The following is a 72,089-nucleotide window of genomic DNA, read 5'->3' as shown; positions in this document are numbered from 1 at the left end:
GCGTTGTCGTCTTCCACCGTGCTTCTTCTTTGACACAGCTTCATGTTTTCCTCACACAGCATGGCGCTGTAACGCTCGGTGTTGGATAGGTTACAGCTCCAACGTCGCCACAGGAATATCTCGATCACAGCCATCATCACTATCGCAACGGCCATGAGCTGCTGTGACACAACGCATGGCAAGGGGTCTATGTTGGGCTTTGTGACCAATGGAGTCGGGGTCGGGTAGTTGGCACTGTCTCCTTTATAACCAACCAATCCGGTAATGTGAATCAAGGTCAACATGACAAACGCCTTGACCCCATACAGCAGCACCATCTTGACCACGCGTGTTGCCAGCGAGGAGCCAGTTGGAGTTGTGAGCGTCACGTGCGAGCGTCACGTGTATTTAGCCTGTGACGATTGTGACGTCATCGCCGGATGTGACGCGCAGGATGTGACGCTAAGAAATTCGATACCTGCCAGTGACGTCAGCTGACACCGCCCCCAACAATTATGTTTGTTACGTCACAGACCGAGGTTGCGCCCTAATTAATTATGAAACATTTTTATCACGCGGCGTCTCGCGCAGCGCCTATAGCGGTAGCGGGGAGGATAATGGCGGGGGGGGGGAGACGGGAAGGAGGGGGCGCGGTCCGTAGCGCTGCCGCGGTGTACGCTTCCTGTCGGCCATCTTACACAGGGAAGAGTTTCCCGCTTTGGCCCAATCCCCGTGTCCCGTTTCTTCGTGGGGGTGGGGAGTGGGGAGGTGAAGTGGTGACGTGTTGATGACGCCCATCGCCGGCTTTGCCATTCACAGCGGCGGGCGACGCTTCCCTTGCGTAAGATGGCCGCCGGCGGCGAGTCGCAGGTTTGCGGTGGCGGCGTTCAGGGCGCACATGGGGCGCGCGCTCCCTTCACTCGGAGGCAGCGAGAGAGGCGGCCTTCGATAAGCTCCGATAAACAACACCCAGCTAAAGCAGCGTGTCTCCTTGCTGCTGCTGTGTTCGTTACGTAAGGGAACCGGCCGGCTTGGCTTCACCACCACCGCCAACAACCACCACCACCTTCAGTCGCGCGCTTCTCCTGCGAGGTTTCAAAGCTCCTGGGGGGCCTCTTTGCGGGCTCGCTCGCTCGCTCGCACCATCGTCCATGGCCGTGTCGCGGGGAGACGTCGTCTACCAGAAGGGGCAGGTGATGGACAAGTCGCGCCCGCTCCTCCTCCTCTCCCATACCCCCTCCTCTTTGTGCTCCACGTGTCCACTGCTGGACGAGGGCCTCTGCACACCCCGTGGGGTTTATTAACTTGACCATACTTCACCTCGCCTGCTCAGTGCGGGTTGGTGAGAGTGGGGGGGTAGCGTCAGTAGAGTCGTGGCTGTCGGATGCACTTCTTCTGTATGCTGTGCACCGCGAAGCAGAATGAACACGTTATTGACGTTATGTTATTGACGTTATGTTATTGACGTTATGTTGTTGTGTTATTGACGTTATGTTATTGACGTTATGTTGTTGACGTTATGCTATTGACGTTGTGTTATTGACGTTATGTTGTTGTGTTATTGACGTTATGTTGTTGACGTTATGTTATTGACGTTATGTTATTGACGTTATGTTGTTGTGTTATTGACGTTATGTTCTTCTTTGGTTCTTTCGGTAAAGTCACGTAGAATGAGAATAAAATAATAAATTGATAAAATAAAATAACACAATAATATTCTCACGACGTTTCGGCCACAACACAAGCGGCCTTCATCAGGTGAAGGGACGAGACTGTCTGGTAGGACAGCGCTGGAGTGAAAAAAGGCACGCTCAGATCACGACCTTTAAGCTGTGTCAGAAGAAACAAAGCGCCTTGACAAAGGAATTAGCATAGAATTTAGCATTGAAATGGCCGAGTGATTAGCTTGTGACTGGTCACAGAAATGGCTATGTTAAAGTTAAAGCATACACATCCGCAGAGGCACCCCTTGACAAAGGAATTAGCATATAATTTAGCATTGAAATAGCTAAGTTAAAGCATACACATCCGCAGAGGCACCCCTTGACAAAGGAATTAGCATAGAATTTAGCATTGAAATAGCTGAGTGATTAGCTTGTAACTGGTCACAGAAATAGCTATGTTAAAGTCAGAGCATACACATTCACCGAGGCACCTAGTATAAATCAAACAGGAGAATTTAGCATTGAAATAACTAGGCGAATTAAGCATTGAAATAACTGAGTGATTAGCTAGTGACTGGTCACAGAAATGGCTATGTTGAAGTCAAGGCCTACACATCTGAGCTATTCACAGTAACTGGGTATACAATGTATAATGAATACTATATAGTGAAACGATAAAAACTAAAGTTTAAATTACCTTAATGTTATCAATAAACTCTATATTCTCCAATCAGCTAAGGTACCAACAATAAGTCGTTATATATCACAATGCTATATGGCGAAAAAATGGGTGGATTCTTACCCTCAACTTTAGCAACACGGATAGCTACGGGCCCCGTTCAGACGGACGAGTTCATCCAAGGTCGGAACAGAGGAGGGGGAAAGAGACAGCTGCGAGGCGCTATTATACTCCATTTTGTAAACCATACCATTAACCGTGGTGTGAGAGGTATTAAGAGTCAATGCTGGCGAAAGAGCTGCGGTCTGAAGGTCATCGTAAAATACAATTAATTAAGAACGGAAATGGTTTAAAACATCTTTCCAATGGTTCCTAAGCCAGAATCCATCTTCTCGGTTGAAATTGTCTCTGTGCTTGTATATGTGAATGGCCTCATGAACGAATCTCTCATGGTAGCCGGTTGGTTTGCAAAGAACCTCCGTCTTGGAGAAGTCAATGTCATGTGAGCCCACTGAATTATAACAGTGATCTGCCACGGCAGAGGAGTTCGTCCTAACGTGTTTCAAGTCTGCTTTATGTTCACGGATGCGGTCCGAGATATGTCGTTTGGTTTCTCCAATGTAGCTACTACCACAGAGGCACTTTAGTTTGTAAACGCCCGGGTAACTGTATGTCTGGAACAGCATCTTTTACAGATGGAACTAGATCATGGATTTTATGTATTGTGTAGAATCAGACCTGGATCTTGTGTTTATTCAGGATTTTGGAGATCTTTTTAGTGACCCCTGCAATGTAGGGTAAGGTGATGGTTTTGAGTGGCTCCACAAGAGAATCCTTCATGACTGGAGTGATGGCTTTGCGGATTGTGTAGTCGGAGTAACCATTAGCCCTGAGAGCCTGGTGTTCGTGCTTGAGTTCACTGGTAATGTGTTCCTGGTCGGAAATGCATTGGACTCTATGGTATAGAGTCTTGATGAGGGAGTTCTTCTGGGATGGATGGTGGTGGGAATCCGGTTTCAAGTAAGCACCTGTATGGGTGGCTTTCCTGTAGACAGAGTGGCTCATTGAACCATCATGTCTCCTTTTAATTAAGAAATCCAAAAAGGGTAGTTTGCCATCTTTTTCGACCTCCATGGTAAATCTGATGGCTGGGTGTATGGAATTGATGTGGTCGCGGAATTGGTCTAGAGCAGGCTGGCCATGTGGCCAGATGACAAAGGTGTCATCCACGTACCTCTTCCATAAGGTCGGGCGTAGAGTGGCAGTCTGGATGGCGTCAGTTTCAAATTTTTCCATGAATACGTTGGCTACAACCGGAGATAAGGGGGAGCCCATTGGGGTGCCCTCAGTTTGTTTGTAGAAAGTTCCATTCCAGGTGAAGTATGTGTTGGTTAAGCAATGTCTCACCAGGGGGGGGTACATCAGTGTGCAGTCCTTGATGAACCAGGTCTTCAATGATAGCGATGGTGTCAGGTACCGGGACTTTGGTGAACAAGGACACCACATCAAAACTGACAAGCAGGTCGTCTAGGGACAGGGAAATGCCTTTGATTGTCGATACCAGGTGAGTAGAATTTAGTACCGCAGAGGTGGTTTTTCCAGTGAAAGGTCGCAGTATATCAGCAAGAAAACGTGCCAGTTTATAGGTGGGGGAGTTGATAGTAGAGACGATGGGACGAAGGGGTGTATCTTCTTTGTGTATCTTTGGAAGGCCATATAATCTTGGTGGTCTGGCAGCAGAGGGTTTCAACGAGAACTGTTTGGTCTCATCAATTAATGCTGTTGAATCAGAGATGATTTTGTTCGTTTTGGTTACCAGGCTGTTGGTGGGATCTCTTTTTATTTTCGTATAGCTGCCATCGTTGAGTAGTTCTTGAATTTTGTTGTTATATTCTGTTTTGTCCATGATGACAGTGGCATTGCCCTTGTCGGCTGAGAGGACGACAATATCATCCCTCTTTTTTAATTGAGATAATTCAAAACGTTCGTCTTTGCTGATGTTGCTGGGTGGCAACTTCGCGTTTTTGAGGGGTGCAGCGATTTCAGATGTTGCTACGTCTGCAGCGATGGGACTCAAGCCCTTGAGTGCAACGTCGACATGGGCAATGATATAATTAACCGGTAAGTGTCTCGGTGTGACAGCAAAGTTTAGACCTTTAGCTAAAACGGATTTCAGACCATCAGAAATGGAACTGTTACTGCGATTAATTACGACTTTGTTGACGTCTATCTTTTCGGTGTGTGGGTCCAATTTTTTGCAGGAGAGGTGATTGAATTTGGAAATCAAATTGTCCCTACATTTGGTCGACATAGTGGCAGCTGAAGAGGTAGTCATATTGTCTACATGTTCCCAATCCGATGTAGACATTGTTGCTGTCAATGTTAAGTGTGATTTGTAGAGTGTCTTGTCTAACTGATCGAGTTCGGTGCGTGTAAGTCTGATTTTTTCCGAGATAAGAGCGAAGCTAGTTCTAGCTAGAATTCGTTTTGCATTGAGAGAAGTTGCAACAGCAGAGGTTAGTGTAAATGCGGTTGGTATTACCTTAGAGTCGCGGCATCTCTTCAGAAAGGTGAGAGACTCGATTAGTTGAGCCTTCTTATCCCGGAGTCTGTTGAATGATCTTAAGGATGTGTGAAATCCCTCCCCGTAGAGGCGGTTAAATTTCGATTTAAAGCTTTCGTGACTGCAAGGATTCTCTTGTGGAGCCACTCAAAACCATCACCTTACCCTACATTGCAGGGGTCACTAAAAAAATATCCAAAATCCTGAATAAACACAAAATCCAGGTCCGATTCAACACAATACATAAAATCCATGATCTAGTTCCATCTGTAAAAGATGCTGTTCCAGACATACACTACCCCGGCGTTTACAAACTAAAGTGCCTCTGTGGTAGTAGCTACATTGGAGAAACCAAACGACATATCTCGGACCGCATCCGTCAGCATAAAGCAGACTTGAAACACGGTAGGACGAACTCCTCTGCCGTGGCAGATCACTGTTATAAATCAGTGGGCTCACATGACATTGACTTCTCCAAGACGGAGGTTATTTGCAAACCAACCGGCTACCATGAGAGATTCGTTCATGAGGCCATTCACATATACAAGCACAGAGACAATTTCAACCGAGAAGATGGATTCTGGCTTAGTAACCATTGGAAAGATGTTTTAAACCATTTCTGTTCTTAATTAATTGTATTTTACGATGACCTTCAGACCGCAGCTCTTTCGCCAGCATTGACTCTTAATACCTCTCACACCACGGTTAATGGTATGGTTTACAACATGGAGTATAATAGCGCCTCGCAGCTGTCTCTTTCCCCCTCCTCTGTTCCGACCTTGGATGAACTCGTCCGTCTGAACGGGGCCCGTAGCTATCCGTGTTGCTAAAGTTGAGGGTAAGAATCCACCCATTTTTTCGCCATATAGCATTGTGATATATAACGACTTATTGTTGGTAGCTTAGCTGATTGGAGAATAAAGAGTTTATTGATAACATTAAGGTAATTTATATTTTAGTTTTTTATCGCTTCACTATATAGTATTCATTATACACTGTATTGTATACCCAGTTACTGTGAATAGCTCAGATGTGTAGGCCTTGACTTCAACATAGCCATTTCTGTGACCAGTCACTAGCTAATCACTCAGTTATTTCAATGCTAAATTTGCCTAGTTATTTCAATGCTAAATTCTCCTGTTTGATTTATACTAGGTGCCTCGGTGAATGTGTATGCTCTGACTTTAACATAGCTATTTCTGTGACCAGTTACAAGCTAATCACTCAGCTATTTCAATGCTAAATTCTATGCTAATTCCTTTGTCAAGGGGTGCCTCTGCGGATGTGTATGCTTTAACTTAGCTATTTCAATGCTAAATTCTATGCTAATTCCTTTGTCAAGGGGTGCCTCTGCGGATGTGTATGCTTTAACTTTAACATAGCCATTTCTGTGACCAGTCACAAGCTAATCACTCGGCCATTTCAATGCTAAATTATATGCTAATTCCTTTGTCAAGGCGCTTTGTTTCTTCTGACACAGCTTAAAGGTCGTGATCTGAGCGTGCCTTTTTCACTCCAGCGCTGTCCTACCAGACAGTCTCGTCCCTTCACCTGATGAAGGTCGCTTGTGTTGTGGCCGAAACGTCGTGAGAATATTATTGTGTTATTTTATTTTATCAATTTATTATTTTATTCTCATTCTATGTGACTTTACTGAAAGAACCAAAGAAGATGAATCCTTGCAGTCACGAAAGCTTTAAATCGAAATTTGACGTTATGTTGTTGACGTTATGTTATTGACGTTATGTTGTGTTATTGACGTTATGTTGTTGACGTTATGTTGTTGTGTTATTGACGTTATGTTGTTGACGTTATGTTCGCACGGTACGCGTGTACAGCGCTGTCTGCGCGTGCACGGTTGGGCTTACGTGCATTGTACAGTGACACTACAGTGCGGTGTGAATGAAGTCAACAGTGCACTACTTTGTGGCGAATCAACAGCGGTGGTCATATGCGAGTCGCCGCTCGCCGCCCTCGAAATGAGGAATTTCTACCACTGGCTCGGTATATAATTTCCTCTTGCTATCAGTTTCGACGGTGTACTTGCATTCAATTAATCTGCAAATTGCGTGTGTGTCAGCACTGTACGGAACTCGAGCCTTCACTCGCCCGCATTCACAGACCCGCTCTGGTACCAGCGTGGTGAAGTATGGTCAAAACAAGCGCCGCAATGCGCCGCGCCCTGGTACTGCAGTGGACGGACGTCACTTCTCTCGCACAGCGCTCCGGGTGTCGGGGAACGCCGTGGGTCTCGCCGCGTGCTGAGCGTGCCGCGTGCTGAGCGTGCCACGTGCGGCGTGTGCCGCGTGCTGAGCGTGTGGCACGTGCTGAGCGTGTGGCACGTGCTGAGCGTGCCGCGTGCTGAGCGTCGCACGTGCCGCGTGTTGAGCGTAGCACGTGCTGAGCGTGCCGCGTGCGGTCGATGTAGACTCAAAAGGGTCGTGGTGGTGATGGTGGTGGTGGTTGTGTGTCCTGTGTAGAGTGACGATTCTGACATTTGGCACGACGCAGCGCTCATCAAGGCGTATGACAAAGCCGTCACGTCCTTCAAGGTGAGTGTCTCCGACTTTGGATGTGAGCTCAACCGGTCCTGGGCCTCCCCTAGGTTGACTCAGCCACAAATGAGGACCAGGCGCGGTGTGTAAACATCGCCACTGTGGAGACAGGCGGCCGGGCGTGGTGCTGGCCACCCACCCCCTCGTGTGCTATGCCGGCCTTCGTAGGTGCTCGCTAACAGCACTTGCCCCAACAGTCTGTTAAGGCTATAAGGGGGGGGTCTTTGTATCGCTTGTCTGTGTGTACTTGTGCACTTCGTATCTTTGTGTGCGTGTACATGGTTATATTTACATCTTGAGACACAACACCTGTTGCAAGGGATACCCGGGAAAGCCCGACAATATAACACACTTCGTGTGTCACGTGCACCACCAGTGGTTACAAAACTAATTTCTTTACGGCTACATTTTTGTTCTCCTTCCCCCACACCTCCGATTAGCATGATTGGCTACGTACGATGCGAAAGAAATTCAACATGCGCACACCTTCGAGTACTGTGTTATCATTCGATGGTAAGCGCCTTGCTCAAGTTGATTTGACTGTTTTTGTCTAAACGAACTTCCTCACCAGGCGGCGGAGAACGTGCACAGTGATACGTGCGCAGGTTGGAAACATGTCAGCCACAAATATGAATGGGGAAAATGGGCACACAGTGGTTTGACAGCATTGTTGCTAACTCAATAAGGCTGCATTATGCCTAGACTAGTTATAATAAATGGCACTCGACACTGTGCCATAGCAAAGTGACGTAGGATTTCTAAGAGCGCGCTTTTTTGAGTCGATGAGCCATTTTAAATGTCATGTAATGGCGTACATTCATACGCAGCGGGAATTGCTTCTAAATCCTCAAAATTATCCCAGAAAGTCACTCAAATTTGGTCGCTTGGTAAACCCCCCAAAATGCCTCTAAATCGAGCAACAAAATTGCTGAGTTGGCAACACTGTACGAGCCGTTCCAAAGTAGTACGTGTATGTACAGAAGCAGGTCTAGACACCCGGTCCTACACGTCTTAGAGCAGGGGTGGGTTACCTACGGCCCGTGACTTCGTCAGTGTATATGGCCGTGGCCACACGAAACCCAACCAACCTCAACTAACCGACCGTGTTCTTTCAGACAGCGCTCAAAAATGGCACCGCACTTGCGAGAGCCCCAAGACCTACGGGGAGACAAAGTCCGTGAACAAGCGGGCGAAGACACGGAGACGGCACAAGAGGAGCAGCATGTCGCCCTCCGACAAGGTAAATATCCTGAAGCAGAAGATTACTGGTGCTCTGGATGTGGCTGTCACGTTTATTTGCAAATGTGATTTATAGCTTTGACCATTACCTGCGTGATGTTAATAGTTGTCCGATTTGTCGTGTCTGCTGTCCAACCTATATTGGCCTTTCCCCAATATTCTTCACAGGCCACCGCTTCTGGTGTTTGGCATTGTTGTGCTGCAGGGAAATCTCAGGGAGAAGGTCCATGAGGTTTGCTTCTCCCGACAAGCAAATTATTTCATGAGACCTCCTTTGCCAGTATTAAATTATGATAATAGGGTTTTCCCCTTTCTATTTTATTGCCAGAAAGGGGAAAGCCATATTATCATAAGCAAATTCTTCTTTTGCGTAGAAACCCCCCATGATTTCGTGAGAGAGTTGCTTCTGTCGAAATCCACTCTCAGTCTGTTTAGGCTCCACCGTGTGAGCCATTTAGAGCTGTAGCCAGATGCGAGCTCAGTGTTAATGTGCCATTTTATTGAGATACTACTACTGTGTGGTGTTATCTCGGTGTGGCCTGGGACTGTTTTGTTGTTTTTTGCTGCCTTGCCCAAGCTTGATAAATCGGATTCCTGTAATTAATAAATTCCTTTGTTTATATTTAGTGACTTGCTAACCATTTTCTTTATTTTTCACTCCTATCATTTCATTTGTATTGTTTGCTGTTGTACCTTTCTGACCTCCCCATTCTGGACCATCTGTGAAAATGAGCTTCATAGCTCATCGAATTCTTCCAGTCTAAATAAAGATTCTCATGTATGTATGTTGAACTACTTTCGCACCATATTCTTGGTTCTTTCGGTAAAGTCACGTAGAAGGGAAATAATAAAATAATAAAAATAAAACACTAAAATTCTCACGACGTTTCGCACCGTACATAGCCAACCGCGCTAGTCAGAGGTGCGGGGGAAGTACAAGAATCTGAACACAAAAAGCACTTCTAAAGAAATTAGTTTTCAGTCTAGATGTAAAAGTGCGTAGCTCCAGTGGCTTCCTAATATCGGAAAGGAAGAGCGTTCCAGATGGCCGCAGAAGCGCATCTGAAAGTGCGAGCCAAAAGTTTGATGGTTAGCCAAACGGTCCCTTTGTGTGTTCCCCGCTGCGACGGCACTGAGAACAAGGAACACAAATCGTACGTAAGCATACACAGTCCTGCGGATGGCAATTTTCCTCAGCTAAATGCCGATGTCGAGGTCTTCCAGCCACGGGAGCTCTTCAGGAGAGAGTTAATGTAGTTTTGCTTTTCTTCCGTTGGTGGAGCGCAGACTACAGCGGTTTACTTTGTGGAGACTCGAGGCAGCCAGGCGTGGTGCTGGCCGCATTGCCGCCTTCTTGCGCCATGCCGTCCTTCGTAGGTGTGCCAACAGCGCTTGCTCCAGTGGCACGCGTCGGCTAGACGGGGTGAATCGTTGCCCGTCTCTGTGCCAACCTCTCGCGTGCCATTGGAGGCGGGCGACCTGTGCCAGGCTGCCTGGTCCGAGGACGGCGTGGTCTACGACGCCACGATCAAGTCGGTGGACGCCAGCGCCGGCACGTGCGTCATGGTCTTCACGGGCTACGGCAACGAGGATGAGCTGAAGCTCGCCGATCTTCTGCCGCCAGCGGCGGAGTCTGCCGCCCGCGCCGGCGGGGAGAGCGACGCGGCCGCGAGCTGCGACGCCGACGCGGCGTCCCGGGCCGGCAAGGTGAGCCGGGGCGGCGGGGCTGTGATGGATTCGGATTAATCGATTCGTTGAGAGTTGAGCTGCCTTTCCTGCTCAAAACATGCAATGGGGCAAATGTTCATTTACTCTGAGCCAGTGGTGCAAAAACCCGACCCCCCCCTCCCCAAGGCTTAAACTTGTAACTTTTCAAGACCAGTCCTGGGACCACATTGACCATCTTGCACAAACCAAAATGGCGATGTATGGTCAAACAACTCCCCCCCTCCATGACCCAATACGGCATGGTGAGACCTTCATCTTTCAAGAGGGTTTCATGAAGTGCTGTAAATTATAGCATAAATCATTCATTGCGGTGGAAAGGAAGTTTTTGATACATTTGTGAAGAAAAGCAGCCTAACCCCTAAACGTTGGCAGCTACGTGGCTCTCGCCAGGACGTGGACCCAGCCCGATGTTTTTTTCAGCCGTGTTACCGAGGGTGGAGGTGAGGAGGTGCCCTTCTGTTGCAGCGTAACAATACGAGTAGGTTGATCGGCAAGACGAAGATTTTTTTCTGCGTGGGGAATTAAAGCTGTGGAACGGCGTTGAACCAAATGCATTGCATTTGAAGAGAAGTAAAAACGTAAAGAAAACCCGTTTCATGAAGGCTATTTCGATCGATTTTTAAGTCAGATTTCAGACTCGTCTGCCACATGGTTTAGAATTCAAGAAGATCTTTGTCTTTTACGTGTGCCAATGGAAGCGCAGTGGTGGTGTGGTTGAGTGCACTATGCCCCGAACCCGGCGACTTGAGTTCGACCAATAACAGTGGCTCATATCTAATCTTTTCCTGTGCCTCCCCTAGGTTGTCTCAGCCTTAAATAGTCACCTGGTGCTGTGTGTAAATATCCACATTTGAGGAAACAAGGGCAGCCAAGCATTGTGCTGGCCAACCATCTCCATCGCGTGCCGTGCCGGCATTAATAGATGCTCTCAAACAGCATTTGCCCCAACAGTCTGTTAAAGGCTATGCGGGGGATCTCTGTCATTGTGGAAGTACATGCTGTGCCAACAATGCAGTGCGTCGTTTCAAGGCCCATATGTAATGTTATGTAAATACAGATATTTCCTCTTTAGAACGAACCACTAGCGAACCTGGAATGAAAAACTTAAACTGGACCTTGAGGAAACACGTGACAGCGTCAATGTGTCGCTGTGTATATCTAATGGTTTATTTGAACAGGCATCCTAAACAAATGCTGAATTAAAACATGACACACAGGCAGGTACATGTGTACATTATTCATAGAATACAAAAGAAAAACCCATCAATGATTGGATGTTTGGCAGCGAGCACGATCGTTATATATGTAGGGTGGCTAAGGTAACCCGGACGCTGTGTGGAAGTATGCGAATCGACATGAGAATTAACGCCACTGCAGCTATGCTCGTAATAAACGGGCTGTCGTCATGAGCATGGTCCGTTATACGAGGTTAAGCCGTAGTCATTTAAGGAATGCAGAATCGCGCGAAAGCGTCTCTCCGATGTGCGTTCCCGTGTGTGCGCCGACGCCGCAGGAGAGTGCCCCCTCCGCCGACGACTACGAGATGCCAGGCAGACCCAAGGGTGGGCACGGAGCACGGAAGAAGGGTCACAAGCAGAAGCAGAGCGTCCCACCGTGGGCCTACCCGTCGCCACCCTTGTCCCATCCTCCCCCCTTCCCTGGCTTTCCACCTTACGTGAGCACATTCGCCTGCTGGGACACTTGAGCGTTGCCGTGTGTGTCATACGAATGAGCGAGTGTTGTTAGGCGAGGAATTAAAAGCGATTGTTACATGCCGACTAGAGCGGTTAATCGATCGGCAGGTCGCACATCGTGGGGGAAAACGTGTGAAAGAGTAGGCCAAATACCCCCTAAAGCGGCTCTCAGTGTTACCACGTGATACATTACTCACAATACCCCCACAGTGTTACCACGTGATACATTACTCACAATACCACCACAGTGTTACCACGTGACTAGACTCAAGGTAACGAAAACAAATCGGATTAATTTCTTTTCACGTAACTTTATTTTGAGTTGTATTCCCCATACAGTATATTTTTTACAGTGTTACAGGCAAATGTACAATTATTGTTATTTTTCTGCCAAACAATGCTTCCCTTTTTTGTTTAACCATAACACATTTTATAACACTTACAGGTATGTGCATTTAAATACAGTAAATTATCGCGTCCCGACTTACGAACCATTCAACTTATGAAGGGTCTTCAGGAACAGAACCCATTAGTAAGTCAGGCACTTGCGTGTGTGTGTGTCCATGTGTGTGTCCATGTGTGTGTGAGCGGTAGTGTAGCTGTTAGCGCGCTGCGCTATGAACCTGGCGACCCGGGTTCAATTCCCGCTCACGGCCAACAGTGACGATTATCTGAACCGGTCCCGGGCCTCCCCTAGGTCGACTCAGCCTCAAATGAGTACCTGGTGCGGTGTAAACATCACCACTGGGGAGACAAAGGCAGTCGGGCATGGTGCTGGCCACCCACCCACTCGTGTACCATTTCGGCCTTCATAGGTGCTCACTAACAGCACCTGCCCCTACAGTCTGTTTAGGCAAAATGGGGGATCTTTGTGTGAGGTGCGGTCGTGTAGGTTATACGTCCTTGCTAACAGCCCTTGTCCAAACAGTCTGTGAAGGCTATGCGGGGGTTCTTTGTCTTTTGCCTTTGTGATGTTTTAATTTGGGCTTTTTAACTTTTAAAATGAAATAGTTGAATGAAAGAGGTTTCTGAGCCATAAAAATGAAAGTTTATTCGTCTTGGCAATGGCATTAGTGGCGGCGGTGTTGGCGTCATGGTGATGGCGTTGTTGGTGTTGGCGTTCGCGGCGTTGGGAGTGTCCGTGACATTGGTGGAGGTGCTGACGTTGACGGCTGCGGCACAAATCAGCTTCTCGTTCTCGTGACGCAGCCGTTGATTCTCCTTCTCTACGAGCCGGCTCTCCTCATGCAGCATCTATGGATGCAGCACCATCGCCCTCTCCTGAAGCAGCATCTCTCGACGCAACGCCTCATTGTCCTTACGCGTCGCCGCCTCCCTCACCCTCAGGGTGGCGTTGTCGTCTTCCACCGTGCTTGTTCTTTGACGCAGCTTCACGTTGTCCTCGCACAGCATGGCGCTGTAACGCTCGGTGTCGGATAGGTTACAGCTCCAACGACGCCACAGGAATATCTGGATCACAGCCATCATCACTATCGCAATGCCCATCAGCCGTGACACAACGCATGGCAGCGGGTCTATGTAGGGCTTTGTGCACAATGGAGTCGGGGTCGGGTAGTTGGCACTGTCTCCTTTATAATCGACCAATCCGGTAATGTGAATCAAGGTCAATATGACGAACGCCTTGACTCCATGCAGGAGCAACATCTTGCCACAGAAGCCAAGTTCGAGTGTGAGCATCGCATGTGAGCGTCACGTGTATTTATCCTGTGACGAATGTGACGTCATCGCCGGATGTGACGCGGTTAGAATCCGACACCGGCCGGGCACGTCAGCTGACCCCCCCAACCCCCCAAAAACATGGGGTCTGTGATGTCACAGACCGAGGTGCGCCTTATTTATTTATTTTAACTCGCGCGGTTTTTCGTGCAGCGCCCCTAGCGGGGAGGATAACGGTGGGGGGTGTGGGGACGGTAGGGGGGTCGGGAGCGCTGCCGCGGTGTACGCGTTGCTGTCGGCCATCTTACACAGGGAAAAGTTTCTCGCTTTTGCCAATCCCTGTGTCCCCTCACGGCGTGGGGGGGACGGAGAGGTGAAGGGGGGGGGGGCGTGTTGATGACGTCATCACCGGCTTTCCCGGTCACAACAACGGGCGACGCTTCCCTCACGTAAGATGGCCGCTGGTGACAATCGTTTGCGATTTTGAAGTTGCAGGTCAGTTTTTTCTCGTCGCATTCCAGCGCCTTTCTCTTCTCTCTGAGGCAGCAACACACGCGGGCTTCCACTGCCAATAGCCACCAGTGACAACCAACTCACGTGTCTCCTTGTTGTTGCAGTATTAATTACGTAAGGGATCGACAGCCTTGGCTTCTTCACCACCATCAACCGAGAGTGGTCTCTGGGAGTCGAGTTTCTTCTGGTAGAGGGCACAGCTCCAGATTAGTTCGAGTGTAAAATAAAAGTTGCCTACAACGAGCTGGCTAAGTGCGTGAGGGAGGATGCACGGACTGGAGAAAACAACTGGGAATATGCATAACTTGTGCGGGTTTCACGACGCATTGATATTTACGCGACCCAAAACAAAATCTTTATTTTTATTTAAAGCTTTCGTGACTGCAGTGATTCATATTCTTGGTTCTTTTGATAAAGTCACGTTGAAGGGAAACAATAAAACAATAAAATATATATAAAACAATAAAATTCTCACGACGTTTCGACTGCAACACAAGCAGTCATCATCAGGTGTGAAAACCAACGGCAAAAAAATTTTTTTCAAATGTTTCTTGCCGTTTGTGTTGCAGTCGAAACGTCGTGAGAATTTTATTTTACATATATTTTATTATTGTTTCCCTTCAACGTGACTTTATCGTAAGAGCTAAGAATATGAATTACTGCAGTCACCAAAGCTTTAAATCAAAATTATTTTAATTAACAATTAATTTCTCCTACACAACCAAGCCAGCATCAGGACTCAAGGTAACGAAAACAAAACGAATTTCTTTTTATTTTACTTTATTTTAAGTTGTATTTACCATACAGTACATTTTTTAGAGTGTTACATGCAAATATACAATAATTCTTATTTATAAGCTTAACAGTGCTTCCCTTTTTTTGTTTAACCATAACACATTTTATGACACTGACGGATATGTGCATTTAAATACAGTACATTATTACTTCCCGACTGACCAACCATGCGGCTTACGAAGGGTCCTCAGGAACAGAACCCATTAGTAAGTCAGGCACGTGCGTGTGTGTGCGTCCATGTGTGTGTGAGGAGTGGTCGTGTACGTCATACGTCCTTGCTAACAGCCATTATCCAAACAGTCTGTTAAGGCTATACGGGGGTCCTTTGTCTTTATGTGGGTGATGTTTTTATTCGGGCTCTTAAACGTGTCAAATTGAAGCGTTTCCGAAAGAAGTTTCTGAGACATCGAAATTTAAGCTTCTTGGTCTTGTTGGTGACGTTGGCGGTGGGGGTGTCAGTGGCGGCGATGGAGGCGGTAGCGTCATCAGCGTCGGCGTTCGAGGCGGTGGGAGCGTCTGAGGCATTGGTGGACGATGTGGTGTTGGCCGTGGCAGCAAAGGAGGTCTCCTCGTTAGTCGTGATAGCGGCGGTGGTGGCGTCATCGGCGTCGGCGTTCGCGGCGGTGGGAGCGTCCGCGGCATTGGCGGTGACGTTGGCCGTGGCGGCGTGGGCGGCTGCGGCACGAATCAGCTTCTCGTTCTCGTGACGCAGCCGTTGATTCTCCTTCTTTACGAGCCAGTTCTTTTCACGCAGCATCTGTGGATTCAGCACCATTGCGTTCTCCCGAAGCAGTATCTCTAGACGCAACGCCTCATTGTCTTTACGCGTCTCCGCCTCCCTGAACCTGAGGAATGCGTTGTCGTCTTCCACCGTGCTTCTTCTTTGACACAGCTTCATGTTTTCCTCGCACAGCATGGCGCTGTAACGCTCGGTGTTGGATAGGTTACAGCTCCAACGTCGCCACAGGAATATCTCGATCACAGCCATCATCACTATCGCAACGGCCATGAGCTGCTGTGACACAACGCATGGCAAGGGGTCTATGTTGGGCTGTGTGACCAATGGAGTCGGGGTCGGGTAGTTGGCACTGTCTCCTTTATAACCAACCAATCCGGTAATGTGAATCAAGGTCAACATGACAAACGCCTTGACCCCATACAGCAGCACCATCTTGACCACGCGTGTTGCCAGTGAGGAGCCAGTTGGAGTTGTGAGCGTCACGTGCGAGCGTCACGTGTATTTAGCCTGTGACGATTGCGACGTCATCGCCGGATGTGACGCGCAGGATGTGACGCTTAGAAATTCGATACCTGCCAGTGACGTCAACTGACACCGCCCCCAACAATTATGTTTGTTACGTCACAGACCGAGGTTGCGCCCTAATTAATTATAAAACATTTTTATCACGCGGCGTCTCGCGCAGCGCCTATAGCGGTAGCGGGCGAGGATAATGGCGGGGGGGGGAAGACGGGGAGGAGGGGGCGGGGTCCGTAGCGCTGCCGCGGTGTACGCGTTCCTGTCGGCCATCTTACACAGGGAAGAGTTTCCCGCTTTGGCCCAATCCCCGTGTCCCGTTTCTTCGTGGGGGTGGGGAGTGGGGAGGTGAAGTGGTGACGTGTTGATGACGCCCATCGCCGGCTTTGCCATTCACAGCAGCGGGCGACGCTTCCCTTGCGTAAGATGGCCGCCGGCGGCGAGTCGCAGGTTTGCGGTGGCGGCGTTCAGGGCGCACTTGGGGCGCGCGCTCCCTTCACTCGGAGGCAGCGAGAGAGGCGGCCTTCGATAAGCTCCGATAAACAACACCCAGCTAAAGCAGCGTGTCTCCTTGCTGCTGCTGTGTTCGTTACGTAAGGGAACCGGCCGGCTTGGCTTCACCACCACCACCGCCAACAACAACAACCACCACCACCACCTTCAGTCGCGCGCTTCTCCTGCGAGGTTTCAAAGCTCCTGGGGGGCCTCTTTGCGGGCTCGCTCGCTCGCGCCATCGTCCATGGCCGTGTCGTGGGGAGACGTCGTCTACCAGAAGGGGCAGGTGATGGACTAGTCGCGCCCGCTCCTCCTCTCCCATACCCCCTCCTCTTTGTGCTCCACGCGTCCACTGCTGGACGAGGGCCTCTGCACACCCCGTGGGGTTTATTAACTTGACCATACTTCACCTCGCCTGCTCAGTGCGGGTTGGTGAGAGTGGGGGGTAGCGTTAGTAGAGTCGTGGCTGTCGGATGCACTTCTTCTGTATGCTGTGCACCGCGAAGCAGAATAAACACGTTGTTATTGACGTTATGCTATTGACGTTATGTTGTTGACGTTATGTTATTGACGTTATGTTGTGTTATTGACGTTATGTTGTTGTGTTATTGACGTTATGTTGTTGACGTTATGTTGTTGACATGCTATTGACGTTATGTTGTTGTGTTATTGACGTTGTTGTTGTGTTATTGACGTTATGTTCTTGACGTTATGTTATTGACGTTATGTTGTTGTGTTATTGACGTTATGTTGTTGACGTTATGTTATTGACGTTATGTTGTGTTATTGACGTTATGTTGTTGACGTTATGTAGTTGTGTTATTGACGTTATGTTGTTGACGTTATGTTCGCACGGCACGCGTGTACAGCGCTGTCTGCGCGTGCACGGTTGGGCTTACGTGCATTGTACAGTGACACTACAGTGCGGTGTGAATGAAGTCAACAGTGCACTACTTTGTGGCGAATCAACAGCGGTGGTCATATGCGAGTCACCGCTCGCCGCCCTCGAAATGAAGAATTTCTACCACTGGCTCGGTATATTATTTCCTCTTGCTATCAGTTTCGACGGTGTACTTGCATTCAATTAACCTGCAAATTGCGTGTGTGTCAGCACTGTACGGTACTCGAGCCTTCACTCGCCCGCATTCACAGACCCGCTCTGGTACCAGCGTGGTGAAGTATGGTCAAAACAAGCGCCGCACTGCGCCGCGCCCTGGTACTGCAGTGGACGGACGTCACTTCTCTCGCACAGCGCTCCGGGTGTCGGGGAACGCCGTGGGTCTCGCCGCGTGCTGAGCGTGCCGCGTGCTGAGCGTGCCGCGTGCTGAGCGTGGCGCGTGCTGAGCGTGCCGCGTGCTGAGCGTGCCGCGTGCTGAGCGTGCCGCGTGCTGAGCGTGCCGCGTGCTGAGCGTGGCACGTGCCGCGTGTTGAGCGTAGCACGTGCTGAGCGTGCCGCGTGCGGTCGATGTCGACTCAAAAGGGTCGTGGTGGTGATGGTGGTGGTGGTTGTGTGCCCTGTGTAGAGTGACGATTCTGACATTTGGCACGACGCAGCGCTCATCAAGGCGTATGACAAAGCCGTCACGTCCTTCAAGGTGAGTGTCTCCGACTTTGGATGTGAGCTCAACCGGTCCTGGGCCTCCCCTAGGTTGACTCAGCCACAAATGAGGACCAGGCGCGGTGTGTAAACATCGCCACTGTGGAGACAGGCGGCCGGGCGTGGTGCTGGCCACCCACCCCCTCGTGTGCTATGCCGGCCTTCATAGGTGCTCGCTAACAGCACTTGCCCCAACAGTCTGTTAAGGCTATAAGGGGGGGGTCTTTGTCTTTGTATCGCTTGTCTGTGTGTACTTGTGCACTTCGTATCTCTGTGTGCGTGTACATGGTTATATTTACACCTTGAGACACAACACCTGTTGCAAGGGATACCCGGGAAAGCCCGACAATATAACACACTTCGTGTGTCACGTGCACCACCAGTGGTTACAAAACTAATTTCTTTACGGCTACATTTTTGTTCTCCTTCCCCCACACCTCCGATTAGCATGATTGGCTACGTACGATGCGAAAGAAATTCAACATGCGCACACCTTCGAGTACTGTGTTATCATTCGATGGTAAGCGCCTTGCTCAAGTTGATTTGACTGTTTTTGTCTAAACGAACTTCCTCACCAGGCGGCGGAGAACGTGCACAGTGATACGTGCGCAGGTTGGAAACATGTCAGCCACAAATATGAATGGGGAAAATGGGCACACAGTGGTTTGACAGCATTGTTGCTAACTCAATAAGGCTGAATTATGCCTAGACTAGTTATAATAAATGGCACTCGACACTGTGCCATAGCAAAGTGACGTAGGATTTCTAAGAGCGCGCTTTTTTGAGTCGATGAGCCATTTTAAATGTCATGTAATGGCGTACATTCATACGCAGCGGGAATTGCTTCTAAATCCTCAAAATTATCCCAGAAAGTCACTCAAATTTGGTCGCTTGGTAAACCCCCAAAAATGCCTCTAAATCGAGCAACAAAATTGCTGAGTTGGCAACACTGTACGAGCCGTTCCAAAGTAGTACGTGTATGTACAGAAGCAGGTCTAGACACCCGGTCCTACACGTCTTAGAGCAGGGGTGGGTTACCTACGGCCCGTGACTTCGTCAGTGTATATGGCCGTGGCCACACGAAACCCAACCAACCTCAACTAACCGACCGTGTTCTTTCAGACAGCACTCAAAAATGGCACCGCACTTGCGAGAGCCCCAAGACCTACGGGGAGACAAAGTCCGTGAACAAGCGGGCGAAGACACGGAGACGGCACAAGAGGAGCAGCGTGTCGCCCTCCGACAAGGTAAATATCCTGAAGCAGAAGATTACTGGTGCTCTGGATGTGGCTGTCACGTTTATTTGCAAATGTGATTTATTACTTTGACCATTACCTGCGTGATGTTAATAGTTGTCCGCTTTGTCGTGTCTGCTGTCCAACCTATATTGGCCTTTCCCCAATATTCTTCACAGGCCACCGCTTCTGGTGTTTGGCATTGTTGTGCTGCAGGGAAATCTCAGGGAGAAGGTCCATGAGGTTTGCTTCTCCCAACAAGCAAATTATTTCATGAGACCTCCTTTGCCAGTATTAAATTATGATAATAGGGTTTTCCCTTTTCTGTTTTATTGCCAGAAAGGGGAAAGCCATATTATCATAAGCAATTTCTTCTTTTGCGTAGAAACCCCCCATGATTTTGTGAGAGAGTTGCTTCTGCCGAAATCCACTCTCAGTCTGTTTAGGCTCCGCCATGTGAGCCATTTGGAGCTGTAGCCAGATGCGAGCTCAGTGTTAATGTGCCATTTTATTGAGATACTACTACTGTGTGGTGTTATCTCGGTGTGGCCTGGGACTGTTTTGTTGTTTTTTTGCTGCCTTGCCCAAGCTTGATAAATCGGATTCCCGTAATTAATAAATTCCTTTGTTTATATTTAGTGATTTGCTAACCATTTTCTTTATTTTTCACTCCTATCATTTCATTTGTATTGTTTGCTGTTGTACCTTGCTGACCTCTCCATTCTGGACCATCTGTGAAAATGAGCTTCATAGCTCATCGAATTCCTCCAGTATAAATAAAGATTCTCATGTATGTATGTTGAACTACTTTCGCACCATATTCTTGGTTCTTTCGGTAAAGTCACGTAGAAGGGAAATAATAAAATAATAAAAATAAAACACTAAAATTCTCACGACGTTTCGCACCGTACATAGCCAACCGCGCTAGTCAGAGGTGCGGGGGAAGTACAAGAATCTGATCACAAAAAGCACTTCTAAAGATATTAGTTTTCAGTCTAGATGTAAAAGTGCGTAGCTCCAGTGGCTTCCTAATATCGGAAAGGAAGAGCGTTCCAGATGGCCGCAGAAGCGCATCTGAAAGTGCGAGCCAAAAGTTTGATGGTTAGCCAAACGGTCGCTTTGTGTGTTCCCCGCTGCGACGACACTGAGAACAAGGAACACAAATCGTACGTAAGCATACACAGTCCTGCGGATGGCAATTTTCCTCAGCTAAATGCCGATGTCGAGGTCTTCCAGCCACGGGAGCTCTTCAGGAGAGAGTTAATGTACTTTTGCTTTTCTTCCGTTGGTGGAGCGCAGACTACAGCGGTTTACTTTGTGGAGACTCGAGGCAGCCAGGCGTGGTGCTGGCCGCATTGCCGCCTTCTTGCGCCATGCCGTCCTTCGTAGGTGTGCCAACAGCGCTTGCTCCAGTGGCACGCGTCGGCTAGACGGGGTGAATCGTTGACCGTCTCTGTGCCAACCTCTCGCGTGCCATTGGAGGCCGGGCGACCTGTGCCAGGCTGCCTGGTCCGAGGACGGCGTGGTCTACGACGCCACGATCAAGTCGGTGGACGCCAGCGCCGGCACGTGCGTCATGGTCTTCACGGGCTACGGCAACGAGGATGAGCTGATGCTCGCCGATCTTCTGCCGCCAGCGGCGGAGTCTGCCGCCGGCGCCGGTGGGGAGAGCGACGCGGCCGCGAGGTGCGACGCCGACGCGGCGTCCCGGGCCGGCAAGGTGAGCCGGGGCGGCGGGGCTGTGATGGATTCGGATTAATCGATTCGTTGAGAGTTGAGCTGCCTTTCCTGCTCAAAACATGCAATGGGGCAAATGTTCATTTACTCTGAGCCAGTGGTGCAAAAACCCGACCCCCCCCCTCCCCAAGGCTTAAACTTGTAACTTTTCAAGACCAGTCCTGGGACCACATTGACCATCTTGCACAAACCAAAATGGCGATGTATGGTCAAACAACTCCCCCCCTCCATGACCCAATACGCATGGTGAGACCTTCATCTTTCAAGAGGGTTTCATGAAGTGCTGTAAATTATAGCATAAATCATTCATTGCGGTGGAAAGGAAGTTTTTGATACATTTGTGAAGAAAAGCAGCCTAACCCCTAAACGTTGGCAGCTACGTGGCTCTCGCCAGGACGTGGACCCAGCCCGATGTTTTTTTTAGCCGTGTTACCGAGGGTGGAGGTTAGGAGGTGCCCTTCTGTTGCAGCGTAACAATACGAGTAGGTTGATCGGCAAGACGAAGATTTTTTTCTGCGTGGGGAATTAAAGCTGTGGAGCGGCGTTGAACCAAATGCATTGCATTTGAAGAGAAGTTAAAACATAAAGAAAACCCGTTTCATGAAGGCAATTTCGATCGATTTTTAAGTCAGATTTCAGACTCGTCTGCCACATGGTTTAGAATTCAAGAAGATCTTTATCTTTTACGTGTGCCAATGGAAGCACAGTGGTGGTGCGGTTGAGTGCACTATGCCCCGAACCCGGCGACTTGAGTTCGACCAATAACAGTGGCTCATATCTAATCTTTTCCTGTGCCTCCCCTAGGTTGTCTCAGCCTTAAATGGTCACCTGGTGCTGTGTGTAAATATCCACATTTGAGGAAACAAGGGCAGCCAAGCATTGTGCTGGCCAACCATCTCCATCGCGTGCCGTGCCGGCATTAATAGATGCTCTCAAACAGCATTTGCCCCAACAGTCTGTTAAAGGCTATGCGGGGGATCTCTGTCATTGTGGAAGTACATGCTGTGCCAACAATGCAGTGCGTCGTTTCAAGGCCCATATGTAATGTTATGTAAATACAGATATTTCCTCTTTAGAACGAACCACTAGCGAACCTGGAATGAAAAACTTAAACTGGACCTTGAGGAAACACGTGACAGCGTCAATGTGTCGCTGTGTATATCTAATGGTTTATTTGAACAGGCATCCTAAACAAATGCTGAATTAAAACATGACACACAGGCAGGTACATGTGTACATTATTCATAGAATACAAAAGAAAAACCCATCAATGATTGGATGTTTGGCAGCGAGCACGATCGTTATATATGTAGGGTGGCTAAGGTAACCCGGACGCTGTGTGGAAGTATGCGAATCGACACGAGAATTAACGCCACTGCAGCTATGCTCGTAATAAATGGGGTGTCGTTATGAGCACGGTCCGTTATACGAGGTCAAGCCGTAGTCATTTAAGGAATGCAGAATCGCGCGAAAGCGTCTCTCCGATGTGCGTTCCCGTGTGTGCGCCGACGCCGCAGGAGAGTGCCCCCTCCGCCGACGACTACGACATGCCAGGCAGATCCAAGGGTGGGCACGGAGCATGGAAGAAGGGTCACAAGCAGAAGCAGAGCGTCCCACCGTGGGCCTACCCGTCGCCACCCTTGTCCCATCCTCCCCCCTTCCCTGGCTTTCCACCTTACGTGAGCACATTCGCCTGGTGGGACACTTGAGCGTTGCCGTGTGTGTCATACGAATGAGCGAGTGTTGTTAGGCGAGGAATTAAAAGCGATTGTTACATGCCGACTAGAGCGGTTAATCGATCGGCAGGTCGCACATCTTGGGGGAAAGCGTGTGAAAGAGTAGGCCAAATACCCCCTAAAGCGGCTCTCAGTGTTACCACGTGATACATTACTCACAATACCACCACAGTGTTACCACGTGACTAGACTCAAGGTAACGAAAACAAATCGGATTAATTTATTTTCACGTAACTTTATTTTGAGTTGTATTCCCCATACAGTATATTTTTTACAGTGTTACAGGCAAATGTACAATTATTGTTATTTTTATGCCTAACAATGCTTCCCTTTTTTGTTTAACCATAACACATTTTATAACACTTACAGGTATGTGCATTTAAATACAGTAAATTATCTCGTCCCGACTTACGAACCATTCTACTTATGAAGGGTCTTCAGGAACAGAACCCATTAGTAAGTCAGCCACTTGTGTGTGTGTCCATGTGTGTGTCCATGTGTGTGTGAGCGATAGTGTAGCTGTTAGCGTGCTGCGCTATGATCCTGGCGACCCGGGTTCAATTCCCGCTCGCGGCCAACAGTGACGATTATCTGAGCCGGTCCCGGGCCTCCCCTAGGTCGACTCACCCTCAAATGAGTACCTGGTGCGGTGTAAACATCGCTACTGGGGAGACAAAGGCAGTCGGGCATGGTGCTGGCCACCCACCCACTCGTGTACCGTTCCGGCCTTATTAGGTGCTCGCTAACAGCACTTGACCCTACAGTCTTTGTGTGAGGAGCGGTCGTGTAGGTTATACGTCCTTGCTAACAGCCCTTGTCCAAACAGTCTGTGAAGGCTATGCGGGGGTTCTTTGTCTTTTGCCTTTGTGTGTGATGTTTTAATTCTGGCTTTTTAACTTTTAAAATGAAAGAGTTGAATGAAAGAGGTTTCTGAGCCATAAAAATGAAAGTTTATTCGTCTTGGCAATGGCATTAGTGGCGGCGGTGTTGGCGTCGTGGTGATGGCGTTGTTGGTGTTGGCGTTCGCGGCGTTGGGAGTGTCCGTGACATTGGTGGAGGTGCTGACGTTGACGGCTGCGGCGCGAATCAGCTTCTCGTTCTCGTGACGCAGCCGTTGATTCTCTTTCTCTACGAGCCGGCTCTCCTCATGCAGCATCTGTGGATGCAGCACCATCGCCCTCTCCTGAAGCAGCATCTCTCGACGCAACGCCTCATTGTCCTTACGCGTCGCCGCCTCCCTCACCCTCAGGGTGGCGTTGTCGTCTTCCACCGTGCTTGTTCTTTGACGCAGCTTCACGTTGTCCTCGCACAGCATGGCGCTGTAACGCTCGGCGTCGGATAGGTTACAGCTCCAACGACGCCACAGGAATATCTGGATCACAGCCATCATCACTATCGCAATGCCCATCAGCCGTGACACAACGCATGGCAGCGGGTCTATGTAGGGCTTTGTGCACAATGGAGTCGGGGTCGGGTAGTTGGCACTGTCTCCTTTATAATCGACCAATCCGGTAATGTGAATCAAGGTCAATATGACGAACGCCTTGACTCCATGCAGGAGCAACATCTTGCCACAGAAGCCAAGTTCGAGTGTGAGCATCGCGTGTGAGCGTCACGTGTATTTATCCTGTGACGAATGTGACGTCATCGCCGGATGTGACGCGGTTAGAATCCGACACCGGCCGGGCACGTCAGCTGACCCCCCCAACCCCCCAAAAACATGGGGTCTGTGATGTCACAGACCGAGGTGCGCCCTATTTATTTATTTTAACTCGCGCGGTTTTTCGTGCAGCGCCCCTAGCGGTAGCGGGGAGGTTTGGGGGGACGGTAGGGGGGGTCGGGACCGCTGCCGCGGTGTACGCGTTGCTGTCGGCCATCTTACACAGGGAAAAGTTTCGCTTTTTCCAATCCCTGTGTCCCCTCACGGCGTGGGGGGGACGGAGAGGTGAAGGGGGGGCGCGCGTGTTGATGACGTCATCGCCGGCTTTCCTGTTAACAACAACGGGCGACGCTTCCCTCACGTAAGATGGCCGCTGGTGACAATCGTTTGCGATTTTGAAGTTGCAGGTCAGTTTTTTCTCGTCGCATTCCAGCGCCTTTCTCTTCTCTCTGAGGCAGCAAGACACGCGGGCTTCCACTGCCAATAGCCACCAGTGACAACCAACTCGCGTGTCTCCTTGTTGTTGCAGTATTAATTACGTAAGGGATCGACAGCCTTGGCTTCTTCACCACCATCAACCGAGAGTGGTCTCTGGGAGTCGAGTTTCTTCTGGTAGAGGGCACAGCTCCAGATTAGTTCGAGTGTAAAATAAAAGTTGCCTACAACGAGCTGGCTAAGTGCGTGAGGGAGGATGCACGCACTGGAGAAAACAACTGGGAATATGCATAACTTGTGCGGGTTTCACGACGCATTGATATTTACGCGACCCAAAACATAATCTTTATTTTTATTTAAAGCTTTCGCGACTGCAGTGATTCATATTCTTGGTTCTTTTGATAAAGTCACGTTGAAGGGAAACAATAAAACAATAAAATATATATAAAACAATAAAATTCTCACGACGTTTCGACTGCAACACAAGCAGTCATCATCAGGTGTGAAAACCAACGGCAAAAAAACATTTTTTCAAATGTTTCTTGCCGTTTGTGTTGCAGTCGAAACGTCGTGAGAATTTTATTTTACATATATTTTATTATTATTTCCCTTCAACGTGACTTTATCGTAAGAGCTAAGAATATGAATTACTGCAGTCACCAAAGCTTTAAATCAAAATTATTTTAATTAACAATTAATTTCTCCTACACAACCAAGCCAGCATCAGGACTCAAGGTAACGAAAACAAAACGAATTTCTTTTTATGTTACTTTATTTTAAGTTGTATTTACCATACAGTACATTTTTTAGAGTGTTACATGCAAATATACAATAATTCTTATTTATAAGCTTAACAGTGCTTCCCTTTTTTTGTTTAACCATAACACATTTTATGACACCGACGGATATGTGCATTTAAATACAGTACATTATTACTTCCCGACTGACCAACCATGCGGCTTACGAAGGGTCCTCAGGAACAGAACCCATTAGTAAGTCAGGCACGTGCGTGTGTGTGCGTCCATGTGTGTGTGAGGAGTGGTCGTGTACGTCATACGTCCTTGCTAACAGCCATTATCCAAACAGTCTGTTAAGGCTATACGGGGGTCCTTTGTCTTTATGTGGGTGATGTTTTTATTCGGGCTCTTAAACGTGTCAAATTGAAGCGTTTACGAAAGAAGTTTCTGAGACATCGAAATTTAAGCTTCTTGGTCTTGTTGGTGACGTTGGCGGTGGGGGTGTCAGTGGCGGCGATGAAGGCGGTAGCGTCATCAGCGTCGGCGTTCGAGGCGGTGGGAGCGTCTGAGGCATTGGTGGACGATGTGGTGTTGGCCGTGGCAGCAAAGGAGGTCTCCTCGTTAGTCGTGATAGCGGCGGTGGTGGCGTCATCGGCGTCGGCGTTCGCGGCGGTGGGAGCGTCCGCGGCATTGGCGGTGACGTTGGCCGTGGCAGCGTGGGCGGCTGCGGCACGAATCAGCTTCTCGTTCTCGTGACGCAGCCGTTGATTCTCCTTCTTTACGAGCCAGTTCTTTTCACGCAGCATCTGTGGATTCAGCACCATTGCGTTCTCCCGAAGCAGTATCTCTAGACGCAACGCCTCATTGTCTTTACGCGTCTCCGCCTCCCTGAACCTGAGGAATGCGTTGTCGTCTTCCACCGTGCTTCTTCTTTGACACAGCTTCATGTTTTCCTCGCACAGCATGGCGCTGTAACGCTCGGTGTTGGATAGGTTACAGCTCCAACGTCGCCACAGGAATATCTCGATCACAGCCATCATCACTATCGCAACGGCCATGAGCTGCTGTGACACAACGCATGGCAAGGGGTCTATGTTGGGCTGTGTGACCAATGGAGTCGGGGTCGGGTAGTTGGCACTGTCTCCTTTATAACCAACCAATCCGGTAATGTGAATCAAGGTCAACATGACAAACGCCTTGACCCCATACAGCAGCACCATCTTGACCACGCGTGTTGCCAGTGAGGAGCCAGTTGGAGTTGTGAGCGTCACGTGCGAGCGTCACGTGTATTTAGCCTGTGACGATTGCGACGTCATCGCCGGATGTGACGCGCAGGATGTGACGCTTAGAAATTCGATACCTGCCAGTGACGTCAACTGACACCGCCCCCAACAATTATGTTTGTTACGTCACAGACCGAGGTTGCGCCCTAATTAATTATAAAACATTTTTATCACGCGGCGTCTCGCGCAGCGCCTATAGCGGTAGCGGGCGAGGATAATGGCGGGGGGGGAAGACGGGGAGGAGGGGGCGGGGTCCGTAGCGCTGCCGCGGTGTACGCGTTCCTGTCGGCCATCTTACACAGGGAAGAGTTTCCCGCTTTGGCCCAATCCCCGTGTCCCGTTTCTTCGTGGGGGTGGGGAGTGGGGAGGTGAAGTGGTGACGTGTTGATGACGCCCATCGCCGGCTTTGCCATTCACAGCAGCGGGCGACGCTTCCCTTGCGTAAGATGGCCGCCGGCGGCGAGTCGCAGGTTTGCGGTGGCGGCGTTCAGGGCGCACTTGGGGCGCGCGCTCCCTTCACTCGGAGGCAGCGAGAGAGGCGGCCTTCGATAAGCTCCGATAAACAACACCCAGCTAAAGCAGCGTGTCTCCTTGCTGCTGCTGTGTTCGTTACGTAAGGGAACCGGCCGGCTTGGCTTCACCACCACCACCGCCAACAACAACAACCACCACCACCACCTTCAGTCGCGCGCTTCTCCTGCGAGGTTTCAAAGCTCCTGGGGGGCCTCTTTGCGGGCTCGCTCGCTCGCGCCATCGTCCATGGCCGTGTCGTGGGGAGACGTCGTCTACCAGAAGGGGCAGGTGATGGACTAGTCGCGCCCGCTCCTCCTCTCCCATACCCCCTCCTCTTTGTGCTCCACGCGTCCACTGCTGGACGAGGGCCTCTGCACACCCCGTGGGGTTTATTAACTTGACCATACTTCACCTCGCCTGCTCAGTGCGGGTTGGTGAGAGTGGGGGGTAGCGTTAGTAGAGTCGTGGCTGTCGGATGCACTTCTTCTGTATGCTGTGCACCGCGAAGCAGAATGAACACGTTGTTATTGACGTTATGCTATTGACGTTATGTTGTTGACGTTATGTTATTGACGTTATGTTGTGTTATTGACGTTATGTTGTTGTGTTATTGACGTTATGTTGTTGACGTTATGTTGTTGACATGCTATTGACGTTATGTTGTTGTGTTATTGACGTTGTTGTTGTGTTATTGACGTTATGTTCTTGACGTTATGTTATTGACGTTATGTTGTTGTGTTATTGACGTTATGTTGTTGACGTTATGTTATTGACGTTATGTTGTGTTATTGACGTTATGTTGTTGACGTTATGTAGTTGTGTTATTGACGTTATGTTGTTGACGTTATGTTCGCACGGCACGCGTGTACAGCGCTGTCTGCGCGTGCACGGTTGGGCTTACGTGCATTGTACAGTGACACTACAGTGCGGTGTGAATGAAGTCAACAGTGCACTACTTTGTGGCGAATCAACAGCGGTGGTCATATGCGAGTCACCGCTCGCCGCCCTCGAAATGAAGAATTTCTACCACTGGCTCGGTATATTATTTCCTCTTGCTATCAGTTTCGACGGTGTACTTGCATTCAATTAACCTGCAAATTGCGTGTGTGTCAGCACTGTACGGTACTCGAGCCTTCACTCGCCCGCATTCACAGACCCGCTCTGGTACCAGCGTGGTGAAGTATGGTCAAAACAAGCGCCGCACTGCGCCGCGCCCTGGTACTGCAGTGGACGGACGTCACTTCTCTCGCACAGCGCTCCGGGTGTCGGGGAACGCCGTGGGTCTCGCCGCGTGCTGAGCGTGCCGCGTGCTGAGCGTGCCGCGTGCTGAGCGTGCCGCGTGCTGAGCGTGCCGCGTGCTGAGCGTGCCGCGTGCTGAGCGTGCCGCGTGCTGAGCGTGGCACGCGCCGCACGCCGCACGTGGCACGCTCAGCACGTGCCGCGTGCTGAGCGTGGCACGTGCTGAGCGTGTGGCACGTGCTGAGCGTGTGGCACGTGCTGAGCGTGCCACACGCTCAGCACGTGCCGCGTGCTGAGCGTGTGGCACGTGCTGAGCGTGTGGCACGTGCTGAGCGTGCCGCGTGCTGAGCGTGCCGCGTGCTGAGCGTGCCGCGTGCTGAGCGTGCCGCGTGCTGAGCGTCGCACGTGCCACGTGCTGAGCGTGCCGCGTGCTGAGCGTGCCGCGTGCTGAGCGTGGCACGTGCCGCGTGTTGAGCGTAGCACGTGCTGAGCGTGCCGCGTGCGGTCGATGTCGACTCAAAAGGGTCGTGGTGGTGATGGTGGTGGTGGTTGTGTGCCCTGTGTAGAGTGACGATTCTGACATTTGGCACGACGCAGCGCTCATCAAGGCGTATGACAAAGCCGTCACGTCCTTCAAGGTGAGTGTCTCCGACTTTGGATGTGAGCTCAACCGGTCCTGGGCCTCCCCTAGGTTGACTCAGCCACAAATGAGGACCAGGCGCGGTGTGTAAACATCGCCACTGTGGAGACAGGCGGCCGGGCGTGGTGCTGGCCACCCACCCCCTCGTGTGCTATGCCGGCCTTCATAGGTGCTCGCTAACAGCACTTGCCCCAACAGTCTGTTAAGGCTATAAGGGGGGGGTCTTTGTCTTTGTATCGCTTGTCTGTGTGTACTTGTGCACTTCGTATCTCTGTGTGCGTGTACATGGTTATATTTACACCTTGAGACACAACACCTGTTGCAAGGGATACCCGGGAAAGCCCGACAATATAACACACTTCGTGTGTCACGTGCACCACCAGTGGTTACAAAACTAATTTCTTTACGGCTACATTTTTGTTCTCCTTCCCCCACACCTCCGATTAGCATGATTGGCTACGTACGATGCGAAAGAAATTCAACATGCGCACACCTTCGAGTACTGTGTTATCATTCGATGGTAAGCGCCTTGCTCAAGTTGATTTGACTGTTTTTGTCTAAACGAACTTCCTCACCAGGCGGCGGAGAACGTGCACAGTGATACGTGCGCAGGTTGGAAACATGTCAGCCACAAATATTAATGGGGAAAATGGGCACACAGTGGTTTGACAGCATTGTTGCTAACTCAATAAGGCTGAATTATGCCTAGACTAGTTATAATAAATGGCACTCGACACTGTGCCATAGCAAAGTGACGTAGGATTTCTAAGAGCGCGCTTTTTTGAGTCGATGAGCCATTTTAAATGTCATGTAATGGCGTACATTCATACGCAGCGGGAATTGCTTCTAAATCCTCAAAATTATCCCAGAAAGTCACTCAAATTTGGTCGCTTGGTAAACCCCCAAAAATGCCTCTAAATCGAGCAACAAAATTGCTGAGTTGGCAACACTGTACGAGCCGTTCCAAAGTAGTACGTGTATGTACAGAAGCAGGTCTAGACACCCGGTCCTACACGTCTTAGAGCAGGGGTGGGTTACCTACGGCCCGTGACTTCGTCAGTGTATATGGCCGTGGCCACACGAAACCCAACCAACCTCAACTAACCGACCGTGTTCTTTCAGACAGCACTCAAAAATGGCACCGCACTTGCGAGAGCCCCAAGACCTACGGGGAGACAAAGTCCGTGAACAAGCGGGCGAAGACACGGAGACGGCACAAGAGGAGCAGCGTGTCGCCCTCCGACAAGGTAAATATCCTGAAGCAGAAGATTACTGGTGCTCTGGATGTGGCTGTCACGTTTATTTGCAAATGTGATTTATTACTTTGACCATTACCTGCGTGATGTTAATAGTTGTCCGCTTTGTCGTGTCTGCTGTCCAACCTATATTGGCCTTTCCCCAATATTCTTCACAGGCCACCGCTTCTGGTGTTTGGCATTGTTGTGCTGCAGGGAAATCTCAGGGAGAAGGTCCATGAGGTTTGCTTCTCCCAACAAGCAAATTATTTCATGAGACCTCCTTTGCCAGTATTAAATTATGATAATAGGGTTTTCCCTTTTCTGTTTTATTGCCAGAAAGGGGAAAGCCATATTATCATAAGCAATTTCTTCTTTTGCGTAGAAACCCCCCATGATTTTGTGAGAGAGTTGCTTCTGCCGAAATCCACTCTCAGTCTGTTTAGGCTCCGCCATGTGAGCCATTTGGAGCTGTAGCCAGATGCGAGCTCAGTGTTAATGTGCCATTTTATTGAGATACTACTACTGTGTGGTGTTATCTCGGTGTGGCCTGGGACTGTTTTGTTGTTTTTTTGCTGCCTTGCCCAAGCTTGATAAATCGGATTCCCGTAATTAATAAATTCCTTTGTTTATATTTAGTGATTTGCTAACCATTTTCTTTATTTTTCACTCCTATCATTTCATTTGTATTGTTTGCTGTTGTACCTTGCTGACCTCTCCATTCTGGACCATCTGTGAAAATGAGCTTCATAGCTCATCGAATTCCTCCAGTCTAAATAAAGATTCTCATGTATGTATGTTGAACTACTTTCGCACCATATTCTTGGTTCTTTCGGTAAAGTCACGTAGAAGGGAAATAATAAAATAATAAAAATAAAACACTAAAATTCTCACGACGTTTCGCACCGTACATAGCCAACCGCGCTAGTCAGAGGTGCGGGGGAAGTACAAGAATCTGATCACAAAAAGCACTTCTAAAGATATTAGTTTTCAGTCTAGATGTAAAAGTGCGTAGCTCCAGTGGCTTCCTAATATCGGAAAGGAAGAGCGTTCCAGATGGCCGCAGAAGCGCATCTGAAAGTGCGAGCCAAAAGTTTGATGGTTAGCCAAACGGTCGCTTTGTGTGTTCCCCGCTGCGATGACACTGAGAACAAGGAACACAAATCGTACGTAAGCATACACAGTCCTGCGGATGGCAATTTTCCTCAGCTAAATGCCGATGTCGAGGTCTTCCAGCCACGGGAGCTCTTCAGGAGAGAGTTAATGTACTTTTGCTTTTCTTCCGTTGGTGGAGCGCAGACTACAGCGGTTTACTTTGTGGAGACTCGAGGCAGCCGGGCGTGGTGCTGGCCGCATTGCCGCCTTCTTGCGCCATGCCGTCCTTCGTAGGTGTGCCAACAGCGCTTGCTCCAGTGGCACGCGTCGGCTAGACGGGGTGAATCGTTGACCGTCTCTGTGCCAACCTCTCGCGTGCCATTGGAGGCCGGGCGACCTGTGCCAGGCTGCCTGGTCCGAGGACGGCGTGGTCTACGACGCCACGATCAAGTCGGTGGACGCCAGCGCCGGCACGTGCGTCATGGTCTTCACGGGCTACGGCAACGAGGATGAGCTGATGCTCGCCGATCTTCTGCCGCCAGCGGCGGAGTCTGCCGCCGGCGCCGGCGGGGAGAGCGACGCGGCCGCGAGGTGCGACGCCGACGCGGCGTCCCGGGCCGGCAAGGTGAGCCGGGGCGGCGGGGCTGTGATGGATTCGGATTAATCGATTCGTTGAGAGTTGAGCTGCCTTTCCTGCTCAAAACATGCAATGGGGCAAATGTTCATTTACTCTGAGCCAGTGGTGCAAAAACCCGACCCCCCCCCTCCCCAAGGCTTAAACTTGTAACTTTTCAAGACCAGTCCTGGGACCACATTGACCATCTTGCACAAACCAAAATGGCGATGTATGGTCAAACAACTCCCCCCCTCCATGACCCAATACGCATGGTGAGACCTTCATCTTTCAAGAGGGTTTCATGAAGTGCTGTAAATTATAGCATAAATCATTCATTGCGGTGGAAAGGAAGTTTTTGATACATTTGTGAAGAAAAGCAGCCTAACCCCTAAACGTTGGCAGCTACGTGGCTCTCGCCAGGACGTGGACCCAGCCCGATGTTTTTTTTAGCCGTGTTACCGAGGGTGGAGGTTAGGAGGTGCCCTTCTGTTGCAGCGTAACAATACGAGTAGGTTGATCGGCAAGACGAAGATTTTTTTCTGCGTGGGGAATTAAAGCTGTGGAGCGGCGTTGAACCAAATGCATTGCATTTGAAGAGAAGTTAAAACATAAAGAAAACCCGTTTCATGAAGGCAATTTCGATCGATTTTTAAGTCAGATTTCAGACTCGTCTGCCACATGGTTTAGAATTCAAGAAGATCTTTATCTTTTACGTGTGCCAATGGAAGCACAGTGGTGGTGCGGTTGAGTGCACTATGCCCCGAACCCGGCGACTTGAGTTCGACCAATAACAGTGGCTCATATCTAATCTTTTCCTGTGCCTCCCCTAGGTTGTCTCAGCCTTAAATGGTCACCTGGTGCTGTGTGTAAATATCCACATTTGAGGAAACAAGGGCAGCCAAGCATTGTGCTGGCCAACCATCTCCATCGCGTGCCGTGCCGGCATTAATAGATGCTCTCAAACAGCATTTGCCCCAACAGTCTGTTAAAGGCTATGCGGGGGATCTCTGTCATTGTGGAAGTACATGCTGTGCCAACAATGCAGTGCGTCGTTTCAAGGCCCATATGTAATGTTATGTAAATACAGATATTTCCTCTTTAGAACGAACCACTAGCGAACCTGGAATGAAAAACTTAAACTGGACCTTGAGGAAACACGTGACAGCGTCAATGTGTCGCTGTGTATATCTAATGGTTTATTTGAACAGGCATCCTAAACAAATGCTGAATTAAAACATGACACACAGGCAGGTACATGTGTACATTATTCATAGAATACAAAAGAAAAACCCATCAATGATTGGATGTTTGGCAGCGAGCACGATCGTTATATATGTAGGGTGGTTAAGGTAACCCGGACGCTGTGTGTATGCGAATCGACATGAGAATTAACGCCACTGCAGCTATGCTCGTAATAAACGGGCTGTCGTCATGAGCATGGTCCGTTATACGAGGTCAAGCCGTAGTCATTTAAGGAATGCAGAATCGCGCGAAAGCGTCTCTCCGATGTGCGTTCCCGTGTGTGCGCCGACGCCGCAGGAGAGTGCCCCCTCCGCCGACGACTACGAGATGCCAGGCAGACCCAAGGGTGGGCACGGAGCACGGAAGAAGGGTCACAAGCAGAAGCAGAGCGTCCCACCGTGGGCCTACCCGTCGCCACCCTTGTCCCATCCTCCCCCCTTCCCTGGCTTTCCACCTTACGTGAGCACATTCGCCTGCTGGGACACTTGAGCGTTGCCGTGTGTGTCATACGAATGAGCGAGTGTTGTTAGGCGAGGAATTAAAAGCGATTGTTACATGCTGACTAGAGCGGTTAATCGATCGGCAGGTCGCACATCGTGGGGGAAAGCGTGTGAAAGAGTAGGCCAAATACCCCCTAAAGCGGCTCTCAGTGTTACCACGTGATACATTACTCAAAATACCCCCACAGTGTTACCACGTGATACATTACTCACAATACCACCACAGTGTTACCACGTGACTAGACTCAAGGTAATGAAAACAAATCGGATTAATTTATTTTCACGTAACTTTATTTTGAGTTGTATTCCCCATACAGTATATTTTTTACAGTGTTACAGGCAAATGTACAATTATTGTTATTTTTCTGCCAAACAATGCTTCCCTTTTTTGTTTAACCATAACACATTTTATAACACTTACAGGTATGTGCATTTAAATACAGTAAATTATCGCGTCCCGACTTACGAACCATTCGACTTATGAAGGGTCTTCAGGAACAGAACCCATTAGTAAGTCAGGCACTTGCGTGTGTGTGTGTCCATGTGTGTGTCCATGTGTGTGTGAGCGGTAGTGTAGCTGTTAGCGCGCTGCGCTATGAACCTGGCGACCCGGGTTCAATTCCCGCTCACGGCCAACAGTGACGATTATCTGAACCGGTCCCGGGCCTCCCCTAGGTCGACTCAGCCTCAAATGAGGACCAGGCGCGGTGTGTAAACATCGCCACTGTGGAGACAGGCGGCCGGGCGTGGTGCTGGCCACCCACCCCCTCGTGTGCTATGCCGGCCTTCATAGGTGCTCGCTAACAGCACTTGCCCCAACAGTCTGTTAAGGCTATAAGGGGGGCGGTCTTTGTCTTTGTATCGCTTGTCTGTGTGTACTTGTGCACTTCGTATCTCTGTGTGCGTGTACATGGTTATATTTACACCTTGAGACACCTGTTGCAAAGGATACCCGGGAAAGCCCGACAATATAACACACTTCGTGTGTCACGTGCACCACCAGTGGTTACAAAACTAATTTCTTTACGGCTACATTTTTGTTCTCCTTCCCCCACACCTCCGATTAGCATGATTGGCTACGTACGATGCGAAAGAAATTCAACATGCGCACACCTTCGAGTACTGTGTTATCATTCGATGGTAAGCGCCTTGCTCAAGTTGATTTGACTGTTTTTGTCTAAACGAACTTCCTCACCAGGCGGCGGAGAACGTGCACAGTGATACGTGCGCAGGTTGGAAACATGTCAGCCACAAATATTAATGGGGAAAATGGGCACACAGTGGTTTGACAGCATTGTTGCTAACTCAATAAGGCTGAATTATGCCTAGACTAGTTATAATAAATGGCACTCGACACTGTGCCATAGCAAAGTGACGTAGGATTTCTAAGAGCGCGCTTTTTTGAGTCGATGAGCCATTTTAAATGTCATGTAATGGCGTACATTCATACGCAGCGGGAATTGCTTCTAAATCCTCAAAATTATCCCAGAAAGTCACTCAAATTTGGTCGCTTGGTAAACCCCCAAAAATGCCTCTAAATCGAGCAACAAAATTGCTGAGTTGGCAACACTGTACGAGCCGTTCCAAAGTAGTACGTGTATGTACAGAAGCAGGTCTAGACACCCGGTCCTACACGTCTTAGAGCAGGGGTGGGTTACCTACGGCCCGTGACTTCGTCAGTGTATATGGCCGTGGCCACACGAAACCCAACCAACCTCAACTAACCGACCGTGTTCTTTCAGACAGCACTCAAAAATGGCACCGCACTTGCGAGAGCCCCAAGACCTACGGGGAGACAAAGTCCGTGAACAAGCGGGCGAAGACACGGAGACGGCACAAGAGGAGCAGCGTGTCGCCCTCCGACAAGGTAAATATCCTGAAGCAGAAGATTACTGGTGCTCTGGATGTGGCTGTCACGTTTATTTGCAAATGTGATTTATTACTTTGACCATTACCTGCGTGATGTTAATAGTTGTCCGCTTTGTCGTGTCTGCTGTCCAACCTATATTGGCCTTTCCCCAATATTCTTCACAGGCCACCGCTTCTGGTGTTTGGCATTGTTGTGCTGCAGGGAAATCTCAGGGAGAAGGTCCATGAGGTTTGCTTCTCCCAACAAGCAAATTATTTCATGAGACCTCCTTTGCCAGTATTAAATTATGATAATAGGGTTTTCCCTTTTCTGTTTTATTGCCAGAAAGGGGAAAGCCATATTATCATAAGCAATTTCTTCTTTTGCGTAGAAACCCCCCATGATTTTGTGAGAGAGTTGCTTCTGCCGAAATCCACTCTCAGTCTGTTTAGGCTCCGCCATGTGAGCCATTTGGAGCTGTAGCCAGATGCGAGCTCAGTGTTAATGTGCCATTTTATTGAGATACTACTACTGTGTGGTGTTATCTCGGTGTGGCCTGGGACTGTTTTGTTGTTTTTTTGCTGCCTTGCCCAAGCTTGATAAATCGGATTCCCGTAATTAATAAATTCCTTTGTTTATATTTAGTGATTTGCTAACCATTTTCTTTATTTTTCACTCCTATCATTTCATTTGTATTGTTTGCTGTTGTACCTTGCTGACCTCTCCATTCTGGACCATCTGTGAAAATGAGCTTCATAGCTCATCGAATTCCTCCAGTCTAAATAAAGATTCTCATGTATGTATGTTGAACTACTTTCGCACCATATTCTTGGTTCTTTCGGTAAAGTCACGTAGAAGGGAAATAATAAAATAATAAAAATAAAACACTAAAATTCTCACGACGTTTCGCACCGTACATAGCCAACCGCGCTAGTCAGAGGTGCGGGGGAAGTACAAGAATCTGATCACAAAAAGCACTTCTAAAGATATTAGTTTTCAGTCTAGATGTAAAAGTGCGTAGCTCCAGTGGCTTCCTAATATCGGAAAGGAAGAGCGTTCCAGATGGCCGCAGAAGCGCATCTGAAAGTGCGAGCCAAAAGTTTGATGGTTAGCCAAACGGTCGCTTTGTGTGTTCCCCGCTGCGACGACACTGAGAACAAGGAACACAAATCGTACGTAAGCATACACAGTCCTGCGGATGGCAATTTTCCTCAGCTAAATGCCGATGTCGAGGTCTTCCAGCCACGGGAGCTCTTCAGGAGAGAGTTAATGTACTTTTGCTTTTCTTCCGTTGGTGGAGCGCAGACTACAGCGGTTTACTTTGTGGAGACTCGAGGCAGCCAGGCGTGGTGCTGGCCGCATTGCCGCCTTCTTGCGCCATGCCGTCCTTCGTAGGTGTGCCAACAGCGCTTGCTCCAGTGGCACGCGTCGGCTAGACGGGGTGAATCGTTGACCGTCTCTGTGCCAACCTCTCGCGTGCCATTGGAGGCCGGGCGACCTGTGCCAGGCTGCCTGGTCCGAGGACGGCGTGGTCTACGACGCCACGATCAAGTCGGTGGACGCCAGCGCCGGCACGTGCGTCATGGTCTTCACGGGCTACGGCAACGAGGATGAGCTGATGCTTGCCGATCTTCTGCCGCCAGCGGCGGAGTCTGCCGCCGGCGCCGGCGGGGAGAGCGACGCGGCCGCGAGGTGCGACGCCGACGCGGCGTCCCGGGCCGGCAAGGTGAGCCGGGGCGGCGGGGCTGTGATGGATTCGGATTAATCGATTCGTTGAGAGTTGAGCTGCCTTTCCTGCTCAAAACATGCAATGGGGCAAATGTTCATTTACTCTGAGCCAGTGGTGCAAAAACCCGACCCCCCCCCTCCCCAAGGCTTAAACTTGTAACTTTTCAAGACCAGTCCTGGGACCACATTGACCATCTTGCACAAACCAAAATAGCGATGTATGGTCAAACAACTCCCCCCCCTCCATGACCCAATACGCATGGTGAGACCTTCATCTTTCAAGAGGGTTTCATGAAGTGCTGTAAATTATAGAATAAATCATTCATTGCGGTGGAAAGGAAGTTTTTGATACATTTGTGAAGAAAAGCAGCCTAACCCCTAAACGTTGGCAGCTACGTGGCTCTCGCCAGGACGTGGACCCAGCCCGATGTTTTTTTCAGCCGTGTTACCGAGGGTGGAGGTTAGGAGGTGCCCTTCTGTTGCAGCGTAACAATACGAGTAGGTTGATCGGCAAGACGAAGATTTTTTTCTGCGTGGGGAATTAAAGCTGTGGAGCGGCATTGAACCAAATGCATTGCATTTGAAGAGAAGTTAAAACATAAAGAAAACCCGTTTCATGAAGGCAATTTCGATCGATTTTTAAGTCAGATTTCAGACTCGTCTGCCACATGGTTTAGAATTCAAGAAGATCTTTGTCTTTTACGTGTGCCAATGGAAGCACAGTGGTGGTGCGGTTGAGTGCACTATGCCCCGAACCCGGCGACTTGAGTTCGACCAATAACAGTGGCTCATATCTAATCTTTTCCTGTGCCTCCTCCAGGTTGTCTCAGCCTTAAATGGTCACCTGGTGCTGTGTGTAAATATCCACATTTGAGGAAACAAGGTCAGCCAAGCATTGTGCTGGCCAACCATCTCCATCGCGTGCTGTGCCGGCATTAATAGATGCTCTCAAACAGCATTTGCCCCAACAGTCTGTTAAAGGCTCTGCGGGGGATCTCTGTCATTGTGGAAGTACATGCTGTGCCAACAATGCAGTGCGTCGTTTCAAGGCCCATATGTAATGTTATGTAAATACAGATATTTCCTCTTTAGAACGAACCACTAGCGAACCTGGAATGAAAAACTTAAACTGGACCTTGAGGAAACACGTGACAGCGTCAATGTGTCGCTGTGTATATCTAATGGTTTATTTGAACAGGCATCCTAAACAAATGCTGAATTAAAACATGACACACAGGCAGGTACATGTGTACATTATTCATAGAATACAAAAGAAAAACCCATCAATGATTGGATGTTTGGCAGCGAGCACGATCGTTATATATGTAGGGTGGTTAAGGTAACCCGGACGCTGTGTGTATGCGAATCGACATGAGAATTAACGCCACTGCAGCTATGCTCGTAATAAACGGGCTGTCGTCATGAGCATGGTCCGTTATACGAGGTCAAGCCGTAGTCATTTAAGGAATGCAGAATCGCGCGAAAGCGTCTCTCCGATGTGCGTTCCCGTGTGTGCGCCGACGCCGCAGGAGAGTGCCCCCTCCGCCGACGACTACGAGATGCCAGGCAGACCCAAGGGTGGGCACGGAGCACGGAAGAAGGGTCACAAGCAGAAGCAGAGCGTCCCACCGTGGGCCTACCCGTCGCCACCCTTGTCCCATCCTCCCCCCTTCCCTGGCTTTCCACCTTACGTGAGCACATTCGCCTGCTGGGACACTTGAGCGTTGCCGTGTGTGTCAGCGAGGAATTAAAAGCGATTGTTACATGCCGACTAGAGCGGTTAATCGATCGGCAGGTCGCACATCGTGGGGGAAAGCGTGTGAAAGAGTAGGCCAAATACCCTCTAAAGCGGCTCTCAGTGTTACCACGTGATACATTACTCAAAATACCCCCACAGTGTTACCACGTGATACATTACTCACAATACCACCACAGTGTTACCACGTGACTAGACTCAAGGTAATGAAAACAAATCGGATTAATTTATTTTCACGTAACTTTATTTTGAGTTGTATTCCCCATACAGTATATTTTTTACAGTGTTACAGGCAAATGTACAATTATTGTTATTTTTCTGCCAAACAATGCTTCCCTTTTTTGTTTAACCATAACACATTTTATAACACTTACAGGTATGTGCATTTAAATACAGTAAATTATCGCGTCCCGACTTACGAACCATTCGACTTATGAAGGGTCTTCAGGAACAGAACCCATTAGTAAGTCAGGCACTTGCGTGTGTGTGTCCATGTGTGTGTCCATGTGTGTGTGAGCGGTAGTGTAGCTGTTAGCGCGCTGCGCTATGAACCTGGCGACCCGGGTTCAATTCCCGCTCACGGCCAACAGTGACGATTATCTGAACCGGTCCCGGGCCTCCCCTAGGTCGACTCAGCCTCAAATGAGTACCTGGTGCGGTGTAAACATCACCACTGGGGAGACAAAGGCAGTCGGGCGTGGTGCTGGCCACCCACCCACTCGTGTACCATTTCGGCCTTCATAGGTGCTCGCTAACAGCACCTGCCCCTACAGTCTGTTTAGGCAAAATGGGGGATCTTTGTCTTTGTGTGAGGAGCGGTCATGTAGGTTATACGTCCTTGCTAACAGCCCTTGTCCAAACAGTCTGTGAAGGCTATGCGGGGGTTCTTTGTCTTTTGCCTTTGTGATGTTTTAATTTGGGCTTTTTAACTTTTAAAATGAAATAGTTGAATGAAAGAGGTTTCTGAGCCATAAAAATGAAAGTTTATTCGTCTTGGCAATGGCATTAGTGGCGGCGGTGTTGGCGTCATGGTGATGGCGTTGTTGGTGTTGGCGTTCGCGGCGTTGGGAGTGTCCGTGACATTGGTGGAGGTGCTGACGTTGACGGCTGCGGCACGAATCAGCTTCTCGTTCTCGTGACGCAGCCGTTGATTCTCCTTCTCTACGAGCCGGCTCTCCTCATGCAGCATCTGTGGATGCAGCACCATCGCCCTCTCCTGAAGCAGCATCTCTCGACGCAACGCCTCATTGTCCTTACGCGTCGCCGCCTCCCTCACCCTCAGGGTGGCGTTGTCGTCTTCCACCGTGCTTGTTCTTTGACGCAGCTTCACGTTGTCCTCGCACAGCATGGCGCTGTAACGCTCGGCGTCGGATAGGTTACAGCTCCAACGACGCCACAGGAATATCTGGATCACAGCCATCATCACTATCGCAATGCCCATCAGCCGTGACACAACGCATGGCAGTGGGTCTATGTAGGGCTTTGTGCACAATGGAGTCGGGGTCGGGTAGTTGGCACTGTCTCCTTTATAATCGACCAATCCGGTAATGTGAATCAAGGTCAATATGACGAACGCCTTGACTCCATGCAGGAGCAACATCTTGCCACAGAAGCCAAGCTCGAGTGTGAGCATTGCGTGTGAGCGTCACGTGTATTTATCCTGTGACGAATGTGACGTCATCGCCGGATGTGACGTGGTTAGAATCCGACACCGGCCGGGCACGTCAGCTGACCCACCCAACCCCCCAAAAACATGGGGTCTGTGATGTCACAGACCGAGGTGCGCCCTACTTATTTATTTATTTTAACTCGCGCGGTTTTTCGTGCAGCGCCCCTAGCGGTAGCGGGGAGGATAACGGTGAGGGGTGGGGGGACGGTAGGGGGTCGGGAGCGATGCCGCGGTGTACGCGTTGCTGTCGGCCATCTTACACGGAAAAGTTTCTCGCTTTTGCCAATCCCTGTGTCCCCTCACGGCGTGGGGGGGACGGAGAGGTGAAGGGGGGGCGCGCGTGTTGATGACGTCATCGTCGGCTTTCCCGTTAACAACAACGGGCGACGCTTCCCTCACGTAAGATGGCCGCTGGTGACAATCGTTTGCGAGTTTGAAGTTCCAGGTCAGTTTTTTTTCTCGTCGCATTCCAGCGCCTTTCTCCTCTCTGAGGCAGCAAGACACGCGGCCTTCCACTGCCAATAACCACCAGTGACAACCAACTCACGTGTCTCCTTGTTGTTGTTGCAGTATTAATTACGTAAGGGATCGACAGCCTTGGCTTCTTCACCATCAACCGAGAGTGGTCTCTGGGAGTCGAGTTTCTTCTGGTAGAGGGCACAGCTCCAGATTAGTTCGAGTGTAAAATAAAAGTTGCCTACAACGAGCTGGCTAAGTGCGTGAGGGAGGATGCACGGACTGGAGAAAACAACTGGGAATATGCATAACTTGTGCGGGTTTCACGACGCATTGATATTTACGCGACCCAAAACAAAACCTTTATTTTTATTTAAAGCTTTCGTGACTGCAGTGATTCATATTCTTGGTTCTTTTGGTAAAGTCACGTTGAAGGGAAACAAAACAATAAAATATATATAAAACAATAAAATTCTCACGACGTTTCGACTGCAACACAAGTAGTCATCATCAGGTGTGAAAACCAACGGCAAAAAACATTTTTTCAAATGTTTCTTGTCGTTTGTGTTGCAGTCGAAACGTCGTGAGAATTTTATTTTACATATATTTTATTATTGTTTCCCTTCAACGTGACTTTACCGAAAGAGCTAAGAATATGAATTACTGCAGTCACCAAAGCTTTAAATCAAAATTATTTTAATTAACAATTAATTTCTCCTACACAACCAAGCCAGCATCAGGACTCAAGGTAACGAAAACAAAACGAATTTCTTTTTATGTTACTTTATTTTAAGTTGTATTTACCATACAGTACATTTTTTAGAGTGTTACATGCAAATATACAATAATTCTTATTTATAAGCTTAACAGTGCTTCCCTTTTTTTGTTTAACCATAACACATTTTATGACACCAACGGATATGTGCATTTAAATACAGTACATTATTGCTTCCCGACTGACAAACCATGCGGCTTACGAAGGGTCATCAGGAACAGAACCCATTAGTAAGTCAGGCACGTGCGTGTGTGTGCGTCCATGTGTGTGTGAGGAGTGGTCGTGTACGTCATACGTCCTTGCTAACAGACATTATCCAAACAGTCTGTTAAGGCTATACGGGGGTCCTTTGTCTTTTGCCTCTATGTGGGTGATGTTTTTATTCGGGCTCTTAAACGTGTCAAATTGAAGCGTTTACGAAAGAAGTTTCTGAGACATCGAAATTTAAGCTTCTTGGTCTTGTTGGTGACGTTGGCGGTGGGAGCGTCCGCGGCATTGGCGGTGATGTTGGCCGTGGCGGCGTGGGCGGCTGCGGCACGAATCAGCTTCTCGTTCTCGTGACGCAGCCGTTGATTCTCCTTCTTTACGAGCCAGTTCTTTTCACGCAGCATCTGTGGATTCAGCACCATTGCGTTCTCCCGAAGCAGTATCTCTAGACGCAACGCCTCATTGTCTTTACGCGTCTCCGCCTCCCTGAACCTGAGGAATGCGTTGTCGTCTTCCACCGTGCTTCTTCTTTGACACAGCTTCATGTTTTCCTCACACAGCATGGCGCTGTAACGCTCGGTGTTGGATAGGTTACAGCTCCAACGTCGCCACAGGAATATCTCGATCACAGCCATCATCACTATCGCAACGGCCATGAGCTGCTGTGACACAACGCATGGCAAGGGGTCTATGTTGGGCTTTGTGACCAATGGAGTCGGGGTCGGGTAGTTGGCACTGTCTCCTTTATAACCAACCAATCCGGTAATGTGAATCAAGGTCAACATGACAAACGCCTTGACCCCATACAGCAGCACCATCTTGACCACGCGTGTTGCCAGCGAGGAGCCAGTTGGAGTTGTGAGCGTCACGTGCGAGCGTCACGTGTATTTAGCCTGTGACGATTGTGACGTCATCGCCGGATGTGACGCGCAGGATGTGACGCTAAGAAATTCGATACCTGCCAGTGACGTCAGCTGACACCGCCCCCAACAATTATGTTTGTTACGTCACAGACCGAGGTTGCGCCCTAATTAATTATGAAACATTTTTATCACGCGGCGTCTCGCGCAGCGCCTATAGCGGTAGCGGGGAGGATAATGGCGGGGGGGGGGAGACGGGAAGGAGGGGGCGCGGTCCGTAGCGCTGCCGCGGTGTACGCTTCCTGTCGGCCATCTTACACAGGGAAGAGTTTCCCGCTTTGGCCCAATCCCCGTGTCCCGTTTCTTCGTGGGGGTGGGGAGTGGGGAGGTGAAGTGGTGACGTGTTGATGACGCCCATCGCCGGCTTTGCCATTCACAGCGGCGGGCGACGCTTCCCTTGCGTAAGATGGCCGCCGGCGGCGAGTCGCAGGTTTGCGGTGGCGGCGTTCAGGGCGCACATGGGGCGCGCGCTCCCTTCACTCGGAGGCAGCGAGAGAGGCGGCCTTCGATAAGCTCCGATAAACAACACCCAGCTAAAGCAGCGTGTCTCCTTGCTGCTGCTGTGTTCGTTACGTAAGGGAACCGGCCGGCTTGGCTTCACCACCACCGCCAACAACCACCACCACCTTCAGTCGCGCGCTTCTCCTGCGAGGTTTCAAAGCTCCTGGGGGGCCTCTTTGCGGGCTCGCTCGCTCGCTCGCACCATCGTCCATGGCCGTGTCGCGGGGAGACGTCGTCTACCAGAAGGGGCAGGTGATGGACAAGTCGCGCCCGCTCCTCCTCCTCTCCCATACCCCCTCCTCTTTGTGCTCCACGTGTCCACTGCTGGACGAGGGCCTCTGCACACCCCGTGGGGTTTATTAACTTGACCATACTTCACCTCGCCTGCTCAGTGCGGGTTGGTGAGAGTGGGGGGGTAGCGTCAGTAGAGTCGTGGCTGTCGGATGCACTTCTTCTGTATGCTGTGCACCGCGAAGCAGAATGAACACGTTATTGACGTTATGTTATTGACGTTATGTTATTGACGTTATGTTGTTGTGTTATTGACGTTATGTTATTGACGTTATGTTGTTGACGTTATGCTATTGACGTTGTGTTATTGACGTTATGTTGTTGTGTTATTGACGTTATGTTGTTGACGTTATGTTATTGACGTTATGTTATTGACGTTATGTTGTTGTGTTATTGACGTTATGTTCTTCTTTGGTTCTTTCGGTAAAGTCACGTAGAATGAGAATAAAATAATAAATTGATAAAATAAAATAACACAATAATATTCTCACGACGTTTCGGCCACAACACAAGCGGCCTTCATCAGGTGAAGGGACGAGACTGTCTGGTAGGACAGCGCTGGAGTGAAAAAAGGCACGCTCAGATCACGACCTTTAAGCTGTGTCAGAAGAAACAAAGCGCCTTGACAAAGGAATTAGCATAGAATTTAGCATTGAAATGGCCGAGTGATTAGCTTGTGACTGGTCACAGAAATGGCTATGTTAAAGTTAAAGCATACACATCCGCAGAGGCACCCCTTGACAAAGGAATTAGCATATAATTTAGCATTGAAATAGCTAAGTTAAAGCATACACATCCGCAGAGGCACCCCTTGACAAAGGAATTAGCATAGAATTTAGCATTGAAATAGCTGAGTGATTAGCTTGTAACTGGTCACAGAAATAGCTATGTTAAAGTCAGAGCATACACATTCACCGAGGCACCTAGTATAAATCAAACAGGAGAATTTAGCATTGAAATAACTAGGCGAATTAAGCATTGAAATAACTGAGTGATTAGCTAGTGACTGGTCACAGAAATGGCTATGTTGAAGTCAAGGCCTACACATCTGAGCTATTCACAGTAACTGGGTATACAATGTATAATGAATACTATATAGTGAAACGATAAAAACTAAAGTTTAAATTACCTTAATGTTATCAATAAACTCTATATTCTCCAATCAGCTAAGGTACCAACAATAAGTCGTTATATATCACAATGCTATATGGCGAAAAAATGGGTGGATTCTTACCCTCAACTTTAGCAACACGGATAGCTACGGGCCCCGTTCAGACGGACGAGTTCATCCAAGGTCGGAACAGAGGAGGGGGAAAGAGACAGCTGCGAGGCGCTATTATACTCCATTTTGTAAACCATACCATTAACCGTGGTGTGAGAGGTATTAAGAGTCAATGCTGGCGAAAGAGCTGCGGTCTGAAGGTCATCGTAAAATACAATTAATTAAGAACGGAAATGGTTTAAAACATCTTTCCAATGGTTCCTAAGCCAGAATCCATCTTCTCGGTTGAAATTGTCTCTGTGCTTGTATATGTGAATGGCCTCATGAACGAATCTCTCATGGTAGCCGGTTGGTTTGCAAAGAACCTCCGTCTTGGAGAAGTCAATGTCATGTGAGCCCACTGAATTATAACAGTGATCTGCCACGGCAGAGGAGTTCGTCCTAACGTGTTTCAAGTCTGCTTTATGTTCACGGATGCGGTCCGAGATATGTCGTTTGGTTTCTCCAATGTAGCTACTACCACAGAGGCACTTTAGTTTGTAAACGCCCGGGTAACTGTATGTCTGGAACAGCATCTTTTACAGATGGAACTAGATCATGGATTTTATGTATTGTGTAGAATCAGACCTGGATCTTGTGTTTATTCAGGATTTTGGAGATCTTTTTAGTGACCCCTGCAATGTAGGGTAAGGTGATGGTTTTGAGTGGCTCCACAAGAGAATCCTTCATGACTGGAGTGATGGCTTTGCGGATTGTGTAGTCGGAGTAACCATTAGCCCTGAGAGCCTGGTGTTCGTGCTTGAGTTCACTGGTAATGTGTTCCTGGTCGGAAATGCATTGGACTCTATGGTATAGAGTCTTGATGAGGGAGTTCTTCTGGGATGGATGGTGGTGGGAATCCGGTTTCAAGTAAGCACCTGTATGGGTGGCTTTCCTGTAGACAGAGTGGCTCATTGAACCATCATGTCTCCTTTTAATTAAGAAATCCAAAAAGGGTAGTTTGCCATCTTTTTCGACCTCCATGGTAAATCTGATGGCTGGGTGTATGGAATTGATGTGGTCGCGGAATTGGTCTAGAGCAGGCTGGCCATGTGGCCAGATGACAAAGGTGTCATCCACGTACCTCTTCCATAAGGTCGGGCGTAGAGTGGCAGTCTGGATGGCGTCAGTTTCAAATTTTTCCATGAATACGTTGGCTACAACCGGAGATAAGGGGGAGCCCATTGGGGTGCCCTCAGTTTGTTTGTAGAAAGTTCCATTCCAGGTGAAGTATGTGTTGGTTAAGCAATGTCTCACCAGGGGGGGGTACATCAGTGTGCAGTCCTTGATGAACCAGGTCTTCAATGATAGCGATGGTGTCAGGTACCGGGACTTTGGTGAACAAGGACACCACATCAAAACTGACAAGCAGGTCGTCTAGGGACAGGGAAATGCCTTTGATTGTCGATACCAGGTGAGTAGAATTTAGTACCGCAGAGGTGGTTTTTCCAGTGAAAGGTCGCAGTATATCAGCAAGAAAACGTGCCAGTTTATAGGTGGGGGAGTTGATAGTAGAGACGATGGGACGAAGGGGTGTATCTTCTTTGTGTATCTTTGGAAGGCCATATAATCTTGGTGGTCTGGCAGCAGAGGGTTTCAACGAGAACTGTTTGGTCTCATCAATTAATGCTGTTGAATCAGAGATGATTTTGTTCGTTTTGGTTACCAGGCTGTTGGTGGGATCTCTTTTTATTTTCGTATAGCTGCCATCGTTGAGTAGTTCTTGAATTTTGTTGTTATATTCTGTTTTGTCCATGATGACAGTGGCATTGCCCTTGTCGGCTGAGAGGACGACAATATCATCCCTCTTTTTTAATTGAGATAATTCAAAACGTTCGTCTTTGCTGATGTTGCTGGGTGGCAACTTCGCGTTTTTGAGGGGTGCAGCGATTTCAGATGTTGCTACGTCTGCAGCGATGGGACTCAAGCCCTTGAGTGCAACGTCGACATGGGCAATGATATAATTAACCGGTAAGTGTCTCGGTGTGACAGCAAAGTTTAGACCTTTAGCTAAAACGGATTTCAGACCATCAGAAATGGAACTGTTACTGCGATTAATTACGACTTTGTTGACGTCTATCTTTTCGGTGTGTGGGTCCAATTTTTTGCAGGAGAGGTGATTGAATTTGGAAATCAAATTGTCCCTACATTTGGTCGACATAGTGGCAGCTGAAGAGGTAGTCATATTGTCTACATGTTCCCAATCCGATGTAGACATTGTTGCTGTCAATGTTAAGTGTGATTTGTAGAGTGTCTTGTCTAACTGATCGAGTTCGGTGCGTGTAAGTCTGATTTTTTCCGAGATAAGAGCGAAGCTAGTTCTAGCTAGAATTCGTTTTGCATTGAGAGAAGTTGCAACAGCAGAGGTTAGTGTAAATGCGGTTGGTATTACCTTAGAGTCGCGGCATCTCTTCAGAAAGGTGAGAGACTCGATTAGTTGAGCCTTCTTATCCCGGAGTCTGTTGAATGATCTTAAGGATGTGTGAAATCCCTCCCCGTAGAGGCGGTTAAATTTCGATTTAAAGCTTTCGTGACTGCAAGGATTCTCTTGTGGAGCCACTCAAAACCATCACCTTACCCTACATTGCAGGGGTCACTAAAAAAATCTCCAAAATCCTGAATAAACACAAAATCCAGGTCCGATTCAACACAATACATAAAATCCATGATCTAGTTCCATCTGTAAAAGATGCTGTTCCAGACATACACTACCCCGGCGTTTACAAACTAAAGTGCCTCTGTGGTAGTAGCTACATTGGAGAAACCAAACGACATATCTCGGACCGCATCCGTCAGCATAAAGCAGACTTGAAACACGGTAGGACGAACTCCTCTGCCGTGGCAGATCACTGTTATAAATCAGTGGGCTCACATGACATTGACTTCTCCAAGACGGAGGTTATTTGCAAACCAACCGGCTACCATGAGAGATTCGTTCATGAGGCCATTCACATATACAAGCACAGAGACAATTTCAACCGAGAAGATGGATTCTGGCTTAGTAACCATTGGAAAGATGTTTTAAACCATTTCTGTTCTTAATTAATTGTATTTTACGATGACCTTCAGACCGCAGCTCTTTCGCCAGCATTGACTCTTAATACCTCTCACACCACGGTTAATGGTATGGTTTACAACATGGAGTATAATAGCGCCTCGCAGCTGTCTCTTTCCCCCTCCTCTGTTCCGACCTTGGATGAACTCGTCCGTCTGAACGGGGCCCGTAGCTATCCGTGTTGCTAAAGTTGAGGGTAAGAATCCACCCATTTTTTCGCCATATAGCATTGTGATATATAACGACTTATTGTTGGTAGCTTAGCTGATTGGAGAATAAAGAGTTTATTGATAACATTAAGGTAATTTATATTTTAGTTTTTTATCGCTTCACTATATAGTATTCATTATACACTGTATTGTATACCCAGTTACTGTGAATAGCTCAGATGTGTAGGCCTTGACTTCAACATAGCCATTTCTGTGACCAGTCACTAGCTAATCACTCAGTTATTTCAATGCTAAATTTGCCTAGTTATTTCAATGCTAAATTCTCCTGTTTGATTTATACTAGGTGCCTCGGTGAATGTGTATGCTCTGACTTTAACATAGCTATTTCTGTGACCAGTTACAAGCTAATCACTCAGCTATTTCAATGCTAAATTCTATGCTAATTCCTTTGTCAAGGGGTGCCTCTGCGGATGTGTATGCTTTAACTTAGCTATTTCAATGCTAAATTCTATGCTAATTCCTTTGTCAAGGGGTGCCTCTGCGGATGTGTATGCTTTAACTTTAACATAGCCATTTCTGTGACCAGTCACAAGCTAATCACTCGGCCATTTCAATGCTAAATTATATGCTAATTCCTTTGTCAAGGCGCTTTGTTTCTTCTGACACAGCTTAAAGGTCGTGATCTGAGCGTGCCTTTTTCACTCCAGCGCTGTCCTACCAGACAGTCTCGTCCCTTCACCTGATGAAGGTCGCTTGTGTTGTGGCCGAAACGTCGTGAGAATATTATTGTGTTATTTTATTTTATCAATTTATTATTTTATTCTCATTCTATGTGACTTTACTGAAAGAACCAAAGAAGATGAATCCTTGCAGTCACGAAAGCTTTAAATCGAAATTTGACGTTATGTTGTTGACGTTATGTTATTGACGTTATGTTGTGTTATTGACGTTATGTTGTTGACGTTATGTTGTTGTGTTATTGACGTTATGTTGTTGACGTTATGTTCGCACGGTACGCGTGTACAGCGCTGTCTGCGCGTGCACGGTTGGGCTTACGTGCATTGTACAGTGACACTACAGTGCGGTGTGAATGAAGTCAACAGTGCACTACTTTGTGGCGAATCAACAGCGGTGGTCATATGCGAGTCGCCGCTCGCCGCCCTCGAAATGAGGAATTTCTACCACTGGCTCGGTATATAATTTCCTCTTGCTATCAGTTTCGACGGTGTACTTGCATTCAATTAATCTGCAAATTGCGTGTGTGTCAGCACTGTACGGAACTCGAGCCTTCACTCGCCCGCATTCACAGACCCGCTCTGGTACCAGCGTGGTGAAGTATGGTCAAAACAAGCGCCGCAATGCGCCGCGCCCTGGTACTGCAGTGGACGGACGTCACTTCTCTCGCACAGCGCTCCGGGTGTCGGGGAACGCCGTGGGTCTCGCCGCGTGCTGAGCGTGCCGCGTGCTGAGCGTGCCACGTGCGGCGTGTGCCGCGTGCTGAGCGTGTGGCACGTGCTGAGCGTGTGGCACGTGCTGAGCGTGCCGCGTGCTGAGCGTCGCACGTGCCGCGTGTTGAGCGTAGCACGTGCTGAGCGTGCCGCGTGCGGTCGATGTAGACTCAAAAGGGTCGTGGTGGTGATGGTGGTGGTGGTTGTGTGTCCTGTGTAGAGTGACGATTCTGACATTTGGCACGACGCAGCGCTCATCAAGGCGTATGACAAAGCCGTCACGTCCTTCAAGGTGAGTGTCTCCGACTTTGGATGTGAGCTCAACCGGTCCTGGGCCTCCCCTAGGTTGACTCAGCCACAAATGAGGACCAGGCGCGGTGTGTAAACATCGCCACTGTGGAGACAGGCGGCCGGGCGTGGTGCTGGCCACCCACCCCCTCGTGTGCTATGCCGGCCTTCGTAGGTGCTCGCTAACAGCACTTGCCCCAACAGTCTGTTAAGGCTATAAGGGGGGGGTCTTTGTATCGCTTGTCTGTGTGTACTTGTGCACTTCGTATCTTTGTGTGCGTGTACATGGTTATATTTACATCTTGAGACACAACACCTGTTGCAAGGGATACCCGGGAAAGCCCGACAATATAACACACTTCGTGTGTCACGTGCACCACCAGTGGTTACAAAACTAATTTCTTTACGGCTACATTTTTGTTCTCCTTCCCCCACACCTCCGATTAGCATGATTGGCTACGTACGATGCGAAAGAAATTCAACATGCGCACACCTTCGAGTACTGTGTTATCATTCGATGGTAAGCGCCTTGCTCAAGTTGATTTGACTGTTTTTGTCTAAACGAACTTCCTCACCAGGCGGCGGAGAACGTGCACAGTGATACGTGCGCAGGTTGGAAACATGTCAGCCACAAATATGAATGGGGAAAATGGGCACACAGTGGTTTGACAGCATTGTTGCTAACTCAATAAGGCTGCATTATGCCTAGACTAGTTATAATAAATGGCACTCGACACTGTGCCATAGCAAAGTGACGTAGGATTTCTAAGAGCGCGCTTTTTTGAGTCGATGAGCCATTTTAAATGTCATGTAATGGCGTACATTCATACGCAGCGGGAATTGCTTCTAAATCCTCAAAATTATCCCAGAAAGTCACTCAAATTTGGTCGCTTGGTAAACCCCCCAAAATGCCTCTAAATCGAGCAACAAAATTGCTGAGTTGGCAACACTGTACGAGCCGTTCCAAAGTAGTACGTGTATGTACAGAAGCAGGTCTAGACACCCGGTCCTACACGTCTTAGAGCAGGGGTGGGTTACCTACGGCCCGTGACTTCGTCAGTGTATATGGCCGTGGCCACACGAAACCCAACCAACCTCAACTAACCGACCGTGTTCTTTCAGACAGCGCTCAAAAATGGCACCGCACTTGCGAGAGCCCCAAGACCTACGGGGAGACAAAGTCCGTGAACAAGCGGGCGAAGACACGGAGACGGCACAAGAGGAGCAGCATGTCGCCCTCCGACAAGGTAAATATCCTGAAGCAGAAGATTACTGGTGCTCTGGATGTGGCTGTCACGTTTATTTGCAAATGTGATTTATAGCTTTGACCATTACCTGCGTGATGTTAATAGTTGTCCGATTTGTCGTGTCTGCTGTCCAACCTATATTGGCCTTTCCCCAATATTCTTCACAGGCCACCGCTTCTGGTGTTTGGCATTGTTGTGCTGCAGGGAAATCTCAGGGAGAAGGTCCATGAGGTTTGCTTCTCCCGACAAGCAAATTATTTCATGAGACCTCCTTTGCCAGTATTAAATTATGATAATAGGGTTTTCCCCTTTCTATTTTATTGCCAGAAAGGGGAAAGCCATATTATCATAAGCAAATTCTTCTTTTGCGTAGAAACCCCCCATGATTTCGTGAGAGAGTTGCTTCTGTCGAAATCCACTCTCAGTCTGTTTAGGCTCCACCGTGTGAGCCATTTAGAGCTGTAGCCAGATGCGAGCTCAGTGTTAATGTGCCATTTTATTGAGATACTACTACTGTGTGGTGTTATCTCGGTGTGGCCTGGGACTGTTTTGTTGTTTTTTGCTGCCTTGCCCAAGCTTGATAAATCGGATTCCTGTAATTAATAAATTCCTTTGTTTATATTTAGTGACTTGCTAACCATTTTCTTTATTTTTCACTCCTATCATTTCATTTGTATTGTTTGCTGTTGTACCTTTCTGACCTCCCCATTCTGGACCATCTGTGAAAATGAGCTTCATAGCTCATCGAATTCTTCCAGTCTAAATAAAGATTCTCATGTATGTATGTTGAACTACTTTCGCACCATATTCTTGGTTCTTTCGGTAAAGTCACGTAGAAGGGAAATAATAAAATAATAAAAATAAAACACTAAAATTCTCACGACGTTTCGCACCGTACATAGCCAACCGCGCTAGTCAGAGGTGCGGGGGAAGTACAAGAATCTGAACACAAAAAGCACTTCTAAAGAAATTAGTTTTCAGTCTAGATGTAAAAGTGCGTAGCTCCAGTGGCTTCCTAATATCGGAAAGGAAGAGCGTTCCAGATGGCCGCAGAAGCGCATCTGAAAGTGCGAGCCAAAAGTTTGATGGTTAGCCAAACGGTCCCTTTGTGTGTTCCCCGCTGCGACGGCACTGAGAACAAGGAACACAAATCGTACGTAAGCATACACAGTCCTGCGGATGGCAATTTTCCTCAGCTAAATGCCGATGTCGAGGTCTTCCAGCCACGGGAGCTCTTCAGGAGAGAGTTAATGTAGTTTTGCTTTTCTTCCGTTGGTGGAGCGCAGACTACAGCGGTTTACTTTGTGGAGACTCGAGGCAGCCAGGCGTGGTGCTGGCCGCATTGCCGCCTTCTTGCGCCATGCCGTCCTTCGTAGGTGTGCCAACAGCGCTTGCTCCAGTGGCACGCGTCGGCTAGACGGGGTGAATCGTTGCCCGTCTCTGTGCCAACCTCTCGCGTGCCATTGGAGGCGGGCGACCTGTGCCAGGCTGCCTGGTCCGAGGACGGCGTGGTCTACGACGCCACGATCAAGTCGGTGGACGCCAGCGCCGGCACGTGCGTCATGGTCTTCACGGGCTACGGCAACGAGGATGAGCTGAAGCTCGCCGATCTTCTGCCGCCAGCGGCGGAGTCTGCCGCCCGCGCCGGCGGGGAGAGCGACGCGGCCGCGAGCTGCGACGCCGACGCGGCGTCCCGGGCCGGCAAGGTGAGCCGGGGCGGCGGGGCTGTGATGGATTCGGATTAATCGATTCGTTGAGAGTTGAGCTGCCTTTCCTGCTCAAAACATGCAATGGGGCAAATGTTCATTTACTCTGAGCCAGTGGTGCAAAAACCCGACCCCCCCCTCCCCAAGGCTTAAACTTGTAACTTTTCAAGACCAGTCCTGGGACCACATTGACCATCTTGCACAAACCAAAATGGCGATGTATGGTCAAACAACTCCCCCCCTCCATGACCCAATACGGCATGGTGAGACCTTCATCTTTCAAGAGGGTTTCATGAAGTGCTGTAAATTATAGCATAAATCATTCATTGCGGTGGAAAGGAAGTTTTTGATACATTTGTGAAGAAAAGCAGCCTAACCCCTAAACGTTGGCAGCTACGTGGCTCTCGCCAGGACGTGGACCCAGCCCGATGTTTTTTTCAGCCGTGTTACCGAGGGTGGAGGTGAGGAGGTGCCCTTCTGTTGCAGCGTAACAATACGAGTAGGTTGATCGGCAAGACGAAGATTTTTTTCTGCGTGGGGAATTAAAGCTGTGGAACGGCGTTGAACCAAATGCATTGCATTTGAAGAGAAGTAAAAACGTAAAGAAAACCCGTTTCATGAAGGCTATTTCGATCGATTTTTAAGTCAGATTTCAGACTCGTCTGCCACATGGTTTAGAATTCAAGAAGATCTTTGTCTTTTACGTGTGCCAATGGAAGCGCAGTGGTGGTGTGGTTGAGTGCACTATGCCCCGAACCCGGCGACTTGAGTTCGACCAATAACAGTGGCTCATATCTAATCTTTTCCTGTGCCTCCCCTAGGTTGTCTCAGCCTTAAATAGTCACCTGGTGCTGTGTGTAAATATCCACATTTGAGGAAACAAGGGCAGCCAAGCATTGTGCTGGCCAACCATCTCCATCGCGTGCCGTGCCGGCATTAATAGATGCTCTCAAACAGCATTTGCCCCAACAGTCTGTTAAAGGCTATGCGGGGGATCTCTGTCATTGTGGAAGTACATGCTGTGCCAACAATGCAGTGCGTCGTTTCAAGGCCCATATGTAATGTTATGTAAATACAGATATTTCCTCTTTAGAACGAACCACTAGCGAACCTGGAATGAAAAACTTAAACTGGACCTTGAGGAAACACGTGACAGCGTCAATGTGTCGCTGTGTATATCTAATGGTTTATTTGAACAGGCATCCTAAACAAATGCTGAATTAAAACATGACACACAGGCAGGTACATGTGTACATTATTCATAGAATACAAAAGAAAAACCCATCAATGATTGGATGTTTGGCAGCGAGCACGATCGTTATATATGTAGGGTGGCTAAGGTAACCCGGACGCTGTGTGGAAGTATGCGAATCGACATGAGAATTAACGCCACTGCAGCTATGCTCGTAATAAACGGGCTGTCGTCATGAGCATGGTCCGTTATACGAGGTTAAGCCGTAGTCATTTAAGGAATGCAGAATCGCGCGAAAGCGTCTCTCCGATGTGCGTTCCCGTGTGTGCGCCGACGCCGCAGGAGAGTGCCCCCTCCGCCGACGACTACGAGATGCCAGGCAGACCCAAGGGTGGGCACGGAGCACGGAAGAAGGGTCACAAGCAGAAGCAGAGCGTCCCACCGTGGGCCTACCCGTCGCCACCCTTGTCCCATCCTCCCCCCTTCCCTGGCTTTCCACCTTACGTGAGCACATTCGCCTGCTGGGACACTTGAGCGTTGCCGTGTGTGTCATACGAATGAGCGAGTGTTGTTAGGCGAGGAATTAAAAGCGATTGTTACATGCCGACTAGAGCGGTTAATCGATCGGCAGGTCGCACATCGTGGGGGAAAACGTGTGAAAGAGTAGGCCAAATACCCCCTAAAGCGGCTCTCAGTGTTACCACGTGATACATTACTCACAATACCCCCACAGTGTTACCACGTGATACATTACTCACAATACCACCACAGTGTTACCACGTGACTAGACTCAAGGTAACGAAAACAAATCGGATTAATTTCTTTTCACGTAACTTTATTTTGAGTTGTATTCCCCATACAGTATATTTTTTACAGTGTTACAGGCAAATGTACAATTATTGTTATTTTTCTGCCAAACAATGCTTCCCTTTTTTGTTTAACCATAACACATTTTATAACACTTACAGGTATGTGCATTTAAATACAGTAAATTATCGCGTCCCGACTTACGAACCATTCAACTTATGAAGGGTCTTCAGGAACAGAACCCATTAGTAAGTCAGGCACTTGCGTGTGTGTGTGTCCATGTGTGTGTCCATGTGTGTGTGAGCGGTAGTGTAGCTGTTAGCGCGCTGCGCTATGAACCTGGCGACCCGGGTTCAATTCCCGCTCACGGCCAACAGTGACGATTATCTGAACCGGTCCCGGGCCTCCCCTAGGTCGACTCAGCCTCAAATGAGTACCTGGTGCGGTGTAAACATCACCACTGGGGAGACAAAGGCAGTCGGGCATGGTGCTGGCCACCCACCCACTCGTGTACCATTTCGGCCTTCATAGGTGCTCACTAACAGCACCTGCCCCTACAGTCTGTTTAGGCAAAATGGGGGATCTTTGTGTGAGGTGCGGTCGTGTAGGTTATACGTCCTTGCTAACAGCCCTTGTCCAAACAGTCTGTGAAGGCTATGCGGGGGTTCTTTGTCTTTTGCCTTTGTGATGTTTTAATTTGGGCTTTTTAACTTTTAAAATGAAATAGTTGAATGAAAGAGGTTTCTGAGCCATAAAAATGAAAGTTTATTCGTCTTGGCAATGGCATTAGTGGCGGCGGTGTTGGCGTCATGGTGATGGCGTTGTTGGTGTTGGCGTTCGCGGCGTTGGGAGTGTCCGTGACATTGGTGGAGGTGCTGACGTTGACGGCTGCGGCACAAATCAGCTTCTCGTTCTCGTGACGCAGCCGTTGATTCTCCTTCTCTACGAGCCGGCTCTCCTCATGCAGCATCTATGGATGCAGCACCATCGCCCTCTCCTGAAGCAGCATCTCTCGACGCAACGCCTCATTGTCCTTACGCGTCGCCGCCTCCCTCACCCTCAGGGTGGCGTTGTCGTCTTCCACCGTGCTTGTTCTTTGACGCAGCTTCACGTTGTCCTCGCACAGCATGGCGCTGTAACGCTCGGTGTCGGATAGGTTACAGCTCCAACGACGCCACAGGAATATCTGGATCACAGCCATCATCACTATCGCAATGCCCATCAGCCGTGACACAACGCATGGCAGCGGGTCTATGTAGGGCTTTGTGCACAATGGAGTCGGGGTCGGGTAGTTGGCACTGTCTCCTTTATAATCGACCAATCCGGTAATGTGAATCAAGGTCAATATGACGAACGCCTTGACTCCATGCAGGAGCAACATCTTGCCACAGAAGCCAAGTTCGAGTGTGAGCATCGCATGTGAGCGTCACGTGTATTTATCCTGTGACGAATGTGACGTCATCGCCGGATGTGACGCGGTTAGAATCCGACACCGGCCGGGCACGTCAGCTGACCCCCCCAACCCCCCAAAAACATGGGGTCTGTGATGTCACAGACCGAGGTGCGCCTTATTTATTTATTTTAACTCGCGCGGTTTTTCGTGCAGCGCCCCTAGCGGGGAGGATAACGGTGGGGGGTGTGGGGACGGTAGGGGGGTCGGGAGCGCTGCCGCGGTGTACGCGTTGCTGTCGGCCATCTTACACAGGGAAAAGTTTCTCGCTTTTGCCAATCCCTGTGTCCCCTCACGGCGTGGGGGGGACGGAGAGGTGAAGGGGGGGGGGGGCGTGTTGATGACGTCATCACCGGCTTTCCCGGTCACAACAACGGGCGACGCTTCCCTCACGTAAGATGGCCGCTGGTGACAATCGTTTGCGATTTTGAAGTTGCAGGTCAGTTTTTTCTCGTCGCATTCCAGCGCCTTTCTCTTCTCTCTGAGGCAGCAACACACGCGGGCTTCCACTGCCAATAGCCACCAGTGACAACCAACTCACGTGTCTCCTTGTTGTTGCAGTATTAATTACGTAAGGGATCGACAGCCTTGGCTTCTTCACCACCATCAACCGAGAGTGGTCTCTGGGAGTCGAGTTTCTTCTGGTAGAGGGCACAGCTCCAGATTAGTTCGAGTGTAAAATAAAAGTTGCCTACAACGAGCTGGCTAAGTGCGTGAGGGAGGATGCACGGACTGGAGAAAACAACTGGGAATATGCATAACTTGTGCGGGTTTCACGACGCATTGATATTTACGCGACCCAAAACAAAATCTTTATTTTTATTTAAAGCTTTCGTGACTGCAGTGATTCATATTCTTGGTTCTTTTGATAAAGTCACGTTGAAGGGAAACAATAAAACAATAAAATATATATAAAACAATAAAATTCTCACGACGTTTCGACTGCAACACAAGCAGTCATCATCAGGTGTGAAAACCAACGGCAAAAAATTTTTTTTCAAATGTTTCTTGCCGTTTGTGTTGCAGTCGAAACGTCGTGAGAATTTTATTTTACATATATTTTATTATTGTTTCCCTTCAACGTGACTTTATCGTAAGAGCTAAGAATATGAATTACTGCAGTCACCAAAGCTTTAAATCAAAATTATTTTAATTAACAATTAATTTCTCCTACACAACCAAGCCAGCATCAGGACTCAAGGTAACGAAAACAAAACGAATTTCTTTTTATTTTACTTTATTTTAAGTTGTATTTACCATACAGTACATTTTTTAGAGTGTTACATGCAAATATACAATAATTCTTATTTATAAGCTTAACAGTGCTTCCCTTTTTTTGTTTAACCATAACACATTTTATGACACTGACGGATATGTGCATTTAAATACAGTACATTATTACTTCCCGACTGACCAACCATGCGGCTTACGAAGGGTCCTCAGGAACAGAACCCATTAGTAAGTCAGGCACGTGCGTGTGTGTGCGTCCATGTGTGTGTGAGGAGTGGTCGTGTACGTCATACGTCCTTGCTAACAGCCATTATCCAAACAGTCTGATAAGGCTATACGGGGGTCCTTTGTCTTTATGTGGGTGATGTTTTTATTCGGGCTCTTAAACGTGTCAAATTGAAGCGTTTCCGAAAGAAGTTTCTGAGACATCGAAATTTAAGCTTCTTGGTCTTGTTGGTGACGTTGGCGGTGGGGGTGTCAGTGGCGGCGATGGAGGCGGTAGCGTCATCAGCGTCGGCGTTCGAGGCGGTGGGAGCGTCTGAGGCATTGGTGGACGATGTGGTGTTGGCCGTGGCAGCAAAGGAGGTCTCCTCGTTAGTCGTGATAGCGGCGGTGGTGGCGTCATCGGCGTCGGCGTTCGCGGCGGTGGGAGCGTCCGCGGCATTGGCGGTGACGTTGGCCGTGGCGGCGTGGGCGGCTGCGGCACGAATCAGCTTCTCGTTCTCGTGACGCAGCCGTTGATTCTCCTTCTTTACGAGCCAGTTCTTTTCACGCAGCATCTGTGGATTCAGCACCATTGCGTTCTCCCGAAGCAGTATCTCTAGACGCAACGCCTCATTGTCTTTACGCGTCTCCGCCTCCCTGAACCTGAGGAATGCGTTGTCGTCTTCCACCGTGCTTCTTCTTTGACACAGCTTCATGTTTTCCTCGCACAGCATGGCGCTGTAACGCTCGGTGTTGGATAGGTTACAGCTCCAACGTCGCCACAGGAATATCTCGATCACAGCCATCATCACTATCGCAACGGCCATGAGCTGCTGTGACACAACGCATGGCAAGGGGTCTATGTTGGGCTGTGTGACCAATGGAGTCGGGGTCGGGTAGTTGGCACTGTCTCCTTTATAACCAACCAATCCGGTAATGTGAATCAAGGTCAACATGACAAACGCCTTGACCCCATACAGCAGCACCATCTTGACCACGCGTGTTGCCAGTGAGGAGCCAGTTGGAGTTGTGAGCGTCACGTGCGAGCGTCACGTGTATTTAGCCTGTGACGATTGCGACGTCATCGCCGGATGTGACGCGCAGGATGTGACGCTTAGAAATTCGATACCTGCCAGTGACGTCAACTGACACCGCCCCCAACAATTATGTTTGTTACGTCACAGACCGAGGTTGCGCCCTAATTAATTATAAAACATTTTTATCACGCGGCGTCTCGCGCAGCGCCTATAGCGGTAGCGGGCGAGGATAATGGCGGGGGGGGGAAGACGGGGAGGAGGGGGCGGGGTCCGTAGCGCTGCCGCGGTGTACGCGTTCCTGTCGGCCATCTTACACAGGGAAGAGTTTCCCGCTTTGGCCCAATCCCCGTGTCCCGTTTCTTCGTGGGGGTGGGGAGTGGGGAGGTGAAGTGGTGACGTGTTGATGACGCCCATCGCCGGCTTTGCCATTCACAGCAGCGGGCGACGCTTCCCTTGCGTAAGATGGCCGCCGGCGGCGAGTCGCAGGTTTGCGGTGGCGGCGTTCAGGGCGCACTTGGGGCGCGCGCTCCCTTCACTCGGAGGCAGCGAGAGAGGCGGCCTTCGATAAGCTCCGATAAACAACACCCAGCTAAAGCAGCGTGTCTCCTTGCTGCTGCTGTGTTCGTTACGTAAGGGAACCGGCCGGCTTGGCTTCACCACCACCACCGCCAACAACAACAACCACCACCACCACCTTCAGTCGCGCGCTTCTCCTGCGAGGTTTCAAAGCTCCTGGGGGGCCTCTTTGCGGGCTCGCTCGCTCGCGCCATCGTCCATGGCCGTGTCGTGGGGAGACGTCGTCTACCAGAAGGGGCAGGTGATGGACTAGTCGCGCCCGCTCCTCCTCTCCCATACCCCCTCCTCTTTGTGCTCCACGCGTCCACTGCTGGACGAGGGCCTCTGCACACCCCGTGGGGTTTATTAACTTGACCATACTTCACCTCGCCTGCTCAGTGCGGGTTGGTGAGAGTGGGGGGTAGCGTTAGTAGAGTCGTGGCTGTCGGATGCACTTCTTCTGTATGCTGTGCACCGCGAAGCAGAATAAACACGTTGTTATTGACGTTATGCTATTGACGTTATGTTGTTGACGTTATGTTATTGACGTTATGTTGTGTTATTGACGTTATGTTGTTGTGTTATTGACGTTATGTTGTTGACGTTATGTTGTTGACATGCTATTGACGTTATGTTGTTGTGTTATTGACGTTGTTGTTGTGTTATTGACGTTATGTTCTTGACGTTATGTTATTGACGTTATGTTGTTGTGTTATTGACGTTATGTTGTTGACGTTATGTTATTGACGTTATGTTGTGTTATTGACGTTATGTTGTTGACGTTATGTAGTTGTGTTATTGACGTTATGTTGTTGACGTTATGTTCGCACGGCACGCGTGTACAGCGCTGTCTGCGCGTGCACGGTTGGGCTTACGTGCATTGTACAGTGACACTACAGTGCGGTGTGAATGAAGTCAACAGTGCACTACTTTGTGGCGAATCAACAGCGGTGGTCATATGCGAGTCACCGCTCGCCGCCCTCGAAATGAAGAATTTCTACCACTGGCTCGGTATATTATTTCCTCTTGCTATCAGTTTCGACGGTGTACTTGCATTCAATTAACCTGCAAATTGCGTGTGTGTCAGCACTGTACGGTACTCGAGCCTTCACTCGCCCGCATTCACAGACCCGCTCTGGTACCAGCGTGGTGAAGTATGGTCAAAACAAGCGCCGCACTGCGCCGCGCCCTGGTACTGCAGTGGACGGACGTCACTTCTCTCGCACAGCGCTCCGGGTGTCGGGGAACGCCGTGGGTCTCGCCGCGTGCTGAGCGTGCCGCGTGCTGAGCGTGCCGCGTGCTGAGCGTGGCGCGTGCTGAGCGTGCCGCGTGCTGAGCGTGCCGCGTGCTGAGCGTGCCGCGTGCTGAGCGTGCCGCGTGCTGAGCGTGGCACGTGCCGCGTGTTGAGCGTAGCACGTGCTGAGCGTGCCGCGTGCGGTCGATGTCGACTCAAAAGGGTCGTGGTGGTGATGGTGGTGGTGGTTGTGTGCCCTGTGTAGAGTGACGATTCTGACATTTGGCACGACGCAGCGCTCATCAAGGCGTATGACAAAGCCGTCACGTCCTTCAAGGTGAGTGTCTCCGACTTTGGATGTGAGCTCAACCGGTCCTGGGCCTCCCCTAGGTTGACTCAGCCACAAATGAGGACCAGGCGCGGTGTGTAAACATCGCCACTGTGGAGACAGGCGGCCGGGCGTGGTGCTGGCCACCCACCCCCTCGTGTGCTATGCCGGCCTTCATAGGTGCTCGCTAACAGCACTTGCCCCAACAGTCTGTTAAGGCTATAAGGGGGGGGTCTTTGTCTTTGTATCGCTTGTCTGTGTGTACTTGTGCACTTCGTATCTCTGTGTGCGTGTACATGGTTATATTTACACCTTGAGACACAACACCTGTTGCAAGGGATACCCGGGAAAGCCCGACAATATAACACACTTCGTGTGTCACGTGCACCACCAGTGGTTACAAAACTAATTTCTTTACGGCTACATTTTTGTTCTCCTTCCCCCACACCTCCGATTAGCATGATTGGCTACGTACGATGCGAAAGAAATTCAACATGCGCACACCTTCGAGTACTGTGTTATCATTCGATGGTAAGCGCCTTGCTCAAGTTGATTTGACTGTTTTTGTCTAAACGAACTTCCTCACCAGGCGGCGGAGAACGTGCACAGGGATACGTGCGCAGGTTGGAAACATGTCAGCCACAAATATGAATGGGGAAAATGGGCACACAGTGGTTTGACAGCATTGTTGCTAACTCAATAAGGCTGAATTATGCCTAGACTAGTTATAATAAATGGCACTCGACACTGTGCCATAGCAAAGTGACGTAGGATTTCTAAGAGCGCGCTTTTTTGAGTCGATGAGCCATTTTAAATGTCATGTAATGGCGTACATTCATACGCAGCGGGAATTGCTTCTAAATCCTCAAAATTATCCCAGAAAGTCACTCAAATTTGGTCGCTTGGTAAACCCCCAAAAATGCCTCTAAATCGAGCAACAAAATTGCTGAGTTGGCAACACTGTACGAGCCGTTCCAAAGTAGTACGTGTATGTACAGAAGCAGGTCTAGACACCCGGTCCTACACGTCTTAGAGCAGGGGTGGGTTACCTACGGCCCGTGACTTCGTCAGTGTATATGGCCGTGGCCACACGAAACCCAACCAACCTCAACTAACCGACCGTGTTCTTTCAGACAGCACTCAAAAATGGCACCGCACTTGCGAGAGCCCCAAGACCTACGGGGAGACAAAGTCCGTGAACAAGCGGGCGAAGACACGGAGACGGCACAAGAGGAGCAGCGTGTCGCCCTCCGACAAGGTAAATATCCTGAAGCAGAAGATTACTGGTGCTCTGGATGTGGCTGTCACGTTTATTTGCAAATGTGATTTATTACTTTGACCATTACCTGCGTGATGTTAATAGTTGTCCGCTTTGTCGTGTCTGCTGTCCAACCTATATTGGCCTTTCCCCAATATTCTTCACAGGCCACCGCTTCTGGTGTTTGGCATTGTTGTGCTGCAGGGAAATCTCAGGGAGAAGGTCCATGAGGTTTGCTTCTCCCAACAAGCAAATTATTTCATGAGACCTCCTTTGCCAGTATTAAATTATGATAATAGGGTTTTCCCTTTTCTGTTTTATTGCCAGAAAGGGGAAAGCCATATTATCATAAGCAATTTCTTCTTTTGCGTAGAAACCCCCCATGATTTTGTGAGAGAGTTGCTTCTGCCGAAATCCACTCTCAGTCTGTTTAGGCTCCGCCATGTGAGCCATTTGGAGCTGTAGCCAGATGCGAGCTCAGTGTTAATGTGCCATTTTATTGAGATACTACTACTGTGTGGTGTTATCTCGGTGTGGCCTGGGACTGTTTTGTTGTTTTTTTGCTGCCTTGCCCAAGCTTGATAAATCGGATTCCCGTAATTAATAAATTCCTTTGTTTATATTTAGTGATTTGCTAACCATTTTCTTTATTTTTCACTCCTATCATTTCATTTGTATTGTTTGCTGTTGTACCTTGCTGACCTCTCCATTCTGGACCATCTGTGAAAATGAGCTTCATAGCTCATCGAATTCCTCCAGTATAAATAAAGATTCTCATGTATGTATGTTGAACTACTTTCGCACCATATTCTTGGTTCTTTCGGTAAAGTCACGTAGAAGGGAAATAATAAAATAATAAAAATAAAACACTAAAATTCTCACGACGTTTCGCACCGTACATAGCCAACCGCGCTAGTCAGAGGTGCGGGGGAAGTACAAGAATCTGATCACAAAAAGCACTTCTAAAGATATTAGTTTTCAGTCTAGATGTAAAAGTGCGTAGCTCCAGTGGCTTCCTAATATCGGAAAGGAAGAGCGTTCCAGATGGCCGCAGAAGCGCATCTGAAAGTGCGAGCCAAAAGTTTGATGGTTAGCCAAACGGTCGCTTTGTGTGTTCCCCGCTGCGACGACACTGAGAACAAGGAACACAAATCGTACGTAAGCATACACAGTCCTGCGGATGGCAATTTTCCTCAGCTAAATGCCGATGTCGAGGTCTTCCAGCCACGGGAGCTCTTCAGGAGAGAGTTAATGTACTTTTGCTTTTCTTCCGTTGGTGGAGCGCAGACTACAGCGGTTTACTTTGTGGAGACTCGAGGCAGCCAGGCGTGGTGCTGGCCGCATTGCCGCCTTCTTGCGCCATGCCGTCCTTCGTAGGTGTGCCAACAGCGCTTGCTCCAGTGGCACGCGTCGGCTAGACGGGGTGAATCGTTGACCGTCTCTGTGCCAACCTCTCGCGTGCCATTGGAGGCCGGGCGACCTGTGCCAGGCTGCCTGGTCCGAGGACGGCGTGGTCTACGACGCCACGATCAAGTCGGTGGACGCCAGCGCCGGCACGTGCGTCATGGTCTTCACGGGCTACGGCAACGAGGATGAGCTGATGCTCGCCGATCTTCTGCCGCCAGCGGCGGAGTCTGCCGCCGGCGCCGGTGGGGAGAGCGACGCGGCCGCGAGGTGCGACGCCGACGCGGCGTCCCGGGCCGGCAAGGTGAGCCGGGGCGGCGGGGCTGTGATGGATTCGGATTAATCGATTCGTTGAGAGTTGAGCTGCCTTTCCTGCTCAAAACATGCAATGGGGCAAATGTTCATTTACTCTGAGCCAGTGGTGCAAAAACCCGACCCCCCCCCTCCCCAAGGCTTAAACTTGTAACTTTTCAAGACCAGTCCTGGGACCACATTGACCATCTTGCACAAACCAAAATGGCGATGTATGGTCAAACAACTCCCCCCCTCCATGACCCAATACGCATGGTGAGACCTTCATCTTTCAAGAGGGTTTCATGAAGTGCTGTAAATTATAGCATAAATCATTCATTGCGGTGGAAAGGAAGTTTTTGATACATTTGTGAAGAAAAGCAGCCTAACCCCTAAACGTTGGCAGCTACGTGGCTCTCGCCAGGACGTGGACCCAGCCCGATGTTTTTTTTAGCCGTGTTACCGAGGGTGGAGGTTAGGAGGTGCCCTTCTGTTGCAGCGTAACAATACGAGTAGGTTGATCGGCAAGACGAAGATTTTTTTCTGCGTGGGGAATTAAAGCTGTGGAGCGGCGTTGAACCAAATGCATTGCATTTGAAGAGAAGTTAAAACATAAAGAAAACCCGTTTCATGAAGGCAATTTCGATCGATTTTTAAGTCAGATTTCAGACTCGTCTGCCACATGGTTTAGAATTCAAGAAGATCTTTATCTTTTACGTGTGCCAATGGAAGCACAGTGGTGGTGCGGTTGAGTGCACTATGCCCCGAACCCGGCGACTTGAGTTCGACCAATAACAGTGGCTCATATCTAATCTTTTCCTGTGCCTCCCCTAGGTTGTCTCAGCCTTAAATGGTCACCTGGTGCTGTGTGTAAATATCCACATTTGAGGAAACAAGGGCAGCCAAGCATTGTGCTGGCCAACCATCTCCATCGCGTGCCGTGCCGGCATTAATAGATGCTCTCAAACAGCATTTGCCCCAACAGTCTGTTAAAGGCTATGCGGGGGATCTCTGTCATTGTGGAAGTACATGCTGTGCCAACAATGCAGTGCGTCGTTTCAAGGCCCATATGTAATGTTATGTAAATACAGATATTTCCTCTTTAGAACGAACCACTAGCGAACCTGGAATGAAAAACTTAAACTGGACCTTGAGGAAACACGTGACAGCGTCAATGTGTCGCTGTGTATATCTAATGGTTTATTTGAACAGGCATCCTAAACAAATGCTGAATTAAAACATGACACACAGGCAGGTACATGTGTACATTATTCATAGAATACAAAAGAAAAACCCATCAATGATTGGATGTTTGGCAGCGAGCACGATCGTTATATATGTAGGGTGGCTAAGGTAACCCGGACGCTGTGTGGAAGTATGCGAATCGACACGAGAATTAACGCCACTGCAGCTATGCTCGTAATAAATGGGGTGTCGTTATGAGCACGGTCCGTTATACGAGGTCAAGCCGTAGTCATTTAAGGAATGCAGAATCGCGCGAAAGCGTCTCTCCGATGTGCGTTCCCGTGTGTGCGCCGACGCCGCAGGAGAGTGCCCCCTCCGCCGACGACTACGACATGCCAGGCAGATCCAAGGGTGGGCACGGAGCATGGAAGAAGGGTCACAAGCAGAAGCAGAGCGTCCCACCGTGGGCCTACCCGTCGCCACCCTTGTCCCATCCTCCCCCCTTCCCTGGCTTTCCACCTTACGTGAGCACATTCGCCTGGTGGGACACTTGAGCGTTGCCGTGTGTGTCATACGAATGAGCGAGTGTTGTTAGGCGAGGAATTAAAAGCGATTGTTACATGCCGACTAGAGCGGTTAATCGATCGGCAGGTCGCACATCTTGGGGGAAAGCGTGTGAAAGAGTAGGCCAAATACCCCCTAAAGCGGCTCTCAGTGTTACCACGTGATACATTACTCACAATACCACCACAGTGTTACCACGTGACTAGACTCAAGGTAACGAAAACAAATCGGATTAATTTATTTTCACGTAACTTTATTTTGAGTTGTATTCCCCATACAGTATATTTTTTACAGTGTTACAGGCAAATGTACAATTATTGTTATTTTTATGCCTAACAATGCTTCCCTTTTTTGTTTAACCATAACACATTTTATAACACTTACAGGTATGTGCATTTAAATACAGTAAATTATCTCGTCCCGACTTACGAACCATTCTACTTATGAAGGGTCTTCAGGAACAGAACCCATTAGTAAGTCAGCCACTTGTGTGTGTGTCCATGTGTGTGTCCATGTGTGTGTGAGCGATAGTGTAGCTGTTAGCGTGCTGCGCTATGATCCTGGCGACCCGGGTTCAATTCCCGCTCGCGGCCAACAGTGACGATTATCTGAGCCGGTCCCGGGCCTCCCCTAGGTCGACTCACCCTCAAATGAGTACCTGGTGCGGTGTAAACATCGCTACTGGGGAGACAAAGGCAGTCGGGCATGGTGCTGGCCACCCACCCACTCGTGTACCGTTCCGGCCTTATTAGGTGCTCGCTAACAGCACTTGACCCTACAGTCTTTGTGTGAGGAGCGGTCGTGTAGGTTATACGTCCTTGCTAACAGCCCTTGTCCAAACAGTCTGTGAAGGCTATGCGGGGGTTCTTTGTCTTTTGCCTTTGTGTGTGATGTTTTAATTCTGGCTTTTTAACTTTTAAAATGAAAGAGTTGAATGAAAGAGGTTTCTGAGCCATAAAAATGAAAGTTTATTCGTCTTGGCAATGGCATTAGTGGCGGCGGTGTTGGCGTCGTGGTGATGGCGTTGTTGGTGTTGGCGTTCGCGGCGTTGGGAGTGTCCGTGACATTGGTGGAGGTGCTGACGTTGACGGCTGCGGCGCGAATCAGCTTCTCGTTCTCGTGACGCAGCCGTTGATTCTCTTTCTCTACGAGCCGGCTCTCCTCATGCAGCATCTGTGGATGCAGCACCATCGCCCTCTCCTGAAGCAGCATCTCTCGACGCAACGCCTCATTGTCCTTACGCGTCGCCGCCTCCCTCACCCTCAGGGTGGCGTTGTCGTCTTCCACCGTGCTTGTTCTTTGACGCAGCTTCACGTTGTCCTCGCACAGCATGGCGCTGTAACGCTCGGCGTCGGATAGGTTACAGCTCCAACGACGCCACAGGAATATCTGGATCACAGCCATCATCACTATCGCAATGCCCATCAGCCGTGACACAACGCATGGCAGCGGGTCTATGTAGGGCTTTGTGCACAATGGAGTCGGGGTCGGGTAGTTGGCACTGTCTCCTTTATAATCGACCAATCCGGTAATGTGAATCAAGGTCAATATGACGAACGCCTTGACTCCATGCAGGAGCAACATCTTGCCACAGAAGCCAAGTTCGAGTGTGAGCATCGCGTGTGAGCGTCACGTGTATTTATCCTGTGACGAATGTGACGTCATCGCCGGATGTGACGCGGTTAGAATCCGACACCGGCCGGGCACGTCAGCTGACCCCCCCAACCCCCCAAAAACATGGGGTCTGTGATGTCACAGACCGAGGTGCGCCCTATTTATTTATTTTAACTCGCGCGGTTTTTCGTGCAGCGCCCCTAGCGGTAGCGGGGAGGTTTGGGGGGACGGTAGGGGGGGTCGGGACCGCTGCCGCGGTGTACGCGTTGCTGTCGGCCATCTTACACAGGGAAAAGTTTCGCTTTTTCCAATCCCTGTGTCCCCTCACGGCGTGGGGGGGACGGAGAGGTGAAGGGGGGGCGCGCGTGTTGATGACGTCATCGCCGGCTTTCCTGTTAACAACAACGGGCGACGCTTCCCTCACGTAAGATGGCCGCTGGTGACAATCGTTTGCGATTTTGAAGTTGCAGGTCAGTTTTTTCTCGTCGCATTCCAGCGCCTTTCTCTTCTCTCTGAGGCAGCAAGACACGCGGGCTTCCACTGCCAATAGCCACCAGTGACAACCAACTCGCGTGTCTCCTTGTTGTTGCAGTATTAATTACGTAAGGGATCGACAGCCTTGGCTTCTTCACCACCATCAACCGAGAGTGGTCTCTGGGAGTCGAGTTTCTTCTGGTAGAGGGCACAGCTCCAGATTAGTTCGAGTGTAAAATAAAAGTTGCCTACAACGAGCTGGCTAAGTGCGTGAGGGAGGATGCACGCACTGGAGAAAACAACTGGGAATATGCATAACTTGTGCGGGTTTCACGACGCATTGATATTTACGCGACCCAAAACATAATCTTTATTTTTATTTAAAGCTTTCGTGACTGCAGTGATTCATATTCTTGGTTCTTTTGATAAAGTCACGTTGAAGGGAAACAATAAAACAATAAAATATATATAAAACAATAAAATTCTCACGACGTTTCGACTGCAACACAAGCAGTCATCATCAGGTGTGAAAACCAACGGCAAAAAAACATTTTTTCAAATGTTTCTTGCCGTTTGTGTTGCAGTCGAAACGTCGTGAGAATTTTATTTTACATATATTTTATTATTATTTCCCTTCAACGTGACTTTATCGTAAGAGCTAAGAATATGAATTACTGCAGTCACCAAAGCTTTAAATCAAAATTATTTTAATTAACAATTAATTTCTCCTACACAACCAAGCCAGCATCAGGACTCAAGGTAACGAAAACAAAACGAATTTCTTTTTATGTTACTTTATTTTAAGTTGTATTTACCATACAGTACATTTTTTAGAGTGTTACATGCAAATATACAATAATTCTTATTTATAAGCTTAACAGTGCTTCCCTTTTTTTGTTTAACCATAACACATTTTATGACACCGACGGATATGTGCATTTAAATACAGTACATTATTACTTCCCGACTGACCAACCATGCGGCTTACGAAGGGTCCTCAGGAACAGAACCCATTAGTAAGTCAGGCACGTGCGTGTGTGTGCGTCCATGTGTGTGTGAGGAGTGGTCGTGTACGTCATACGTCCTTGCTAACAGCCATTATCCAAACAGTCTGTTAAGGCTATACGGGGGTCCTTTGTCTTTATGTGGGTGATGTTTTTATTCGGGCTCTTAAACGTGTCAAATTGAAGCGTTTACGAAAGAAGTTTCTGAGACATCGAAATTTAAGCTTCTTGGTCTTGTTGGTGACGTTGGCGGTGGGGGTGTCAGTGGCGGCGATGAAGGCGGTAGCGTCATCAGCGTCGGCGTTCGAGGCGGTGGGAGCGTCTGAGGCATTGGTGGACGATGTGGTGTTGGCCGTGGCAGCAAAGGAGGTCTCCTCGTTAGTCGTGATAGCGGCGGTGGTGGCGTCATCGGCGTCGGCGTTCGCGGCGGTGGGAGCGTCCGCGGCATTGGCGGTGACGTTGGCCGTGGCAGCGTGGGCGGCTGCGGCACGAATCAGCTTCTCGTTCTCGTGACGCAGCCGTTGATTCTCCTTCTTTACGAGCCAGTTCTTTTCACGCAGCATCTGTGGATTCAGCACCATTGCGTTCTCCCGAAGCAGTATCTCTAGACGCAACGCCTCATTGTCTTTACGCGTCTCCGCCTCCCTGAACCTGAGGAATGCGTTGTCGTCTTCCACCGTGCTTCTTCTTTGACACAGCTTCATGTTTTCCTCGCACAGCATGGCGCTGTAACGCTCGGTGTTGGATAGGTTACAGCTCCAACGTCGCCACAGGAATATCTCGATCACAGCCATCATCACTATCGCAACGGCCATGAGCTGCTGTGACACAACGCATGGCAAGGGGTCTATGTTGGGCTGTGTGACCAATGGAGTCGGGGTCGGGTAGTTGGCACTGTCTCCTTTATAACCAACCAATCCGGTAATGTGAATCAAGGTCAACATGACAAACGCCTTGACCCCATACAGCAGCACCATCTTGACCACGCGTGTTGCCAGTGAGGAGCCAGTTGGAGTTGTGAGCGTCACGTGCGAGCGTCACGTGTATTTAGCCTGTGACGATTGCGACGTCATCGCCGGATGTGACGCGCAGGATGTGACGCTTAGAAATTCGATACCTGCCAGTGACGTCAACTGACACCGCCCCCAACAATTATGTTTGTTACGTCACAGACCGAGGTTGCGCCCTAATTAATTATAAAACATTTTTATCACGCGGCGTCTCGCGCAGCGCCTATAGCGGTAGCGGGCGAGGATAATGGCGGGGGGGGAAGACGGGGAGGAGGGGGCGGGGTCCGTAGCGCTGCCGCGGTGTACGCGTTCCTGTCGGCCATCTTACACAGGGAAGAGTTTCCCGCTTTGGCCCAATCCCCGTGTCCCGTTTCTTCGTGGGGGTGGGGAGTGGGGAGGTGAAGTGGTGACGTGTTGATGACGCCCATCGCCGGCTTTGCCATTCACAGCAGCGGGCGACGCTTCCCTTGCGTAAGATGGCCGCCGGCGGCGAGTCGCAGGTTTGCGGTGGCGGCGTTCAGGGCGCACTTGGGGCGCGCGCTCCCTTCACTCGGAGGCAGCGAGAGAGGCGGCCTTCGATAAGCTCCGATAAACAACACCCAGCTAAAGCAGCGTGTCTCCTTGCTGCTGCTGTGTTCGTTACGTAAGGGAACCGGCCGGCTTGGCTTCACCACCACCACCGCCAACAACAACAACCACCACCACCACCTTCAGTCGCGCGCTTCTCCTGCGAGGTTTCAAAGCTCCTGGGGGGCCTCTTTGCGGGCTCGCTCGCTCGCGCCATCGTCCATGGCCGTGTCGTGGGGAGACGTCGTCTACCAGAAGGGGCAGGTGATGGACTAGTCGCGCCCGCTCCTCCTCTCCCATACCCCCTCCTCTTTGTGCTCCACGCGTCCACTGCTGGACGAGGGCCTCTGCACACCCCGTGGGGTTTATTAACTTGACCATACTTCACCTCGCCTGCTCAGTGCGGGTTGGTGAGAGTGGGGGGTAGCGTTAGTAGAGTCGTGGCTGTCGGATGCACTTCTTCTGTATGCTGTGCACCGCGAAGCAGAATGAACACGTTGTTATTGACGTTATGCTATTGACGTTATGTTGTTGACGTTATGTTATTGACGTTATGTTGTGTTATTGACGTTATGTTGTTGTGTTATTGACGTTATGTTGTTGACGTTATGTTGTTGACATGCTATTGACGTTATGTTGTTGTGTTATTGACGTTGTTGTTGTGTTATTGACGTTATGTTCTTGACGTTATGTTATTGACGTTATGTTGTTGTGTTATTGACGTTATGTTGTTGACGTTATGTTATTGACGTTATGTTGTGTTATTGACGTTATGTTGTTGACGTTATGTAGTTGTGTTATTGACGTTATGTTGTTGACGTTATGTTCGCACGGCACGCGTGTACAGCGCTGTCTGCGCGTGCACGGTTGGGCTTACGTGCATTGTACAGTGACACTACAGTGCGGTGTGAATGAAGTCAACAGTGCACTACTTTGTGGCGAATCAACAGCGGTGGTCATATGCGAGTCACCGCTCGCCGCCCTCGAAATGAAGAATTTCTACCACTGGCTCGGTATA

At 49.3% G+C, this 72,089-nt stretch overlaps 2 protein-coding genes across 2 annotated transcripts; both read left to right on the top strand.

Annotated features, from left to right (window-relative positions):
* The first annotated feature begins 8,450 nt into the window (after window positions 1–8,450).
* On the top strand, window positions 8,451–10,440 carry LOC142905363 (survival motor neuron protein-like). The gene is made up of 2 exons (XM_076051833.1): window positions 8,451–8,680; window positions 10,150–10,440. The coding sequence occupies exons 1-2, from the start codon at window positions 8,663–8,665 to the stop codon at window positions 10,423–10,425; spliced, it is 294 nt and encodes a 97-aa protein (XP_075907948.1). The 5' UTR covers window positions 8,451–8,662; the 3' UTR covers window positions 10,426–10,440.
* A 41,287-nt stretch (window positions 10,441–51,727) lies between these two features.
* Window positions 51,728–53,717, top strand: LOC142905362 (survival motor neuron protein-like). Its single transcript, XM_076051832.1, has 2 exons — window positions 51,728–51,957; window positions 53,427–53,717. Exons 1-2 carry the CDS (start codon window positions 51,940–51,942, stop codon window positions 53,700–53,702), a joined length of 294 nt encoding a protein of 97 aa, XP_075907947.1. The 5' UTR covers window positions 51,728–51,939; the 3' UTR covers window positions 53,703–53,717.
* Window positions 53,718–72,089: the final 18,372 nt, after the last annotated feature.

The sequence above is a fragment of the Petromyzon marinus genome, chromosome 52 (genome assembly GCF_048934315.1).
Source record: "Petromyzon marinus isolate PM22_M1 ecotype Great Lakes invasive population chromosome 52, UKy_Petmar_22M1.pri1.0, whole genome shotgun sequence".
NCBI lineage: Eukaryota > Metazoa > Chordata > Hyperoartia > Petromyzontiformes > Petromyzontidae > Petromyzon > Petromyzon marinus.
Note: the sequence above shows the minus strand (reverse complement) of the source record. Positions and strands in the feature narration are given on the sequence as shown.